The following is a 71,711-nucleotide window of genomic DNA, read 5'->3' as shown; positions in this document are numbered from 1 at the left end:
CTGCAGACAATATTCAGGAAAGGGCTAAAGAAGAGAGGCGGACAATGGGTGGGGGTGGTCAATGCACAGGAAGAGGATGCAGAGAGGAAACAGACACGGGTAGACCACACCAGCAAGGAGAGAGTCCACCAGTGGGTATCAGTGGACCAAAGGACCCAGGAAAGGGGCTGGGATTACAGGCCTAGGGAGCAAAGCACCACGGTTAAGAATGGCGGGGGGGCGATGGGGGCAAGCTCAACAGCTGAGGGCTGTCAACATAAAGGACACAATGGTTGGGCTGCAGTCACTGAAATGGGGATCAGGGATCGGATACAGGGAGGGGAGGAAGGGTGGCATGGAGCTGAAGGAAGGGAAGCTTTGGATGGATGATAGAATTCTTAGCAGGATAGACCTCAAAAGGGCACAGACTGGAGGCGATGTGGCAGGATGGATGTCCAGAAAGGCTGGGTGGAGAGGATGGGCCAGGGAGAAGTCAAGGAGATGAGGAAAGACGGGATGAAGGACATGGGACCCATCACATTCACCCAACTGACGGGTGGAGTTCTGAGGTTGCAGGGAAATGGAGGTATGAGATGAGGGGATGGGTGCAAATCACAACAGAACTCACTAATTCATTCCCCACTCAGTTTCCCCACTTAAGTTTATCTCCATTTATTATTGGATTTTTAATTTCAGCTTATGAGACAAAAATCGTATGTATACAAAATACTCCTAAAAACTCCTTAATCTGAGTATACAGCATAGGGTTGCAAGTAGAATTTAGGGGAATGACACAGCCTTCTCTCTCTTCTTTGGGGATGCCAGATAGAGTGACCACAGTGGGTCTGGCAGAACATGTTTATAGGTACTTGATGCTTAGTGATGGGAATAAGTATCTATGGTTTCTCCAAGCCCTGCTTATGCCTTGAATTTGTATGCCCTAGACCTGATACGATGAAAATCCTTGTATTTATTGTGGTGATTCTAAAACATAACACATGCTTTAAGAAAATAAAACATAGCCACACACAGCACATTTTAAGTCTTCTGTTTTTCCTTGCTTTTCCCTTAAAGGAGCTATCCCAGGAGGTCACCATTAGTAGTACTTCTGTGGATATATTGCAATATTTTAAAATATTTTTGCTTGTAAACAATTACATGCATGTTTTATTATAAAATATTTAAGGAATAAAATAAAAGTCCCCATTAATTACCCCTTGCCCAGTACCAGTTTGATCTGCAAATGGACCCAACTTTCACTGCTTTGAGAGTTATTCCCCTTTTTTTAATGCAATTTGGGATGTCTACCTGCTAATATACATGAACATATTCTGTACTTACATCAATATTTATGTACATATTGTCACACTGGGCTTACTCCCCAGTCAAACTGCTCATTTACAGAGTTGAATCTTTAGACATAATTTGAAGTGTATTTATCATGGTAGGATATCTCCCTCTTATATTAAAGGCAAAGACATGGGTAGGTTAATATCTACTTCAGGTGGGTCTGCGGTTGCAAACAACGTGGAAAATACAAATGACCAACAGGGAACAAGTTCAAGAAACTTTAGTACATCCTAGTACTGCAATAATACTATATATCCTTATAAAACTGAGAGGATTCATTAAGTCCTCGGACAGGTAGGCTGAGCATCCCCAGAAAGAGTGAGCCAAGCAGAGGTGCGGGACACTACTTTTGTGATCTTTAGAATAGGAAAAGATTTTTTTTTAAGATTTTATTTATTTATTAATTTATTTATTTGAGAGAGAGAGAGAGAAACAGCATGAGAGGGGAGAGGTTCAGAGGGAGAAGCAGACTCCCCACTGAGCAGGGAGCCCGATGCGGGACTCGATCCCGGGATTCCAGGATCATGACCTGAGCCAAAGGCAGTCGCTTAACCAACTGAGCCACCCAGGTACCCAAAAGATTTCTTTACAAGAACAAAACACCATGAGGTGCCTGGGTGGCTCAGTTGGTTAAGTATTTGCCTTCGGCTCAGGTCATGATCCCAGGGTTCTGGGATCAAGCCCTGCATGGAGCTCCCCCACTGAGCAGGGAAACTCCTTCTCCCTCTCCCCCTCCCCCTGCTTGTGCACACACACACACTCTCTCTCTCAAATAAACAAAATCTTTTTTAAAAAAAAGAACAAACACCTCAACTAGAAAGGAGGAAATGACAAATTAGATGAAAATTAAGAGTCTGTCCTCATCAAAAGGCACCTAGATAGATAGATACATGGATGGATGGATGGATGATGGTAGATAGATCGATAGATAGATGATAGTTAGATCCAGCACCAAGAATAGATATATTCTACATGTATAAATATCTCCTGTACATCAATAAGAGAAAGATAGGCAACACAACTGAAAAAAATGGGTAAAATAAGCCAACAGACACTCAAAAAAAGGATTTACTTGATGGCCAATAAATACGTGAAAAGATGTTCAAGTTCCTTTCTCATCAAGAAAATGGAAATAAAGTCACTGCCTGGTACCATCACACAACAATCATAATGCTAAACCAAAAACGACAGAAAATACCAACTGTCAACAAGGATGCAACTAAACTAAGAATCTCACCAGCAGTCGTTGGTGTAAAATTCATACACACACTTTGGTAGACGGGCAATCTGTCCCAAAGCCAAACAGATGGAAACCTGTGACCCAGCAATATCACTCCTACGTACACATCTGAAAAAACTCCCTGTACATCTCATCACACTCTATAATTTACATATCAGCATCATTCTAATAACGCCAAGTGGAAAATCACTCCCATGTGCTTCATTAGCACAGCGGCTAAATTGTTTGATTTTCACACAATTAGATCCAATCACCAGTGCCAAGAGATGATCAATAACAACACGCAAGAATACCAATAAAATCACAAATGCATGGAATTGAACCATGAAAATACAAAAGAGTTCATGCTACAGGATTCCATTTGTACCAAGGACAAACGAGGCAGGAGATTTAGAGGTTAGATGTCCCGAGGGCGACCCTTGAAGATCGTGACTGGGCGGGGCCATGAGGAGGAGGTTCCTCCCAGGCAGGCAGTGTTCTGTTGCACAGAGGTGTGTTTGCTTGTGAAACATCACGGAGCTGTCCACTTAGGAACTTTGCATGTACATTCATCTTTAAAATACAGATCAGCAATAAGGAAGTTGTGAGGATATGAATAGACTGGTATCATTGCTCCCTGACATTAATAAATGGAGATAAATATAAATGGGGAAACTGAGTGGGGAATGAATTAATGAGTCCCTGACATGGTCATGGTAGAAGCTAAAAGCATCCAATAATATCACACGTTACTTTCTTGAAGTGTGCTGCGATACCTAGGTTACAAACCAAGAGATGCTTAACACTGTATGTTAACTACACTGGGATTAAAAATTTAAAAGCCTAAGAGATACTGAAAATACAACCTCCAAAAAAGGGGAGAAGCACAAGAATTTTAAAAATGAACACAGAAGACGACAAAGAAATTAGAACAAGTGTCAGGAAGAGCACACAGTAAATCAATAAATCCGATCCCAAATATATTCAGCATTATTTTCAACACATACAATTATTCCTTTTAAAGCCAAACTTTGACCATACTTGATTTTTTTTTTCCAAGAGACACAGTTAAAATAGAAGAATTAAGGTAGAAAAATGGATGACACACTCCATGTAATTTTTTTTTTAAAGATTTTATTTGACAGAGAGACACAGCGAGAGAGGGAACACAAGCAGGGGGAGTGGGAGAGGGAGGAGCAGGCTTCCCACAGAGCAGGGAGCCCAACGTGGGGCTCGATCCCAGGACCCTGGGTTCATGACCCAGGCCGAAGGCAGACGCTCAACCGAGCCACCCAGGCGCCCCAAGATGTCATTGCTTTGTTAATTTCTTATTCCTTATCCAGGCAAAGCTGAGTCTGGATGCACTGGAGTCACTGTGTTCATGAGCACACAGGGGCTGAGAGTAGGAAAACACAGCAAAGAATGCAGACATGCTCACCAGCAGCTGACTGGTCTGATTTTAAAAAGCCAGACAAAGTTGACAAATGGAGGAGAGGGTATAAAAACATACAAAGGTGCTCACCAGGACAAGGATGTTCTGGGTGGCTCTGGACTCTGCAGAGGACCTGGCGGAGACACCGGTCGTGGGAATGTGTCGGACCCTCTGCTTGTGCCTGTATAGGATGAAAACCATGGAGCCACTGGCCCAGAGCATGAGCCCCAAGGATAAAACATCAGTGAAGGAGAGCCATGCTGCAAACAGTGAGGCTGTGAGTTTATGGTAAAATACTGCACAACAGTATCCAAAACCACTTTTCCTTGTGATGTTTGCGTCGATCCATTTGCCAGTCACAGAAAGAGCAAAAATGGTATTCATCAGTATGTTCAGGATCCAGCACAGGGTGGCGGAGGGGACAGTGTACTTGGGAGCTTTCCCTTTAAGCGCTGCCTACCTGGAGTTCTGGGGGCTGATCGTGATGACCTGGAAGACACTCAGGAGGCAGGTGCCCTCCATGGACACACCCCTGGCCACTCTTTGAACAAAGAAAACCAGCTTGCATCTAAAATCATGGGGGAAATGTCTCAACCCAAAAGCTGCCATCGTCTGGGGGACTCCGTGAGAGAGAATGACCAAGGAGTTGGCTACAGTCAGGGGCCTGAGAATCGGATCTGTGTACCTTGCCTTGCACCCAGCAAAGTGAAGGAGGAGATAATGGCAAAGAAGAGAGAAATTCCCCAGGACTCCAAGCACCGTCTGTGATAAGAAGATCACGCCTACCACCAGATCCCTCATGGTCATCCTATCCGTTCTCAGTGACTAATGCTCGTCTTCAACGCCATTGGATCCTGTGTGGGAATGGGGACAGGAACTGCATTCAGAATGTCAACTGAATCCCAATATTCTTCATTTACTAGATTCGTTGTCTCTTAGATATTTCTAAGTTAATGTCTTTTATTAAGAGATTTTTCAAGAGTTAAATATACAACCTTCAGAGAAAACTTAGAACATGCAGATCACTGAAGAGCATACACATGGTAACCTCTGATTCTCCACAAGGCTAGGAGGCACATTACTGTCACCTTAATTACAAAGAGAAGGCAATTACAGAGCTCAGGCAAATAGAAGTTAAGTGACTTGTCTAAATCCCTATGCTGGTTAGGGGCAGAGTGGGACTTGAAAATGCCTGGCGCTACAAACAAAAACAGCACCTTGAACCACCGAGCAACACTAAAGAGGTTGTTAGTGAAAAATAACAATCCAGATATATCTTTAGTACCAGAACATTTGGTTTTGGATTGGTGGTAACATAATTTTGACCTTAACAAGTTTCCATTTATATATGTAGATTTACCCTATAGTCAATGCCAATTATGAATGAAGATTTAGAAATCTTAATGAACGCAGATGTACGGATTGCAGTTTAATACCACAGGAGACTGCCCCATGACGAGCAGATTTAATGAAGGGAAGAATGGCTTGATATAACGTGGGCAAAAAAGAAAAAGGATTGTTTGCTTTTATGCCAGGAACAAAAACACAATGTCACCTACTGCAGGAAACTTTGAAAAAACTCATGCTGTACCCTAAATTATAGGACAGGAAACAACACAGAATGGTAAATAGTGTAGGCCAAAAGAACTAAATTATTATTCTTTTCAGATCATATACTTATTGACTTATTAATGCCAAGTTCACAAAATTACTAGCAATGATACATGGTTTTTGAAACATATTAAAATGTAAGGGACATACGTGCAAAATTCAATCTCTAGGGTAAGAAATTGTGTATATTTTATGACTTGCAATAGTATATATTTTGAATTGATATTAGAATGTTTTTAAATCAAATAATTTCAATCCTGACAGCTATTGTCTGAAACTCATAAAGTTACCTTTTCCTTAAATGATCTGTCCCTAACCTCAAGAAGGAAATCCTATCACAACCAACAGACCACAAGTGCATTCAGCAGGAGCACAATTACTCCTTTATTGCATTAATTGCATCAGGCACCCAGAGCTAAACATTTCTATTCTAGCAACTGTAACTTGAATACATTGATTCTGCATAGGACTATATGGTCCACACATGGATTCATCCTGTTATTACAAGGACGAATGTGTGACAAGCACAACTCTGGGAATCCTGAAATTTAGGCTTTGAGTCCTACAGGGTAGATAGAGTGGCAGGTTGATCTCAGAACTACGTTCTCTGAGCACTTCAAATATCAGGTTTCATTAGCCCTTAACCACCAAGATGACTATCACTGTCAGTTACACGGACATCAACTTAAGGGCCATTGTCATTGGGTGACGTGAAGGACCTCGTCTGCCTTTATTTTTAACATTTTAACATATATTTTTAAGATTTTTGTTTATTTATTTGACACTGAGAGACACAGCGAGAGAGGGAACACAAGCAGGGGGAGTGGGAGAGGGAGAAGCAGGCTTCCCACCGAGCAGGGAGCCCGATGGGGGGCTCGATCCCCGGACCCTGGGATCATGACCTGAGCCGAAGGCAGACGCTTAACGACTGAGCCACCCAGGCGCCCCTGCCTTTATAAGCTTAGCTGATGCCCCAGGAATTATTCCTCCTTCCTGTGTGGCTGTGACATTGGACTGAGCTCAAACCCAGAAGCAGCACCTTTTCTAACATAACCACTTACCCAGACTTCTGACAGCCAGGCTTTCACGGCAGACTCTGCCTCTCTGGTTGGAAAGAAACCACCACCTCCTTCCCGCCGTGAGAACGGTGGGCTGATGTGAAGGTCATACCAGCCAGTGCAGGTGAGGAGAGGAGACAGCCAGATCCTGAGATATGGGTTCAGGATCCTGTGACCTCACCTCCCCCCTCGGGACCACACTTGTCATTTCTCCCACAGCAGCAATCAGAGTGCGGGCTGGGAGGGAGAATGTTTCCGGAAACCTTTTTCCAGTTGCTAATTAAAAAAAAAAAAAAAATCAATCAAACAAAACAATTACACGTTTCCTTTCAGTGTCTCCCAAGGGAGCTCTGGAGTGTTTGAAAAAGGCTCTTTCTCTGTGACCCCTACAGGCAGATGCTAGCAAATGTTGGTGCATTTGAAGACCATTATCCGCAACACTGGAACGATGTGGGCACGAAATTCTGGGGTCTGACAGGTGAGGAGGCACATGTGTCCTCCTGCATTCGCAGAGAACTTCCATAATAAGTCATTCAAGCCAAGAAAACATGTTCTTTCCTTCTCTTCAGACTGTTGTGTGCACCAACAGGTAAGTGATGAGCAGAGACAAAAACGAGACAGGCATCACCTGAGGATTTCCGGACAGACGCAAGCAAAAGCAATCCATGACACTGATATTTCACGTTAGAAATCACTTGGCTGGGGCACCTGGGTGGCTCAGTTGGTTAAGCAACTGCCTTCGGCTCAGGTCATGATCCTGGAGTCCCAGGATCGAGTCCCACATCGGGCTCCCTGCTCAGCAGGGAGTCTGCTTCTCCCTCTGACCCTCCCCCCTCTCATGCTCTCTATCTCATTCTCTCTCAAATAACTAAATAAAATCTTAAAAAAAAAAATCACTGGACTTATCTGCAACGACTCTGTCCCAATGTTGTCTTCTGCATAATTCAATGCCAATTAATATGGGTGTTTTATAGGAAAGTGAACAGCAATACTGACCCCCACTCGTGATAGGAAGTAGCAACAGAACAGTGTCCATGGAAAAGAGGGAAGGCTCGGACGAGCCCCTCACAGATAAAAGCATGAGGGTCAAATTTGTAAGAGGCAGACTGTACTACTTTTAACCACCAGTTAACCCAACGCAACTTACTCGAATCAAGAGCAGTGAAGGATTACCATAGTTCTCGCCACTTGATTTTTTCCCAGAATTGTTAACGGTAAGCACTGGTTGAAATCTCACGGAGCAGAATGTCAACTGTCCCGGAAATAAATAATACATTTGCCAAGTGGTCACTGGGCAGTTTGTAATTTTACCTAAGAGAGAGTTCAGAGAGCTGGTTCTGACTTAGGTGAGTGGCCTGAATTACACACTAAGATGATTAGACACAAAAACATTGCCTGATGTTTTCCCTAATTCTGAGGAAAAGAGGACAGCATAAGGTTCACAAAACCCTGATAAATACTACACTTTCAAGGACAGTAAAATGTATTAGGGCATCAACACAAGCATACATAGTTATGTTTGGGTGCTCTATTTACATCATACGTAAGTTGTGTATCTTTCTCAATGAGAGTCATGGTGAGTCAGAAGTGTACTTCTCAAAAATTTAATGTATACACCCAGAAACTGGAGATCTTGTTAAAATACAGGCTCTGATTCCATTCTGGGGTGGGGTTTCTGCATTTCTGACAAGTTCACCAAGTGTTGCCAATGCCTCTGGTCCAAGGGCTATACTTTTTTTTTTAAGATTTTTTTTTTTTTTTAAGATTTTATTTATTTATTTGACAGAGAGAGAGACACAGCGAGAGAAGGAACACAAGCAGGGGGAGCGGGAGAGGGAGAAGCAGGCTTCCCGCCGAGCAGGGAGACTGACGCAGGGCTCGATCCCAGGACCCTGGGATCATTACCTCAGCCGAAGGCAGACGCTTAACAACTCAGGCACCCAAGCGCCCCAAGATTTTTTTTTTAATTTATTTATTTGAGAGAGCACGAGAGGGGGGAGGGTCAGAGGGAGAAGCAGACTCCCCACTGAGCAGGGAGCCTGACTCAGGACTCGATCCCAGGACTCCAGGATCATGACCTGAGCCAAAGGCAGTCACTTACCCAACTGAGCCACCCAGGTGCCCCTAAGGGCTTCACTTCTGAATAGCAAAGAGGTAAAATGTTGAGGGAAATAATCATGTGTGGCTTAGAACAGTGGAAATTATAGATTCTAATGTATGGCCACAATCTTTTTTGAATATTTCCCTAGGTATTATTCAAAGAGCTTTCATAAATCAATGCATAAAACCACAAAAATAATCTGAGACTATTCTTCCACTTTTATGAGACTATTCTGTCAAACATCCAGTAAACGGAAGGGCGTGGGTTTTAACCCCATTTGTGAGATATAGAATTTATCCAAAAGGAACACACTGGTCAATGTATGGAAAGATGCAAAAAGAATATTCATGACAGGTTTTCTAAGAGAGGATAACGTAAGGAAGGTAACATCACAGAACTCATCTAGTAACTTTTACATTTTATGCACATATTGATCCATTTACAGGGTAATTCTATACACTTTAAAAGATGGTATAGAAAATTTTTCATTGTGACTGCAATTTTAAAATATTTTCAGGGGCACCTGGGTGGCTCTGTCGTTGGGCGTCTGCCTTCGGCTCAGGTCGTGATCCCAGGGTCCTGGGATCAAGACCCGCATCGGGCTCCCTGCTCGGCGGGAAGCCTGCTTCTCCCTCTCCCGCTCCCCCTGCTTGTGTTCCTGCTCTCGTTGTGTCTCTGTCAAATAAATAAAATCTTTAAAAAATAATAAAAATATTTTCAGTATAAAACATATACATCTATTTGTGGATGATGCTTTTTGTCTTTTAAACACACCATAGAAACAGATACACAGAATAAAATAAGAGCTGTTGTTTCTGAGTCTTGTGTTTCATTGAAAACTTGTTTTGTTGATCATTTGGGAGTTATATTTTAGAATTTTGAGACACTTGAACATATATTAATATGATTATTTCCCAACAATAAGAAGAGTGGGTCTGTGACATTAGTGTGGAATGGACGGAGATTTGCAGGACCAATGCCTGAATGATTTAGAACCTCTACCTGCAAAAGCAAGTATCTCCAAATAAATGTGAAAGTCTTCATTTCCCAAGCAAACTGTAAGCAAAGACAAAGAAGAGAAGGGGCTTTCAAGATTAAACATGATGTTTTATACACATCTCTCAGTAAATCACCCAGAACCCATATTAATGGCAAAGAACAAACTTTCTTTTTAAAGATTTTATTTATTTATTTGACAGACAGACAGTGAGCACAAGCAGGCTCCTCACTGAGCAAGGATCCCCACGCGGAGCTCGATCCCAGGACCCTGGGATCATGACCTGAGCCAAAGGCAGCCACTTAACCAACAGAGCCACCCAGGTGCCCCCTTTACTAACTTGAAAACAGTATTAGCTCAGCAATTACACTACTGGGTATTTACCCCAAAGACACAGATGTAGTGAAAAGAAGGGCCACATGCACCCCAATGTTCATAGCAGCAATGTCCGCAATAGCCAAACTGTGGAAAGAGCCGAGATGCCCTTCAACAGATGAATGGATAAAGAAGATGTGGTCCATATACACAATGGAATATTACTCAGCCATCAGAAAGGATGAATACCACCATTTGCATCGACATGGATGGAACTGGAGGGGATTATGCTAAGTGAAATAAGTCAATCAAAGACAATTATCATACGGTTTCACTCATATGTGGAATATAAGAAATCCTGCAGAGGATCATAGGGGAAGGGAGGGAAAACTGAATGGGAAGAAATCATAGAGAGAGACAAACCATGACAGACCCTTAGCTCTAGGAAACAAACTGAGGGTTGCTGGGCATTAAGGAGGGCACGTGATGTGATGAGCACTGGGTGTTATACGCAGCTGATGAATCACTGAACACATCTGATATACTATATGTTGGCTAATTGAATTTAAATAAGAAAAAAAACACTATTAGCTTTAGAGTGGAGGAATCTGGCAGAGAACACCTGAGCCAAGCGAATGAAGGTAACATCGGCTATAGAGAACACATTGCTATCAGGTGCCTGATGCACCCAGGACACATCACCGCTGTGGTATTGTTGCAAAAATAAAATAAATTATACCCCACACCTCCAGCGTGTACCAATGTCTTTCTGTGTCACCTGCCTTGGACCTCCGTCCTCACCTGGACTCCAAATAGACCCCAGCCACTCATACTCCACTGGCGGCCCCGGGCACCTCCGGCAGGTCTAAGAGCAGGTGCTCCGGCCGCCCTGTGGGCCTGGCCACGTGTGCCCTGGGCTGCACTAGCCAGACAGCATCGGACAAGTGCAGCTGCTGTGGCCAATGTGGGGGAGAGGGGAGAGCTTGTTCCAGATGTAAACAGAGCAACGTGCACAGAGCTGCAGTTTTTTTAAAACATTTTTTCCGTAATACCCTGACCTGCTTGCTACATTCCTGTTTCTGTGGAATACATGAATTACAATAAAAGTTGACTTTTAAAGAAAAAATTATAATCTGAATCTAATCATGAGAAAACATCAGCTTTATGCAAATATCAAGCCACATTTAGCTTCGAAGACCTGTAATCTCCAGTGTATTTAAGTAGTGGTTTTTTTTTTTTTTTTAAGATTTTATTTATTTGTTCGACAGAGAGTCAGTGAGAGAGGGAACACAAGCAGGGGGAGCGGGAGAGGGAGAAGCAGGCCTCCTGCCGAGGAGGGAGGCCGATGTGGGGCTCGATCCCAGGACCCTGGGATCACGACCTGAGCCGAAGGCAGACGCTTAACGACTGAGTCACCCAGGCACCCCTTAGTGTTTTTTTTTAAGATTTTATTTATTTATTTGACAGAGAGAGCGAGCGAGAGCAGGAACACAAGCAGGGGGAGTGGGAGAGGGAGAAGCAGGCTTCTTGTGGAGCAGGGAGCCCGATGCGGGGCTCGATCCCAGGACCCTGGGATCACGACCTGAGCCGAAGGCAGACGCTTAACGACTGAGCCACCCAGGCGCCCCCCTAAGTAGTTTCTTTAGCACTCTACACAGCAAGGTTCTCTTTTTTCAGAAAATTCTGAATTATTTTAGACCACCAATGCCTTCCTGTTTATTTGCACTTTTTTTTAAAATTTTTTAAGTGGGCTCGTGGAGCCTGACGTGGGGCTCGAACTCATGACCCTGAGATCAATACCAGAGCCCATATCAAGCTTCAGACACTTAACCGCCTGAGCCACCCAGATGCCCCAATTTGCACATTTTCTGAACATCTTGCACAGAGCTGATGGAGCATCCAGATGGAACACAAACATTAAATGTTCTTCCACGTGGATACCCCACAGGACCCGGCCCCAACCCCAATCTTGGGTATCCACACATCCCCATGTTGCTCTGTCACAAAGGGAACATTTCCAATAGCTGAAGGCCAATAATTCACAGTGGGAGTTGCTCAAGGCGTAAACGCAGCCAGGCTGGATAACGTTGAGAGGAGGCTCTGGGACACACGGGAGAAGAGTTCACGGAACCCTGACTGTCATGAGAAAACCAGAAAAATATTAGTTGAAAACATACATGTTAGGACCACCAGAGCTGGACAAGTAAATCTTTCCATGTTTCAAATCCACGGCATTGGGCGCCTGGGTGGCTCAGTTGGTTAAGCGACTGCCTTCGGCTCAGGTCACGATCCTGGAGTCCCAGGATCGAGTCCCGCATCGGGCTCCCTGCTCGGCAGGGAGTCTGCTTCTCCCTCTCCCACTCCCCGTTTGTGTTCCCTCTCTCGCTGTGTCTTTCTCTGTCAAATAAATAAATAAAATCTTAAAAAAAAACCAAAAAAAACACAAACAAATCCACGGCATTTCAGGAGGAAAAGAGGACTCGGCTCCGGGACACGACACTTACCTGAGAACCCGCCCATAGCTTTCTCTTCCCTCTCTGGGTTTCTTCTCTAAGTGAGATTATATGGCGGAATCACATGTGCATCTCGAGAATATTCCTTAAAGGTGCCAGCACAGCTCCTTCACCTGCTTCCACTGCATCCCAGGCAGAAAGACCTTGAAATGCAAAAAGGTGCCTGGCTGCCTCAGTGGGTGAAGCATGCATGAGTTCCAGCCCCGTGTTGGAGGTAAACTTTACTTAAAAAACAAAAAGGCCACCCTCTCCTGCCCTTTGTCTCAGGAGAGATTCAGGATCAGTGAGCTCCTACATGGAGACCAACACATGAATTTCTCCTTCCCTGTCTTCACATGCCCCCCACCCCGACACCCATAAATTCTGGTACAGCAGTGGGGAATCCTAGCTGCACTGACCCGTCCCTTGCAAACCCACCCATGGCAGACCCTGTCGCCTCCCCTGGAACCAAAGCCTGCAGTCAACTCTCCTAAGTGCACCTGGGAGCCCTTGTGCTCCTGGTCTCAACTTACAATCACCTGGAGCACGTAATTAAAGCAACATTGATGTTTCCACCCTGACCAATAGATAGACTAGGGGTGGAGGTGGGGCACACAGATGATGGTCGTTCTTAAAATCTCAAATGGATCCTAACTGGAAGCCTGGGCTGAGAGGCACTTACCTAAGACTTGCTTCTCAAGCTTTAATGTGCTTGAAGTCATTAGGTGTTCTGGACCCACTCCAAGAAATGGTGATTCTGTAGGTTTGGAGTGGGGCCCATGAACTGACAGCTTTCGCAAGTTCCCTGTTAGTGCTGATGCTGGCCCCTGAGACCCCTTATCAGCATGAAGCCAGAGAAGGCAGGCCTAGCACACCAGAGCCCTTCATAGCCACCATCTTCACGCTAACATTGTTGGTGTGGGTTCCCAGGGAAGACGGACCTAGAAGATCATACTGGTTGCTGTCCCTTTAAAGTTTCCAGAAGGCTTGAGAAGGCAGCAATATCTGAGCAAGTCTGTATTTGGACAACGACGTGTGGACGTTCATTGATGCAATGTTTACTGAACATCTACCATGTGCTCACATGTGCTTTATGGTATACCGTGCCGGGAACCTCACAAGCATGATGTGGGTCAATCCTCATAATGCCCTGGAGGTGGGGCACTAAGGGGGGGGGTGTCCCATATTCCCATGAAGATTTAGATACTTGGCCCAGACTTTTTAAGATTTTTATTTATTTATTAAAGAGTGTGTGCACATGCAGGAGAAGGGGCAGAGAGAGAGGGAGAAGCAGGCTCCCCGCTGAGCAGGGAGCCCAATGCGGGGCTCGATCCCAAAACTCTGGGATCATGACCTGAGCCGAAGGCAGACGCTTAACGACTGAGCCACCCAGGCACCCCTAAATCAAAGATTTTTTAAAAAAGATTTTGTTTATTTATTTGACAGAGTGAGAGCGCACAAGCAGGGGGAGCGGCAGAAGCAGGCTCCCCGCTGAGCAGGGAGCCCGATGTGGGGCTCGATCCCAGGACCCTGGGATCACGACCTGAGCTGAAGGCAGACGCTTAACTGACTGAGCCACCCAGGCACCTCGTGAAGGGAGATTTTTTAAAATAGTGTTTTATTTCATTCTGACTCATACTTGATTTCCTCTCCTGGGGAGGCTCTCACTTCTATTATGAACGAGGTAGAGGCACAAACTTGGGCACATTGACAATGTGGTGTCCTACCCTCCCTGGGAAGCACAGAGCAAAAGGGGCCTCGGGAAACAGACCCTGCTGCGAACCCTGCCAAGCCCAGGTTTTTCCAGGACAGAGGTGGACCACGCTGGGGACAGAGCTCCCGCTGGTTGGTCTTAGATCCTGTTCACGTTGCCCACCTCTTGGAAGCGCTGAGCATGATCTAGTAAAGAGATTACCCATCACTCCAAAGATTCTTTCCTCGTGCTTCCCTGAAATCATACCTGGATCCTCCAATCTAATTTGTCAGATCTTTACATTCTTCATAATATCATCTGAATAGAATCATGTATTATATAACTTTCTGAAACTTTCAGCATAACGCCTTTGATAGTAAACCATGCTGTGGTGTATATTAATTAGTTCATTCCTTTTTATCACTGAGTGAGATTTCGTTGTATGGATATGCCACAATTTGTTAATCCAACAATTACTTGTTAAACATTTGGGTTGTTTCAACTTTGCCAATTACACTCTAATGCATAAATACTCCATGGGTGTATTTTTTGGTGATGTAATTTTTTAAAATTTCTATGTGTAAATATTTGAGGTATTCTGAAAAATGTATATTTTACAATCATTTACTCCTCAGATTAAATGTTTAGATTCCATCTGAAATGAGGTCATAGAGTTTCGCAATAATCTTTACAATGTATCAAAAAAAATTTTTTGAAGACCCTGGTCTATCACAAAACCCCCAAATTCTCAGATGAAAGTCTGAGCTGTAAATAATCTGCTAAGACTGGAGAATAGAGACAACTGTGAACTAGTTTTATAGGGACTCTCTGGATCCCTTACCTGTTCTCACGATCCTGGCACGAATAGTAGCTTTGGATTCATGATGGGAAGGAGAACTTTGTTACGTTATTATTTGCCCATCAGCAGAACTCAGTGTGTGGGTTGAGGGTGATGCAAATACCCTGTTACATGGGCACACAAAATACTGTTTGTCTTACCTAATAAACCAGGGAACTCATGATGCCCTCTGGAGAGTTTTATCCCACAAAGTAAATTTAATAGGGCAAAGGGGAACATTAATTTGTTTTCTCAATGTACCTTGTATCTCAATGATATGAATAAGAATGGAACAAATCGATGAGGCAGGAGAAACAAATATTTCTTACAGAAGAATGCTAAATAGTATACACAGATACTCTTTTTTTTTCAAGATTTATCTTGAAAAAAAAAGATTTATCTACCCATTTTAGAGAGAAAGTGAGCAGTGGGGAGGCGCAGAGGGAGAGAAACTCAAGGAGACTCCCTGCCAAGTGTGGAACCCAATGCAGGGCTCAATCCCACAACCCTGAGATCAGACCTGAGCAGAAATCAAGAGTCAAATGCTTCGCCCACTGCGCCACCCAGGTGCCCCAAATACTACTCTTTCTAAGAGGTGGAGATTACTTCACCTGCTAAGCTTATTGACTCCCTTCCAATCAATGCAGAATGGGGATGGGCAGATAGCAATTTTACAGTGGAGAAACTGGAAAACACTACCAACACTTGATAACCAAGTGATAGAGATTAACACTGCCCGTGATAATGGTTAATTGCATGAATTCCCTGATGTGATATGATGTAATCAGATGAGATATGAGATGTTTTTATAAAAATCTATAAACACTGTCTAATCAGACAAAAACATCAGATAAACCCACTTTCAGAGGTATTCCAGAAAGTACCTGGCCAGTCCTCCACACACCTTTCAAGTTCATAAAAACCTAGGAGACAGAGAATCTGACAGAATCTGACAGAGAGAAGAGGAGGTGGGAGACACACGTTGGCTACATGTAATGTGGTATCCCGGAAGGAAAAAAAAAAAGACGTTTGTGTTAAAACTGATGAAATAAGAATAAAGTCTACAATTCAATTTCTACCATGGTGCCAGTGTTGGTTTCTTAGTTTTCCGGAATGTACAATGGTAACGTAAGATGTTAACAACAGGGGAAACAGGCTAAGCAGAAAATGGGAGTTCTCTGTATGTTCTTTGCTATTTTCCTGCAAATTTAAACTGATTCCAAAGTAAAATATTTACATTAAAGTTGCAACCCCGGTGCCTGGGTGGCTCAGTCGGTTAAGCATCTGCCTTCTCCTCAGGTCATGATCCTGGGGTCCTGGGATCGAGCCCCGCATCGGGCTCTCTGCTCAGCAGGGAGTCTGCTTCTCCCTCTCCCTCTGCTTGTGCTCTCTGTCAAATAAATAAATAAAATCTTTAAAAAAAATAATAAAGTTGCAACCCCTTCTAATTTAATTTATTCACAGATATTTACATTAAATTATGTGTGAGTTGATATCTACTGTTTCTTTCGAATGTGTCCATTTGCTCTGGTGGGTGATTTCAAAATCAGGAAAACTCATTAAACAAAACAGATTCAATAGATTCATGTCTCTGGTCTCCAAATTACTACTCCTCTACTAATCCAAGCTTGATGAAGACTTTCTTCATAAGCTTGTCTCCTCAAATTGGAATTGCAGACACCCACCCTGAAATCTGCTTCTTAGCAACCAGCCAATTAGGCCCCAAGAACTAATCCAGAACAATCTACCTTCTACAGACCCTGAAAATTGATTCATTTTTATCACAGACATAAAACGTCTATGAAATGTTTGCTTTCCACCTCTATCCTTTCAAAACATCAGCTAACATATCCTCCTGCAAGATTCTCCTTTCGTCCCCTGAAGTTCACAATTCCAATGTTCAATTGAAAGTATTTTTAATATGCTCATCCTTCTCCATACACGTGTTTTCTTATTTCAAATGCCTACCATTCTCTAAGGATGTAAGACACAATTTGCACAACCTGGTCGTCATTGTCCTTCACAACTAAAACCTAATTGTTCCCCAGCTTTACGTCAGGCCACCTGCATCCCAATACAGAACCCAGAACCCTCTACACTGAATTCTCTGAAGGATCATCCCACACACTATTCCTTTTAAAGGCGCTGGCGTTACTATCACATGGCCAGTAAATCTTGAGAAAATTTGGTATCTCACATTAAAAATTATACATCCTTGGGCGCCTGGGTGGCTCAGTTGGTTGAGCGACTGCCTTCGGCTCAGGTCATGATCCTGGAGTCCCGGGATCGAGTCCCGCATCGGGCTCCCTGCTCAGCAGGGAGTCTGCTTCTCCCTCTGACCCTCCCCCCTCTCATGTGCTCTCTCTCTCTCTCATTCTCTCTCTCAAATAAATAAATAAAATCTTTAAAAAAAAAAAAAAAAAAAATTATACATCCAGGGGCGCCTGGGTGGCTCAGTCATTAAGCGTCTGCCTTCGGCTCAGGTCATGATCGTGGGGTCCTGGGATCGAGCCCCGCATCGGGCTCCCTGCTCCATGGGAAGCCTGCTTCTCCCTCTCCCACTCCCCCTGCTTGTGTTCCCTCTCTCGCTGTGTCTCTCTCTGTCAAATAAATAAATAAAATCTTTAAAAAAATAAAATAAAATAAAAATTACACATCTAAAGACACTTCCAGTATCTCTACATTATTTCAGGACTGTTTTATTTATTGGACTCTGAATTTCTCCACTACAGCCATTAATAAAATGCAATTACATGAGTAGGTACATAATAATTACATAGGATTTTATTTACAGGTCGCCATTATTCGCTATTGTTGGAGCAGAAATCTCTGATTATTCAAAACTGGATGTAAAATGAGACTGTAATTTTGCTGAAGATTCCTTGAAGGATGAGTGTCTAAGCGGCTGAACGCAGCGCAAACCAGACAGTTTCTATTTTTCTGATGAGATGAGGGAATTGTGTATTTCTTCCTGTGCACACAGAGAAGAGTCTGGATACACAGTGGTCTTGACTCAAGAGAACAAAGGGGCAGGCGGTTGGAAAACATGCATTGATTAGGGCAGAGGTGTTTATCAGCCACCAACTGGTCTTGCGAAAAATAGAAAAATACATGGTAATGATGGAGGAGAGGGTGTGAAAAGACACAAAGGGGGTCACCAGCAGAAGGATGCTTCGGGTGGCTCTAATCTCAGAGGAGGATCTGGGGGACACTTTGGTCCTATAAATGTGTTGGACCCGCTGCTTATGCTTGTACAGGGGTGGAAACCATGGACCCACTGGCCCAAGTTATGAGTCCCAAGCACAAAACATCATGGGAGGATACCAATACCATATACAGTAAGTCTGTGTCTTTGTCATGAAGTGCAGAAGTACAGTATCTGAAGTCCATAGTTTTTGAAGTGTTCGTGTTGTTCCGTTTGTCAGTCATATACACAGGAACCATAATATTTAGCATTATGTTCATGATCCAGCAGAGGATATTTGAGGGGCCAATGTATTTGGGAGCTTTCCCTTTAAGCGCTGCCCACCTGGAGTTCCAGGGGCTGATAGTAATGGCCTGAAAAACACTCAGGAGGCACGTGGTGCCAATGGACACACCCCTGGACACTCTGTGAACAAAGAAAACAACTTTGCAACCAAAGTCATTGAGAAAATATCTCAACTCAAAAGCTGCCATGGTCTCCGGGATTCCTCTCGAGAGAATGACCAAGGAGTTGGTTAAAGTCAAGTGCCTAAGAATCAAATCTGTGGACTTTGACCTGTATCCCCTTAAGTCAAGAAATGAAGTATAACGACAGAAGAGCAAGAAGTTCCCCAGAGCTCCAACAACTATCTGGAATAGGAAGATCACAGCAAATTCCGCATCCATTAAGGCCATTCTGTCATTCTCCAGGGCTCAGTGTTCACTTTCACAAAGAGAGGACTCTGCATGAAAACATCAGCTGTGGGCTGATTGTTCACGGAAAATAAATTCAAAATTCTCCCCTTGCTATTACTTTTCCCTGAGAATTTCTTTCAAATACACGTTTTCTTTATTTAATGATTTCATTTCCCAAGTTTAATGTATTTCTTTATATAGTGCTTATTTAGTCACTCTTACTCATGCTTTATCTATTGTAAATTATTTAATATTTACAGGTGTATGTGATTTACAGACAAGAAGAATTTAATTAAAATGAGGTTATATGACTCATTTAAATATTGCAATGGCCACGTTACAATAAACTTTGTGTTTACCATCACACTATATTGTCAGAGCTACCTGGTCATATCCTTTTTTTTTTAAGACTTTATTTGTAACTAATCTCTACACCCAACATGGGGCTTGAACTCACAACTGAGTTCTTATTATCAAGAGTTGCATGCTCCACCAGCTGAGCCAGCCTGGTGCCCCTACCTGGTTGTATCTTTAAATAATCCACATATATGCATGCATACATTGTCATATTTGAATTTATTTTAATTTAGGTTTGGTTGTGCCAATTTCTCATTTTTGTTAAAATATTTGTTCCATTAATCATCATCACTTGTGAATGAAGATGAAAACATCTTATAAGGACCTGAATATTATCCATGAACAAAATGGATTTACCAAATATGGACCAACATTAGCATAGCAACAGAAGTAATCATATGATTTTTTGCCAGTGGAATCCACAATAGAAATTATTGTGTAATATTTCATTTTTGCCCTAACCTATGGGATTTGTAATTTAAATAAAACATTTAGAGATAGTTAAAACATTTAGAGTAGGATCTAAATTATTCCTAATTAAAGAACATGCAATTAGCTGCGATTTTTGAAAACAATAACTCAAACTAATCAATTTGAAAAAGATAAAAAGATAAAAAACAAGCATGCAAAATGGAATCTCAAGGTATGAAATCTTGTGCATCGAATAGGAGAAATGCAAGGATGAACCTAAAAATGATATTAGAACTTTGAAAACCAAACAAAATACAAGAAAACACATTTAAGCTAAAAAATGCTGAAGTCCTTAATTTTTTTGCTCCCCAAATCCTTCACATGTGAAGTTACCTTTTTCTCAAAGTCTCCTGTCCTAACTTCACAGAGGAAAATTGTCCTTCCTTGATCAACAGATTACAGATATTTTCAGGAGACACATAATGACTATCTCCACTAGATGCACCAAGAATAAATACAAGAAAAACAATTATGCTTCTACAAATGACAGTCAGTCCCATTATTCACACTGAGATACAAATGATGTGCTAGCTCCATGAAACTCATTATCACATGCACAGAAATTTAATGAGATAACTATACCAGGCATGTCAGTTTCTCTGTGGTTTCATAGCGCAGATTGAATAGCATATTAATTTCTGAATTGCAGTTTTAAGGACTGTAAACATCAGACTTTGTTACTACTTGCAACAAAGTCCAACAATCTCCATCAGGGAAGGGTCTGCACTAAACTATGTTAGGAGCAGTTAGTCTGGTACAGGACCTCAGACCTCCAGTTTCCCCATACTCAGCCTGTGCCTCAGGAATTGTTGTTCCTACCTGTGCAACTCTGACATCAAACCAATTTCTACACAAGAAAAATCTTTTTTCCAGCGACAAGGACCAACCCAGACACAGACCCTGATACACCTCACTCCCTTACACATTGTGTCACTCGGACTGACATAGAAAACACTCACCCCAGTTTTTCCTGCTGCCAGGATGTGGGCTCAGTGGGACAGTCATGATGATACCCCCTGCTTATGTGCGGGAGGGAGGCAGCCAGAGTTAAGATATGGGCTTGTGGTTCTGTGACCTCACCTCCCCACAGAACTACCATTATCACTTCACAGATAATTGACACTACAGAATGAGGCTGTTGAGACTACTTTTTAAAAACTTTCTCCCAGGGGCGCCTGGGTGGCTCAGTCGTTAAGCGTCCGCCTTCGGCTCAGGTCATGATCCCAGGGTCCTAGGATCGAGCCCCGCATCGGGCTCCCTGCTCGGCGGGAAGCCTGCTTCTCCCTCTCCCTCTCCCCCCTGCTTGTGTTCCCTCTCTCGCTGTGTCTCTCTCTATCAAATAAATAAATAAAATCTTAAAAAAATAAAAAAAATTAAAACTTTCTCCCAGATCCAATTCCCAGAAACAATTTTCAGTTCCTAGCAAGGCTCTGCAAAGAAAGAAGTTTAGTGTATGGGAGAAACTTCCTTTTTCCCACAACAGCTGGAGGCAGACAGGGTCTCAAGTGGCAGAAGCAGGAAATGTTCCGACCTGACACAGATTCCCATGTACTTCATTGGACCCTGTGCTTCCCTAAGAAGTTCACTGCCCACCCCTCAAAATAATTGTCTGTTTCTGCCCAGCCGAAGAACCGCAAGGATTCCTCAGGAAGAGAAGAGCGATACAAAGAACATGTGATTAACTAGAGATGCTTCACAAGACTCAGTGCAATTCTTTGAAAAGTCTAGTTGATGTAGGTATTTCTAGGAATATATATTTTATCAATATTGACCCAAAAAGAGATACAAATTCTAAGCTGAGCAATGTCTATAGGATAAATGGCAATATTTATAAAAGAGTTTCCTCACAAACACAGTACACACTCATACAGTCTTATCAACAGCATCCTACTACTCTTAAATATTTAGATGAACCACTGTTACTTAGGTAATCCAAAAATATTGAAGGATGATACTTCCTAATAATTTTCAGAAATCTTACAAAGATCACCACAAATATTTCACAAATCTCACATATGCCTAGGGACCCAAAATTATGAAATATTATTTGCAAATATTGCCATAAAATATTACAGCATGATCAAGCGCAGCTTTTATCTATGTTCATGGATAAAGACTCAATATTGCTAAGATGTCAGGTCTTCCCAAACTTACTGTAGATTCAATGAAATCCCAATCAAAATCCCCGGAAATTACTTGTAGGTATCAATTAACTGATTCTAAAGTCTATAGATGGAGGCATCAGACCCAGGAAAGCCAGCCCAATGTCAAAGTAGAAGAAAAAGTCAGAGGACTGACACATCCCAATGTCAAGACTTAATATAAAGCTACATTAACTAAGACTGACACATCCCAATGTCAAGACTTAATATAAAGCTACATTAACTAAGACATTAACTAAAATAATGGGCAGATAGCTAAATAGAACAGAACAAAGATTCCCAGAAATAGACTCACACAAATACAGCCAACTGTATTTGTTGGCTCTCACACAGGAGTGAGGCAATTCAACGGGAAAAAGGATAGTCTGGGATGCCTGTGTGGCTCAGTCAGTAAAGCATCTGCCTTTGGCTCAGGTCATGGTCCCAGGGTCCTAGGATCGAGACCCGCATCGGGCTCCCTGCTCAGTGGGAAGCCTGCTTCTCCCTCTTCCACTCCCCCTGCTTGTGTTCCCTCTCTCGCTGTGTCTCTCTTTGTCAAATAAATAAAAATCTTAAAAAAAAAAACAGATCAACACACTGAAGATAGATGAACCAAGAAACTAATATCTGTTTTCTTTCATTGATTTTTTTAAAAAGATTTCTTTATTTTAGAGGAGAGAGCGTGTGTTGGAGGAGGGGCAGAGGGAAAGACTCTCAAGCAGACTCCCCGCTGAGCACTGAGCCCTACGAGGGGCTCAATCTCAGGATCCATGAGATCATGACCTGAGCTGAAATCACAAGTCCCACGCTCAACCCACCAGCCACCCAGGTGCCCCTAATTGATGTTTTAAAGCAAAAGATTAGTGAGCTAAATTATCAGATTCCTCACCACCCACCCACCTATCCTTTTCCCTTTAAAGCTGCTGGACCTGAACCCCCTGGTTGCTCATCTGCCCTGCGGGTGGTGAAGAACAGAAGCTGTGTTCTGGTGGAAGTGGGTATAAAGCTTCACATTCCGCACGGGCACGGTTTGCACGTCCCCTTCCAGCTCGTGTCCCCTGGACAGACGTCTCCAGTCCTCCATCACCTAAATGAGCCATTCTCCCTGTCTGGGTTGCAGCTTATCCCCGGTGGGGAGCCACGGTCTACACCGATCCCCGCCCAGGTCCCAGCGCCCCCTCTCGTCTCCACCCGCTAGCAACGGCAGCTTCTGACTCAAACCCTTTCCAGCCCAGTAGGAGGAAAACATCTCATCTTCTAAGTGTCCCCAGCACCGTAAGCTTTTACACTAAATTGCTGGAAACATTTATGTAGAACAGGCAGGAGGCACCCACGCTCCGCGTTACGCCGGGGAAACACTAAGGATCCAAACCCGAAGACCAAGTTAGGTCTGGCAGATCCAGAAACGCGCCGGGGGTGGGGCCCACGGTAAGCCGATGCCCCGCCCACTCCTCCCAGACCCCGCCCCCGCGCCCCGCCCAGCACGGCCGTTACGCATTTCCGGCAGACCCGGAAGCGGATCCAGAGAAGTGGCAGTCTCCCTGTCTTTCCGGTTCAGGCTTGAGCGCGGCGGCCCCTCAGTCCGCAGTCGTCCGTACGCCGGTGCGCGGGTCGCTAGGATCCTAAGGCCCCCGCCAGACTCCGGTGGCGAGCTGCCCTGTCGCGGCGACGCGACCCGAGGGCTGGGATCCGCGTCCGTTGCCGGTTAAAATCGCCCGGAGGGCATCCCTGCTTCTTCTCGGCCTCTGGCGTGGGGACACCGCCTGCCACGTCGTTTTTCTGCTTGGGACCCTTGGCCGGCCGTCCTGACGCACCCGGGGCCGTGTGACGTCCCCTCTGGGCGCCGGGATTCTCGCCCGTCGAGCCGGCGCCCTCCCTGAGCGAGTCGGGCCCCTGCCGGCTTTCCTCCCTGATCCTGGGCTGCTGCGCGCCTCACCCTGGCCTGAGGCGCCGCCCCCACAGCATCACAACCGCGCCTTACCCCGGGCTGCTCTTCGCCGTTGCTCCCTTTGCGGAAGGTGACAGGCTCCTGTCCCGTGAAAAGTCGTGTTTGTTCCGTCCCCAGCCTCATCTCCTGAGCTGGCTGGTCGTGGTGTGGCTGGGGTGCAGCGTGCGAGAGCGGCCTGCTGTGGGAAAGACGGCAGGGTTCCAAGCCCACAGCCAAAAAAGCATTCTTGACAGGTCTTTGGTGCAAGAAGGTGGTTTAATTACAGCCCGGGGACGGGACCCACGGGCAGAAAGAGATGCCCCGGGGTCATGAGGAGTGCCCATTGTACACTTCCACGTCGGGAGGGCGTTAGGGGGAGCCTAAGTGTCTGAGGAATTTCAGAAGCAGGGTTTCCGGGACCTTGAGGGGGCTGGCTGTTGTTGGGAAAAGGTCACTTAGGACCGCCTAGTAAAACCTGAGTCGTGAGACCCTTCAGATGTATATCGGTGGGCCATATGCTTGGGAGGACGATTGCCGGCACGTATCTCGGGGGTAGAGATAACGGAAGTTTCCAAAGGAATCTTTATATGTTCAAGTAGACTTACGGGGTCCAGGCGGTCGGGCGAGGATTGCCTCTTGCCCTCAGCAAAGTAGCATCGAGGCAGCTGAGTTCCTAGAGGAATGTCACTCTGCCTGTTCTAAGGACTCGTCCGTGTGCTGTAGGGTAGTAAGGGAATTTTAACTTCTCTTCTGCCTCTGTCCCACATCACAGCTGAGGGCTGGGATCCGCGTCTGCTGGGGTCCCAGACAGACCAGGTTCCGCCACGCCCAGTGACAAAATTCAAAGGCAGAGAAACCAGTGGTGGCGAAAGGAGAAAGGGATTTACTTCCGGGAGGCTGACAGCGGGAAGACAGCAGAATAGCCTCTCAGAGACTTGTCTCCAAAGTGCTAAAAATACTCCCAGGTTTTTAAGGAAAATGTAGGGCAAAGGTGGGTGGGTGAGTAGTGCAGGTAGGCAGTGGAAGTCGAAGCGATGGTGTCTGTGAGTCAATCACCGGTGGGGACTTGCTGGCTCAGAGCCATCCTTACTGCTTGAGGGGGTAGTTTCAGTTTCCCCCAGGATGCTTTGCCTTCAGGATCTTCCAGCAGATGCAGGAAAGGCACTCAGCTTCCCCCATAACTGCCTCCGTATACATTGGAAAGGAGAGCCTGCAACAGGAAGACAAGTATTAACCGAGGCCCCTCCTCTGCATAATAGAACAATCTTGTTTTTCCAAACTTCTCTTTTCACCTTGCTAATGAGTTTTCTCCCCTACCCCTCTCCTTAGCTCAAGTGAGCTTCGTGGTGCCTTGTCTTTGGACTTTGGTGTCTGTGTGGATTCCCCGTACATTCACCTGTTAATCTGTCTCATGTCAGTTTGATTCTGAGTCCAGCTAGAAGGACCACAGGGCAGGGAAGGTCTTCCTCCCTGACATTCTCAATTCTCTTATTAGTCTAACAGTCAAAATAGAATCTCTGCTGTTTCAGGTATGTCATCGTGCCATCCGTGAATAGTAACAGTTCTAGCCTCCTGCTTCCCTTGTCTTGTTTCTGCCTTTACCTGTTTCCTCTGGGTCCCCACTCAGGCATTCCATGGTGAATGGGGAGAGCCCTGACTGGGCTTCTGGTCTCAGCCTCACTTTCATGAAAATGCTCCCAGTGTTGACTGCTGATCATAATGTTTGCTGAAATTTTCTTGCTGAAAAGTAATTTTTCAAATGCCATATTTGGCATGATTTAACTATCAAATATCTTACTGAAGGATCTACAGTGCTCAAATGTGTTTTCTTTAAATCTGTTATTTTGATGTATCGCATTAATCAGTGTTCTAATATGGAATCTTTCATTAATGGGATAAAGTGAATTTGGCTAATATTAAGTGCTAACTGGCTAAATTTAAATGGCTAAAGTCATATTTATATCTTTACATTATGCATTTAAAGGAGATTCAAGTTAGAATTTTCTCTTTTTTCATTTTGTTTAGTTTTTTTTTTTTTTTAAGATTTGTTTACTTATTTGAGAGAGAGAAAACGTGGCAGGGGTGGGGGGGACAGAGGGAGAGAGAGGGGAAGCAGACTTCCTGCTCTGTCCCAGAAGCCTGAGATCATGACCTGAGCCGAAGCAAAGAGTTGGAGCCTTAACTGAGCCTGAGCCACACAGGTGCCCCTCATTTTGTTGTTTTTTAATAGCCTAATATAATAATGTGAACAAATTTTTCTTCCTTAAAAGAGTTTACATCACATTGGAACTGTATCTGGCTTAAAATGAATCAGACCTTATTAGATTCAGAGACCGCCAATGCCTTTTAATCTGTATATTGAACTTGGCTATTCAGATTTTTTTTTTTTATATTTTATTTATTTATTTGTTTATTTATTTGAGAGAAAGAGTGTGTGATAGGAGGGGCAGAAGGAGAGGGAGAGAGAGACTCTCAAGCAGACTCCCCACTGAGCATGGAGCCTGATGCAGGGCTTGATCTCATGACCTTGAGACCATGACCCAAGCCAAAATCAAGAATTGGACGCTTAACCTACTGAGCCACCCAAATGCCCCCACATTGTTTTCTTTTTCAGTCAGGATTTATAACATAATTAGAAAATAATGGATTTCCCTTAAAAATATAGATGTTTTTAAAAATAGAAGGTGCTTTACAATTTACATTCTGAGCAGAAATACTTTAGGCTTCCAGTTTCTCCACAGCCTTCATAACAATGCTTTCACTCTTATGTATTGTAGCCATTGCAGTGGGTGTAATATTGCATTATGGTTTTGATTTGCATTTTCCTAATGCCTGGGGATGGTGAGCATATTTTCATTTGCTTATGAGCCATTCATGTATCTTTGGTGACATGTCTATTCAAGGCTTTTTCCCATTTCTTTTTTAGTTGGGTTGTTTTCTTCATAAGCTGTAAAAATTCTTTGCATTTTTTACACATGGAAGTGTCTTCATTTTGCCCTAATTTTTTAATGATAGTTTTGCTGGATATAGCATTCCTGTTTGACTTTTTTTATTCTTTCAGCACTTTGAATATTTTATTCCACTGCCTTCATTTGTTTACTATTGCTGGTGAAGTGCCAGGCATTGGTCCTATTGTTGTTACCCTCAATGTGGATGAGTCTTTTCTCTCACTGCTTCAGGATTTTTTCTGTCTTTTGCTTTCAACACTTTATGATGTGTCTCTTACAACTTCTGGATTTTGAATTGTAGTTAGAAATGATCTCCTTATTTCCCTATTATGGACACATTTTAAGTTTATGACTTATTTTTAAAAATTTTTTAAATTTAAATTCAATTTAGTTAACATATAGTGTATTATTAGTTTCAGGGGTAGAATTTAGTGATTCATCAGTTGCATAAAACACCCAGTGCTCAGGGGCACCTGGGTGGCCCAGTCATTAAGCATCTGCCTTCAGCTCAGGTTGTGATCCCAGGTTCCTGGGATCGAGCCCCACATCGGGCTTCCTGCTCGGCGGGGAGCCTGCTTCTCCCTCTCCCATTCCCCCTGCTTGTGTTCCCTCTCTCGCTGTCTCTCTCTTTCTGTCAAATAAATTTAAAAAATCTTAAAAAAAAAAAAACACCCAGTGCTCAATGGTGCCCTCCTTAATGCCCATCACCCAGTTACCCCATCCCCCCACACCTCCCCTCCAGCAGTTCTGTTTGTTTCCTAGAGTTATGGTTTGCCTCTCTGTTTTTATCGTATTTTCTTTTCCTTTCCCTTCCCCTCCCCTATGTTCATCTGTTTTGTTTCTTAAATTCCACATATGAGTGAAACCATATGGTATTTGTCTTTATCTGACTAACTTACTTTGCTTAGTATAATACCCCCTAGTTCCATCCACGTCATTGCAGATGGCAAGATTTCATTCTTTTTGATGGCTGAGTAATATTCCATTGTAGATATATATAGATATATAGATAGATAGATAGATAGATACATATATGTATACCACATCTTCTTTATCCATTCATCTGTCAATGGACATCTGGGCTCTTTCCATATTTTAGCTATTGTGAACATTGCTGCTATAAACATTGGGGTGCATGTGCCCCCTTTGAATCACTATTTTTGTATCCTTTGGATAAATACCTAGTAGTGCAATTGCTGGGTTGTAGGGTAGTTCTATTTTTAACTTTTTGAGGGCTTATTTTTTTTACATTTACATCTCTGATCCATTTGTACTTTATTCTGATATATAGTTTGAGATAGTGAATGAATTTGATCCTTCTCCAAATAACTACTCTGTCATTCCAACACAATTTTTAAATAGTTCATTACTGATGAAGAGACATTACAGTATCTTGACTTTACCCATTCTTTTTTTTTTCTTTTTTTTTTTTTTAAGATTTTAGGGGCATCTGGGTGGCTCAGTCAGTTAAGCGTCTGCCTTGGGCTCCGGTCATGTCCCAGGACCTTGGGATCAAGTCCCACTAGCCCCACACCGAGCTCCACAGCGGGCTCCCTGCTCAGTGGAGACCCTGCTTCTCCCTCTCCCTCTGCCCTTCCTCACCCCCCTCACCCTCCCCCCGACTCATGCACGCTCTCTCTCAAATAAATTTATTTTTCGGGGCGCCTGGGTGGTTCAGTTGGTTAAGCGACTGCCTTCAGCTCAGGTCATGATCTCAGCGTCCTGGGATTGGAGCCCCACATTGGGCTCCCTGCTTGGCAGGAGGCCTGCTTCTCCCTCTCCCACTCTCCCTGCTTGTGTTCCCTCTCTTGCTATGTCTCTGTCTGTCAAATAAATAAATAAAATCTTTAAAAAAATTTATTTTTAAATAAATTTTTTAAAGTGTGGGGACGCCTGGGTGGCTCAATCGGTTAAGTGTCTGCCTTCAGCTTAGGTCATGATCCCAGGGTCCTGGGATCGAGTCTCACGTCGGGTTCCCTGCTCAGCCAGGAGCCTGCTTCTCCCTCTGCCTACTGCTCTCCCTGCTTGTGCACTCTCTCTCTCTCTCTGACAAATAAATAAATAAAATCTTAAAAAAAAAAAAAAAAAGGATGCCTGGGTGGCTCAACTGGTTAAACATCTGCCTTTAGCTCAGGTCATGATCCCAGGGTCCTGGGATTGAGTCCCACATCAGGCTCCCTCCTCATCCGGGAATCTGCTTCTTCCTCTGCCTGCTAATCTCCCTGCTTGTGCTCTCTCTGACAAATAAATAAATAAAACTAAGAAAATAAAAAATAGTGTGCCTACAAGAAAAAGCCAGAAATAACTTATCATCACTCAAGGTAGCTTTTAAAAAGACTGATTTCTCTAGAATGTGTTAAAGAGACAAATATGCTGCCTTTACAAGGGATCAATACTAGAGTGATTAGATCAATACGAAGCTCGCCTTTATAAGGGAAAGCCTTACTTTATAGATATATCTCAGTTAATGGATGTAGAAGGAATGTCAGAATTAGAAAAACTTTTTAAAATAAATCAAATAATGATCTGAGGGACAAGTCTCAATCACTCTAAAATCAACCATTTAGGGTGCCTGGGTGGCTCAGTCAGTTAAGCGTCTGCCTGGGGCTCACATCATGATCCTGGAGTCTCAGGATTGAGCGCCCCCCATCAGGCTCCCCCCTCAGCAGGGAGTCTGCTTCTCCCTCTGACCCTCCCCCCTCTCATACTCTCTCTCTCTCTCATTCTTTCTCTCTTAAATAAAATCTTTATTTTTTTAATTTTACTTTATTACATTATGTTAATCACCATCATTAGTTTTTCATGTAGTGTTCCATGATTCATTGTGTATAACACCCAGTGCTCCATTCAATACGTGCCCTCTTTAATACCCATCAGCAGGCTAACCCATCCCCCACGCAAATCGTTAAAAAAATAAAATCAAATCAACCATTTAGCAATGAGTAACATCACACAGATGACTAGCCACCCTTATGTAAGGGACGGAAACGCATGTTGGGAGCAGGGCCGGCCTCCCATTCACTACGCAATTCTTTGCCCTGAACTACATTTCCCAGAAGTCTGTGAGGCACAGGTCCTTCCGGGCGTGTAGGGTTGCAAGCCGGGGAAGTGGACCACCGGGGGCCCAGCTCCGTGTATTCCCGGGCTGCTGGACTACATTTCCCAGAGGCCCGTGCGCCGCCCCGTCCCCAGAGTCGGAGCGCAGCGAGGTGCCTGCTGGGAGAGGTTTACTGAGCCGAGGATTGTCTGGGCTCAGCATCCCGCGGCCCCGGTCCCGAGTTGACCTCAAGCCTTGCGCCCCGTCCTCACGCCCTGTGGGTCGTGGGGCCCCGAGCGGTGAGTGGCTGGCCTCCTGGGAGGGAAGCCACGCACTCTGCGGAGGGAAGGGCGGCCAGGAGGGCGCCCCGGGGGAGGAGGCCGGACGCGAAGCCCGGGCCCGCGGCCCCGGAGAGAGGTGCAGGGGTGCGCGGGGGTGTCGGGGTCCGGGGACCCCGGGGAGGGGACAGGCCGCGGCTCTGCGGCTGTGACGCACTTCGGGGAGTGCGTGGGGGCGGGGCGGCGCGGCCCGGCGGCGACTGCCCCGCGGTGGGAGGGGCCTCTGCGCCGCTGCGGGGGTGGCCGCGGGACCGGGGGGGCACCGTGCAGCCTGCAGCTGTGAGGTCGCGGCGGCTTTCCCCCGCCGCGCAGGCCGGCGCAGGGGCAGTGGCCCCGAGGGAGGGCAGAGAAAGTGACCAGCAGGAAGGGCACAGGCACAGCGCTGAGGTGACCCAGGACGAGAAGCGCTCTCCTTCCGGGCACCCTGAGTAGCAGGACGGGAAGGGGAGATGCGGGCGGGTGGCTGCTGCCTATTTCGGAACACCTCTTACCTGCGGCCTGGTCCCCAGAAGCTCTGAGATCCTCAGATCCCTGTTCCCCCTCGTTTCCGACGGGTTTCAGTTAGGACGTGTGGGCCTGGAGGGTGCTTTCTGATCCAGCTTGTTCTCCGGAAAGGCCCTAGTGTCTCCTCCTCTCTCCCCCAGGCCAGCCGTCCTCCGGAACAAGCATCCTGGAGAGGAAGACGCTTGTTACGCATCTTAAAGTCAAGGTTCAGATGAGTTACCTTTTTTGTTCAGTAAATGTCTTGTGTTTATAGGACTTGAGAATATTTGCTTTCCTTGGCCTGAAATGTTCTCCCCAACAGTGACTAATTCTTTCCGGAGAGGTGTGATGGGGCCGTGCAGGTGTCTGCAGAGAACACAGAACAGAAGAATGCGGTGGGGAGGTTCGTGTTGTGCTTTATTTCAGCCTGTGATTTGGTCAGGAGGATACTTGTCATTAGGTGGGATCCGCAGTCTTGCCCACCGGCCTGACTTTCAGAGCACAGTGAGAACAGAGAAGGTTTGATTGTTTTGGCCAGTAAATGACAAAGTTACCAGCTTGGTGATGCTTTTAAAAGTGGGGTTTGAGGGCCGTCCTGCTGGCCCAGTCGGTAGAGTGTGCAGCTCTTAGGAAATGTGCTGCTGGAGCGAGCACTAGAGCGTGCAGCTCTTGATCCCGGGGTCGTGAGTTCCAGCCCCACGTTCGCCATGGAGCCTACTTAAAATTAAAAAAAATAAATAAATAAAATTCAAAGGAATTGAGCCATTATTTTAATAAGTAAATAAATAAAAGTGGGGTTTGAGCAAAGGGCTTTGTCATCAAAGGCAGGGATTTTTTTTTTCAGTGATCAGTAGAAATCTGTTGTATTATCCACATCTTGTAGGAAGTGTGACCGCTTCAGTCTGTTTCAGTTGCATTTTTGTATGAACTGCAAGAAGCAACATGGTTTGATGTTGAGTGAGTTCTGGAACTAGAGCAGAGGGCTTGGCAGAGTTTCTAAAAGGCCATATATTGAATAGTTTGTGCTTTGTGGGCTACATATGGTTCCATATTCTTCTTGTTTAATTGATCTTGTTAACGTTTAGGATGGTTTTAGATTTGCAGAAAAAAATCGCGAAGTTAGTACAGAGAATTCCCAGGTACCCTGTACCCACTGTCCCCTATTATTAACAACTTACATTAGTATGGGATGTTATTTACAGTTGGTGAGCCAGTTCTGATACATTGTCATTAACTGAAGTCCACGCTTTATTCAGATTTCCTTAGTTTTTACAGTAACATTCTTCATGTGTTCCAGGATGCCATCCCGGAGATCACATTACATTTCATTGTCGTGTGTCCTTAAGCTTCTCTTGGCTGTGACAGTTTCTCAGACTTCCCTTGTTTCTGATGACTTTGAAGGTTTTAAGAGGTACAGGTATTTGGTAGGATGCCCCTCTCTTGGAACCTGATGCTTTTCTCGTGATTGGACTGGGTTTATGGTTTTGGGGGTGGAAGATCACTACTTTTATCCTATCATGGCAAGAACACAAACTGTCAGCATGATTTATGATTGCTGAGTGTGAACTTGATCATTTGGCTGAGGTGGTTTGTCCGTTTTCTCTACTGTGAGCTTACTCCCATTTTTCAAAGACTGGGTCTCCCCAAGTGACAGCTGTATGTTTCAGAAGCCCTGTTACTAGAGCCTAGTCAGTCTGATCCTGCTTTGGTGGTCACATCTTTCTCTCTTCTCACCCCCTCATTTGCTTGTAAGGACCCCCACAATTACTTTGGGCCCACCTGGCATAATTCAGGATACCTTCCTATCCTGAGGTCAGCTGACGAGCGACCCCAAGTCCACCTGCAACCTAACTGCCCTTTGCCATGTAACGTAACATAGTCACAGGCTCCAGGGTTAGGATACAGACGTGTTTGGGAGGCAGTTGTCCTGCCTGCCACAGGCTTATCCATCCACAGTTCCCCTGATGACCGAAATATACCCACTGCCCCATAACTGTGGACTTTTTCTTTGTTGATTTGTTTTAAATTTGGGACTAGCTTAAATTATATTTCTTATCATGGAATTAATATAGGCCTGCAGCAAAAGGTTCAGCTTCCTAAGGAGCTCGTAAAGAAGAAACTCGAAATTACCCATAGCTGTACCGTACCATCCAGAGATAATTGCTGTTGATATTTTGGTATGTATGATTCCAGCCCTTCCCTCCCTCCCCCCATGCGTATGTGTGTGGTTTTGTCTCCAGAGCACTGGATCCTGCTAACCAACACGTAATTGAGCCAAACACTCCAAATCTTAGTTTATAGAGGAATCCAAGCTTTAAAAAAATCTCTCACACATTTACACCTTAAAGGATTAGAAAGACATCATTTGAAACTAATCCCATGAATAAATGATCAATAAAGACAGGCTTTCAAAATTTGATTTTCTGGGATTTTAACTTTTCTTTCACAGAACATGACAGGAGTCACTGACTTATTACAAGTATGAACTGTACTATAACATTTCCATGGGCAGGTATATGAGTAAGATGACAGTAGTTTAAAACGTTCACATAAACAGAGGCACCTGGTTGACTCAGTCAGTGGAGCATGCAACTCTTAATCTCAGAGTCATGGGTTCGAACCCCATGTTGGGTATAGAGATTGCTTTTTTTTTTTTTTAAATTAAAGTGTTCGAAGAAATCTTCCATATCACATGGAATACAAGATCCGGCCGCTTGCTAGTGTTCTCAGTTTGGCATCTTCTCAGTTTATGTTTATTTTATTTTATTTGTTATTTGTTTTAATTTAATTAATTAAATTTTTCATTTTATTTTAGTTATGACAGAGAGTGCGAGCAGGGGAGGGGCAAAGGGAGAGGGAGAGAGAGTCTCAAGCAGACTCCACGCTCAACATGGAGCCTGATGGGGGGCTCGATCTCACAACCCTAAGATCAGGATCTGAGCTGAAACCAAGGGTTGGATGCTTAACTGACTAAGCCACCCAGGCGCCCCTCAGTTTACATTCTTTGAGCTGGATTTTCCATGCAGAATCATGTCTGTCCCTCTCTGCTGGTGGAGAGGGAACATTTCCTCCTTCTATGTCTTATACTCTTTTTTTTTTTTTTTTTGGCTACTGTTAATTTAAAAGAATTTCATTTTTAAGAGGCTCTGAAAGTTTTTAGTTAGTGTGGATTATATAGACAGGTGTGAGAAGCACAAGAAGAAAGGAAAAGGCAGGCTTGAGTTTTTTCTATAAAATCAGATTAAGGGTTGTGTAGTGTTATTGATTTTCAGTCATAACTGCTAACTTGTATTAAGTAACTGTTAATATTATTGTGTTTTATGTAGATTATCTTCCTAAAAGTTTGATGCAGTCTTACCTGGCAGGTACTGTTTCTACCCCAGTCTTAACTGTGGGGAGCAGACAGTGTGAGGTTAGTAATGGTCAGAGCTCAGATTCACATCCTGAATCTTGAAAGTCAGACCACAGAGGCTTATTCTTACTTTGATCGAGAGCTCTCCTCCCTGGGGCGCCTGGGTGGCTCGGTCATTAGGCGTCTGCTTTCGGCTCAGGTCATGGTCCCAGGGTCCCGGGGTCCTGGGATCGAGCCCCACATCGGGCTCCCCGCTCTGCGGGGAGCCTGCTTCTCCCTCTCCCACTCCCCCTGCTTGTGTTCCCTCTCTCACTGTGTATCTCTCTGTCAAATAAATAAAAAATCTTAAAAAAAAAAAAAAAAAAGAGCTCTCCTCCCAAATTATGCATACGTTATTAAAGCTACCTTCTTCACTTAGTAATTCAGCTTAAATTTCTTTCTCAAATAGTATAAATCAGTATCATTATTAGTAAGTATATTGGATGCCATTATAGCAGACCATAATTGGATCATAATTTATTTATCCTCTACCATGAGATATTTCTACTTTTCTTTTTTTCATTTTTTAAAATGATTCTCTGGAAAATCTGAATAAAATTGATGGATTACATCAGTATCAATGTCCTGGTGGTCATATTGTACTATAGATTTGTGATGTATTACCATTGGGGTAACTGGGTAAAGGGGTACAGGATCCTGCTGTATTCTTTCTTACAACTGCATGTGAATCTACACTTACCTCAAAAAATTTTTTGGAACCTAGCCCTTGAACATTCTGGTATATGTATTTGTGCACTACTGTACCTCTTCCCTTGGGATAAGTTTCAAAAAGTAGAATGTTGCTTCAAAACTATATTTCTGTTAAGTGCTTACAATATGATAGGAGTACTTGGAACAGCAGATGACTAAGAGGACATTGTTACCTGCACATTGCTTATGAGCCAGCCAGAAAGGGAAACTGGATAGAAGCCCAGGGCAGCCTGCGGTCAAGGCCTGTGGAGACCTCTAGGTGACTGCCCTGAGAAGTGCTGGGAAGGGGACATCGTTCTTACTGTGGCCACTGTTGGCAGGTCATGACCAGACAATTCTGAACACATGGGCTCTGTGCGGCATACATGGAATTTGTTTTCTAAGTTCTATACCGTACATGTTTTCTCTAATGACGTTGACGCAAAGTGAAGACTTAACAGGGTCAGGTGGTTTAGAATTCCACAGGGCACCGTGGCTGGAAGGACAAGCTCAGAAGTCAAGTTCACCCTCCCACCAAGATAGCAGTCAGTATGTACCGGTCGTCCCTTGGAATCTTAGTCATTTTTCCAGTCAGTGCCCCGACATATGTGGGTATAGGTAGACATCAGAGAGTTGGCTTAGGTAGTAAGCAAAAGGAAACAAAAGTTGTGCATAAAATAATGCAAAGGTACCTCAAAAGGAAACTGTTTAAAGAGAAGTTTCTCTGAGAGTCTGTCATTTATGAATTGAAAAGAAATAAACGCACATACATACATATGTCAGGCCAGAGCCTGGCCCTTGTTACACACCCAGTGAGGTGTATTTAAAAAAGAAAATCAAGGTCAGAGGGTGTGTCAGAATCACCAGGACCACCACCAGCTTCTGTGGACTCACAGCATTCACCACATGGTCCTATTCCAGGCCAGGATTTATTACGGTGACACACAGCACCGTCAGCAGGAGAGGGAGAGCCGCAGAGGACGGACGACATCGGGAGGAAGCCAGGCACATGCTTCCCAGGACACTTTCCCAGTGCAGTCACACAGGACATGCTTAATTCCTCCAGCAGCAAGTTACAGCAACACATGCGAAGCCTTGTCCACCAGGGAAGCTCATCTGGGCCAAGGAGGCCAGGGTTTCTATCAGGGGGCAGTCACAGAGATACCCTCTCTCTGGCACATACCAAAATTCCAGACTCCCAGAGGAAAGCAAGGGCTCAGTATAAACCACATCTTTTCAGCGGGGACCTTCTGGAAGTCCAGCTAAGGGCCAGTCTTGCAGGCAGTTTCAAACCTGCTCGTTACTCTTTCTGCACAAGGGATCTATCTATCTGTTGATGTTGTGGTTTGCTTCCGTCTGTATGTGTCTCTTTTCTCTCTCTATATATACACACACACGTATCCTATATACATGCATCCTGTGTGTATATATACATATACACATATGTTCGTATGTAGACTTTTACAAGTGTGTTGTTGTATCCTGTTTTGGTAGCCTGATTGCTCTACTGACAGTGTATCTGAAGTGTTATTCATTGTCTTGTAAGGATTTCTTTGAACATTTCATGATCCTTGACTCTTACATCAATATTCTGCATGTATTTCTGCAGTGAGTTTTTCTGGGCGCAGGGTGCTGAATGTTGCCTGGGCCTTTGCTTCTCCACCCTGTCCATCTGCCATGTTTTGACCAACCTCACCCTACCTAGAGGCCAGGAGAGGTTCAGGTTTGAATGTGCAGCCCCTCTTCACCCTGGATGGTGTGGCTGGAGGGGGTGGGATGTTGCTCAGCGTCAGACCAAGCACCCTAAATGCACCCCATCTCAGGTCCAGGATCACAGTGCACCTGCCCAGAGTTAGCCAGACTGAGAGGTTTAGGGGCACAGTATCCACACGAGATCACCCTCAGTTCTGACACCCAAATCCATGTTCAGGACTTTCGTGAAACCACCTTCAGGGCTAGAAGGATTCCTAGAACTCACTGAGAGCCATTCTACTCACAGTTCCAGGTAATTACAGGGAGAGGATGCTGATTAACCAGCCAGGGAAACAAGCACATAAGCTAACGTCCAGGAGTGTCCCCAACATGGAGCTTCCAGTGTCCTGTCCCCCTGGAGTTAGAACTGGGTGTTCTGTCGGCATCATGATAGGACAATATGCATAGAGTATCGCCAACTAGGGAAGCTCACGTGAGCTTTGAGGTCCAGAGTTTCCACTGGGGCTTCAGCACATAGGCACGGTTGATTGATTGAATGACTGATCGTCCCGACATGACTGACTCATTGTCTACATGTTAATCTCAGTACCCAGGCTAGTTGATACCCCATGACCCAAAGCACCCACCCTGAATCACCTGGTTGGTCTTCTTGGTGTAGCCAGTTCCCACCCTAAGTAAGATTGGTTGGGGATGGCCAGCTTCACCCAAAACAAAGACATTCCTATCAGGTATAATGTAGATTACCTCTTAGAAGTTGGGGGCAAAAGACAAAGAAGAATGGGATCTTGCCATTTGCATCAAGATGGATGCACCTAGAGAGTATTATGCTAAATGAAAAGAGAAAGATAAAAATCACATGACTTAACTTATATGTGGAATCTAAATAATAAAGCATATGAACAAACAAAAACAGAAACAAACCCATAAATCCAGAGAACAGACTAGCATAGTTGCCAGAGGGGGGCGGGAGGCCCAGGCTTCCAGGTACGGAGTGCATCACGGGGAAGAAAGTCACAGCATAGGGAACACAGTCCGTGGTACCGTGATAGCGTCGTGTGGCGCCCGATGGCAGCTACATCTGTGGTGCACATGGCGTAACATACAGACCAGTGGAGTTGCTAGGTTGTACGCCTGACACTGATGTGACATCATGTGTCCGCATACTTCAGTTAAAAAACTGTGTTGAGGGGCTCTCGATCTTAGGGTCGTGAGTTCAAGCCCAATGTGGGGGGTAGAGCCTACTTTAAAAAAAAAATTTTTTTTCAAGTTATACTGAGAAACGACAGATGAAAGTAGGTCTGACTTCAAGACAAAAACAAATAAAAACTCTTCTACTGTGTGCGCAGCTGGGTTTCATAGGGCTTCAGGGAGAGCTTTTTTCCCTTTTGTCCAGATCCCTCTTCATCCTCTCTGATGCGTCACGTTGATGTGTGCATGTTGTGGGGGAGGAAACGGCCAGGGTCGGGGGGGTTTGGAAGCAAAGATGGAGGAGCAGGAAGCTTTTATTAAGTCATTTTGGGACCAAGGTGCACTTACTTTAATGCCTCTTTTTTTCTCGTATATCTCTGGCTTCTGTGGATTTTGTGTCTTTGGTAAAAGAAACCCCAAGAGGACTGATCGGTTCTTGATTCTAAAACTATGGCGCACGTAAGTATGTATTTCTCTTTCCTTCTTGAAATGTGATATTTGGGTCCTGTGGCTATTTTTGTGAACTATCCTGAAGCCTCCTGCCCAACCGAGGCCCATATAATTACCCACTGCCCAGTTCTTCCTGTTCCGGCGAACGACAATGCCGTATAGCCCTGTGCCCACCTGTGGCTAATGCCCACTTCACCACTGAGCTGGGGATTCAGTGTCTCCTCTGTGCTCACCTTGTCAAGAGTAACGCTGGAGCAGTGGGGGAGGAGAGTCCCTTGAGAGAAATACTTGAGTCACGTGTGCGGCTTATGAGTTGCAGATGGTGGTCCCATTTGACCACATGCAGAAACTAAAACTCCCTGCTGTTCTCCACGGATGTTTTTCCCAGGCAGAGAGGAGAGAGTGCTCACGTTGGTTGGTCTCTGTGTCAGTGGTGGTGAGAGCTGGAGCTCCGTGAGGCTCTTGGGATTGGATAGGGCTGTGGTTGGGGCCTGAGCACTGAGAGCCATGATGTTACTAGGGGATTTGAGGGGTGCGTGTTGTCGAGCAGACCCTCCAGACCTCTGTGTGCATCCACATCATCTGACACCCATAGCCTAAATCAGAATCAGAGAAAAGGCAGGGGTGGTGGGTCGTAATGGTCTTAAGAAGGTCACTCAGTACAGAAGTCCCAGGTGATCATATACCCCGAGAATTGGGGAAAACCTTAGATGTTTGGTTTTACCTAAGTGTACAACTGTAAGAATGAAGTCCAGTTCATCTCTACGATGGAATAAGAAAATGCTTTTGTGGTTACATAGAAGACTGCTTAAAACCTTGGCAAAATGATGACCTTGAGGCTGAGAACATTCAGACACGTAAACCCTAGTTTCAAAAATAAAAGATCTCCCTTCACACAACAGAAACAAAACCCTAGGCATTTTCCTTCCTTTGAAGGATGGAAAGGGTGCCGCAGGCGTCCACACTTGCCGAGATGTTACCAGGTAACGGGCTCTTCAGCAACATTAGGAGCTCTGCTCCGTCGCAGTCCCCACTGTGCCCTGTGCACGTCACAGGCCTGTGGTCTGCTGCTGTGTCCAGCCCAACCCAGAGCAGAAGAGCCCTTTTTGTGCTGTCCTTCATCTCCGGGACGTGTGGGTTTGTGTTTTCAGGGTTTGGTGACGTTCTCAGATGTAGCCATCGACTTCTCTCAGGAGGAGTGGGCATGTCTGGACTCCACGCAGAGGGATCTGTACTGGGATGTGATGTTGGAGAACTACAGTAACCTGGTCTCCCTGGGTGAGTTGCCTGCCCCCTGGAATGCCAGCTGCCTCCACTGGGAATGTCAGGACTGACTTCCAAGAAACGAATTCCTTCCTCTTCTCAAGAAGTGTCTTGAGCCTTGTCACATCTAAAATGGGCACCTTGCACCTTCATCTCCTTGTCCTCTTCCCACCTTTGTCTGGCCCTTCCTGTAATCATCTCTCCTCCTTAGTGAGCAAAGGGTGAATTCAAATTCTGGGCTGTTTACTTCACACCCATCCTCAAGGAGCTGAGCTTCATACTATGATAGTATAGTATGTTCATGCCCAGACTGCTACTGATGGCCTGTGGTACTCTGGGGACCCCCCCCCCCTTCAGGGAACTTGACTTCCTTCAGTAAACCAGCCTGTGTTTGATGTGGATTGAATGGACAGCATTCACGTAAAACCAAAGCAAGCATTGTACCTGAAGTGAGGTTGAAAGTTACAATTCCTGGGCGCCTGGGTGGCTCAGTCGGTTAAGCGACTGCCTTCGGCTCAGGTCATGATCCTGGAGTCCCGCATCGGGCTCCCTGCTCGGCGGGGAGTCTGCTTCTCCCTCTGACCCTCCCCCCTCTCATGTGCTCTCTCTCATTCTCTCTCTCAAATAAATAAAATCTTTAAAAAAAAAAAAGAAAGAAAGAAAGTTACAATTCCTGAATTCTGAGTTACACGTTGGATGACATCTTGTAAATGTCTCCGGTTAGGTCTTGTTTTTCTGTTAGAGAAATAACAGCCATAATAGTCACGGCTAATGTTGCGCTCACCCTGTACCAGGCATTGGCAGCACTGTGTGTGTGAGCAAATACACTTCACCTTAATCCCACCAGTTTATGAGGTAGGCACGACTGCTAGGTCTAATTTGTAGGTGAGTATACTCAGGCGTGGAGTGACTTGATCAGACAGGGGAGGCCGAACCAAGAATCCACACTGTCACCTACCCTCTTGTACTTGCCTCCATGGGTAAGGCCCTCGGAAGTTTAAGACCTTTCCTATCTGGTTGCCTGTTCTTTAATCCTTTCTCTTTTCTGAAGTCTTATCATTTTGACTTTTAGCTTGTCATAAATTTGACTAAGTCTCCATCAAAGGTTTTTTTTTTTTTAAGATTTTATTCATTCATTTGAGATAGAGCACGAGTGGCGGAGGGGGTGGAGTGCAGGCAGAGGGAGAGGGAGAAGCAGACTCCCCGCTGAGCACAGAGCCTGACGTGGGACTCGATCCCAAGACCTGGAGATCACGACCTGAGCCGAGGGCAGACGCTTAACTGACTGAGCCACCCAGATGTCTCTACAATGAATTTTTGAGCATATAATTTTTTTCTTAAATTCTACACCAGGTGGCATTTCTTTTTTTTGAAAGCAGGACCTTCCATTTCTAAGCCAGATGTGACTTGCTGAGGAGCGAGGGAAAGAGCCGTGATGGTTGAGAGGGAGGACAGTACAGAGGAGAGTGACAGCCGGCCTGGCTGGGACAAGCCATCGCTGCAGTAAGCAGCCAGGCAAGGCAGGGAGCAGGTGCACCCCTGGGGCACGGAAGGCTCCCTAAGAAGGCCACGGATGGCCTCTGGGGAAAAAGTCACCACCGTGAACCTGATCTTTGCCCCAGTCCCTCCCACTGGTCTCCTGTTTTGCTCCTGCTTCCCATGCTGCTGATGCTGCTGGTCCGTGGACCACACCTTGAGGAGCAGGGGTATAGACAACGTGATCCCGTGCCCTTTGTAGCTCCTGCAAGTTCGTTGGCATCCTAGCTTCGAATGCGTTTTTCCTTTTATCTGATTTTCGCTAATACTTCTTCCTGCGTGCTGTTACGTTCTAATATCACAGGACGTTACCCGGTATGGCTCACTGACACTCAGTGCCTAGATCCAGTGCTCAGTGGGCATTCACCATGGCGATCTTCTGTCACTGCTTCATTTGTTTGCTCTACTAATGCTTTACAGAGAAACTGTGCTCCGTCGGCTAGTTGGTCATGTAGTGACACTGTTCATGGTGGATAAAAACATTTTTTTTTTAATTTTTTTTTTTTAAGATTTTATTTATTTATTTGACAGAGACAGAGAGCGAGAGCAGGAACACAAGCAGTGGGAGTGGGAGAGGGAGAGCAGGCTTCCCGCCGAGCAGGGAGCCCGATGTGGGACTCGATCCCAGGACCCTGAGATCATGACCTGAGCCGAAGGCAGACGCTTAACGACTGAGCCACTCAGGCGCCCTGGATAAAAACATTTTTAAAGGGAAAATTACGAGTTCTCATAATGAAGGGCTGGTTGGCCAGCATGCTCCAAAGCTGATCGTCTAACACTTGGTGGCATCATTATGAACTCATGAATTTAAGCATGTTGCGGGTTTTGCAGCCCGTTGGAGTTAGCGTCCTCACTGATGGTCAGATCCTCCTAAACATTCCCCCACAGGCATTTACCGTGTTTGTTACAGTTAATCCTACACGTTGTCCCTTTTATCGCCTTTGATGGTGGGTCTTTTTGTCCAGAATCACTTTTCATTATATGACTGACATATATATTAATTTCAGAATATTAATTTTATACCCAGGTAACCATCTGTATATATTCTTGTTTTTCACATTTGTTCTATATTTGATTTTCCTGGGTTTTCCAGGTATGTCATCACATCATCTGCAAATTGTGCTCTTTTTCATCTTTGAGATCTGCCCCTCCGTTTGCTGTTTGCTTAATTGTGTCAGCTGATAGGAAATAGTAGGGCTAAGAGGCAGTTCCTTTTCCTTGTCTGACTTTAGCAGGAGTGTCCCCGGTGTTTCCTCGTTGAGTATTGTGGTGCCGGAAGTGGACTGAACATTTAACGAGAGCCCTAGGTGATTCGTGTTTGTTCCCCTAGAGAAGTTATATTTCTGTTTGAGAAGTTTTGGGTTTGTGGTTAGATTCGTTTGTGTTTTCATTTTCCTTGAAAGGAAACAAAATGTTATTTTTTTCCAGATTTAGAGTCACCATATGGGACCAAGAGTTTACCTACAGAAAAGGGCATTTATGAAATAAATTTATCCAAATGGAACTCAAATGGAAAAAGTAAATCCCTTGGCCTTGACTGGATGTGTGAAGGTGAGTTTGAAGGACCACGGGGCCCTCAAGATGGCTGTTTCAATCAAATGATAATCAACTGTGAGAAAACGCCCACTTGTAGAGAAAATACCTCTGTTAGACCACATCAAAGACTTCATACTAGGGAGAATTCCTATGAATGTAAGGAATGTGGGAAGGCCTTTAGTCGTGGCTACCAGCTCACTCAGCATCAGAAAATTCACACGGGTGAGAAACCCTACGAATGTAAGGAATGTAAAAAGGCCTTTCGTTGGGGTAATCAACTCACTCAGCATCAGAAAATCCACACTGGTGAGAAACCCTATGAATGTAAGGATTGTGGGAAGGCCTTTAGATGGGGTTCAAGCCTCGTCATTCATAAGAGAATCCATACGGGTGAGAAACCCTATGAATGTAAGGACTGCGGGAAAGCCTTTAGACGTGGTGACGAGCTCACTCAGCATCAGAGATTTCACACTGGGGAGAAAGACTATGAATGTAAAGACTGTGGCAAGACCTTTAGCCGTGTGTATAAACTCATTCAGCACAAGAGAATCCATAGTGGCGAGAAACCCTATGAATGTAAGGACTGTGGGAAGGCCTTTATCTGTGGCTCGAGCCTCGTTCAGCATAAGAGAATTCATACTGGCGAGAAGCCCTATGAATGCCAGGAATGTGGGAAGGCCTTTACTCGAGTCAATTATCTCACTCAGCATCAGAAAATCCACACTGGTGAGAAACCCCACGAATGTAAGGAGTGTGGGAAGGCCTTTCGCTGGGGTTCGAGCCTTGTTAAACATGAGAGAATTCATACTGGTGAGAAGCCATATAAGTGCACAGAATGTGGGAAGGCCTTTAATTGTGGCTACCACCTCACCCAGCATGAGAGAATCCACACTGGTGAAACGCCTTACAAGTGTAAGGAGTGTGGGAAGGCCTTCATCTATGGGTCAAGCCTCGTTAAACATGAGAGGATTCATACAGGGGAGAAACCCTATGAATGTAAAGAGTGTGGGAAGGCCTTTAGTCATGGCCATCAACTTACACAGCATCAGAAAATTCACACTGGTGAGAAATCCTTTGAGTGTAAGGAATGTGGGAAGGCGTGTAACCACGTGAACCATCAGAGAGTTCACACTGCTGAAAAACCTATTGAACAAGAAGAAGGTGCAGAAGCTTCTATACAACATTCATTCCTTCCACAGCACAAGGAAAATCCATGATACAGTTTAACATATGAAAGCCTTCACTGGTCACTCTCCTGCTTATAAGCATCTCAGAATAGTCATGCTCCAGACAAATTTGGAGAATGGAGAGATCACTTTTTCTTAGTGATCACAACACACTCAGTGTAGACTTGTTTTTTCGTTTTGCCGCATCGGTTTAATGAGTGGATAGAAGCCTCCTGCTACCATTCGAGCTCTGCCTCACTTCACATTTGTCCTAGGGAATAACTGCTGATGTAACATATGTGGGAAAGCCTCTCGCCATGGTACACACCCTCCCTGTTACCATCACCATCCCACCTCTTTACTGCTGTGACACACTGGGAAAATGACCTGTTACCCCTGTGTGTTGTGTGTGAAATGGGGATAATCACATGTACCTAATACTGCTGTTGTGGTGACTGAGTTTGGTACATGTAAACTCTCTGGAGGTGTATCTGGAACATTGTGTAAGCTCAATAAATATTAGCTGTTGTTCTTACCATCACGACCGTTAGTGTTGCTCTTAGTGAATTCCTACAGGAATACCCCCTGTGGGTACAAAGAATTAGAAAAGACGGTCAAGCTTGTAGAAGAAAATATAGGAGATTACGGTCACAGCCCTGGGTGGATGGTGTTTCTTAGTACACAGAAGACGCTAAACATAAAATAGAAAGTTTATACGTTGGACTTTCTCGAAAGGACAAAGTTCTGTTCATCAAGTGACACCATGAAGACTGAAAAAAGCAAGAGGCAGACTGGGAGAAGTAATACTTAATCTCCACGCACCAGGTAAAGGACTCACGTAGAAAACAGAATCCTCCAAGTCAGTAATAAATCCGTTTTAAAGGGGTGAGGGGACTTAAATAAGCACTTACAAGAGAAGATGGCCAAATGGTCAGTGAGCAAGTGAAAACAGGCTCAACATCATTTCTCATCAAGGAAATGCAAAGTAAAACCACCATGAGGTTTCACTAGACAATCACTAGAATAGCCAACATTAAAATCACATATGAGCCTGGCACTTTGTTGAGTGGTCACATGCGACCTGTCCAGGAAGGGATGGGGCCAGCTCATGGGACCTCCGCCAGATCCTGGAGGTCCTGCAGCAAGGGCAAAGAGGTGATGCTTGAGGAGGGCGAGTGACTGTGTCCTGGGGGAAGGGCTGGGGCCCGGGATCCAGTCCTGGAAGGGTTGAGGCAGCAGTTAGACTTAGGAGGGGCCCGAGCCATCTCAAGTGGTCAGTCCTGGAGGGAAGTGAGTGGGTCCTTTTGTGGAAAGGACCAGAGCCCACAGGAGTGAGCGGAGAAGCTGGGGGAGGAATGGCTAGTGCTTAGGTCCTGGGAGACTCAAGGAGAGTCCAGGGAGCCTTCGAGAGCTGGAAGACTCGAAGGCTCATGAGTGTGGCCTGGGAGACTGAAGAGAGCCTTGGCACTGGGCTGGCAGTGCGGTTAGAGCACAGAGAAGCGTCCCGCAAAGGCCCACGGGACCCAGAGTTGCGGGTCAAAGTCGGGCTTCTGTGTGGTTTGCCTCAGGGTTGGGGTGCCAGTATCCACAGACCACAGGTGTTGGGTGGGTGCTGTCCTGAATAAATGGAGGAGGTGGAGGGGTGAGGGCAAGGGGAGGAGTATGATGGGGGAGGGACATGAGGGGACAGAACTGGAAGGGTAGTGGGGGGGCCATAAAGGGGAACACGAGGGTCACAGTGGAGAAAGCACTGACAAACTGGAAGCCCCAGGGGGAGAGGCAGTAGTCTGCAGGCCTCAGTGAACACTGTCTGCATGCACGGGGGCGATCCACAGAAGGAAATGGGGAGAGCGTGTATCTGTCAAGACTCCTGGCTCAAGGAGCAAAAACCTAATTCAAGCAGCCGAGGGGAGTAGGGTGCAGAGGAGTCACTCCGTTTTAGCCTCCGGTGGACCCAGGCTCCCACAGAACGTCAGGCTCTGCCGTGAGCTTGGCCTCTGCTTCCTTAGGGTAGCCTTTGTGCTGAGGCTGCACGCGGCGGTCCTGACCACACCAGGGTCCGTCATCCTAGGACTTGCAGTACTGGCTAGAAAAAGTCTCCCAGACACTCCACAGCTTTTGCAGAATGGAGTCTTGCTGACTGGCTGGTTCAGGAGTCTGTCCTGTAAACTGCCCATGGCAGGGTGGATTGGAAACACCCCAGGTGCCCCCCAAGCCTTACGACCACCCTGGAGCTCGCCTAAGGCTCCCAGACAGAGGGTGGGGCTGGCGATTTTAACAGCAGGAGCTCTCATGAACAGTGACCGGCTACCTGGCAGGCAGAGTCGGCAGCTGTCCACAGCAGGCCAGGAGAACATTCCTGCAACCGGATGAAGGCATGGATTCAGGAGAGGCTGGCCGCCCCTTTGCTGGTCTGTGTAGGGGTGGCGCGGGTGGAGGCAGCATCTCAGCCCTTCTGTCCCTCTTCAGTTTTAAAATCACCCTTACAGGGCGCCTGGGTGGCTCAGTTGGTTAAGCGACTGCCTTCAGCTCAGGTCATGATCCTGGAGTCCCGGGATCGAGTCCCACATCGGGCTCCCTGCTCGGCGGGGGGTCTGCTTCCCCCTCTGCCCTCTTCCCTCTCGTGCTCTCTGTCTCTCATTCTCTCTCTCTCAAATAAATAAATAAAATCTTAAAAAAAAAAATAAATAAAACCATGATACATTTAAAAATAAATAAATAAATAAAATCACCCTTACAGGGTGCCTGGGTGGCTCAGTTGGTTAAGCGACTGCCTTCGGCTCATGTCATGATCCTGGAGTCCCGGGATCGAGTCCCGCTTCGGGCTCCCTGCTCAGCAGGGAGTCTGCTTCTCCCTCTGACCCTCCCCCCCTCTCATGTGCTCTCTGTCTCTCTCATTCTCTGTCTCAAATAAATAAATAAAATCTTAAAAAATAAAATAAAGTCACCTTTACAAAGAGCAGTACAACACTGGATCTGGGGATGGAGGGAGGTCCATAAATCCAGGAGTTCAAGTCAATAGTGGCATGATGCAACCTTGGCCTGGCCTCCTTTTCTGTTCACTAGCGCTCCAGAGTTTATCGTAAAATTGCCTGCAACTTCCAGTTTACACAGAACGGTTCGTGTTCTCCACTAGTCCAAGAGGTTAGAAGCATATGCTGTCTGAATGTCCTGTGTAACTTCTAACACCGTATTTTATACTTTCATCTGAAAGTGGGCCTCCTTTCTAGGCTTCCGGCACACTATTACTTTGTTAGCATCCTGCACGCAGTTCAGGTTCTTCTAGCGCTTGCACGGCTTGCCTGAAAATTGCCAAAGTTCCCAGTATCATGCCATTCAACCAGGGTTTCCATTTTTTTGCCTGGTAGCCAGTCCCATCCCAGCATTTCATCCTCTACATCTGACCTCCATTACAAAGGCCCCCTTTGTTCCACAATTTCAACATTAAAAACCTTCAGACTCTGCTTTCCTTGGACTGTTTTCTTAATCTCATTTTGAAGACTGTAATCTCCCAGTGGTTGTCACTCTGGCGTCAGAGTTCTGACGAGTTTTTTCTTGCTACCCATCAAAGTGTCAGTACATAATCCTTGCTTCAGGCTCAGATTTTGAGAGAATAAGGTTTAAAGCATCTTCATGCAGTTCTGTTAAATCACTATTCGTTTGCCTCTGGTGCATATCCAAAACAGGTTTCTATTGGTTCACTGGTTTATTGTCTGTGCTCTCCGTTTGAGTGTGAGTTCTTGAATCCTGTGACCCTTTTTGGCTTGTTCACATTTGACTCCTAACCCCTTTGAACAGTAAGCACCATGTACGTTACAGGCAGTCAAGAAATGTCCGTTGAACAAATGAGTTTTATTGAGCCTCAGTGATGCATTAATTGATGATTCCCTTCTCAAATATATGAGCATAAGACATACTTTATCATTAAGGATATGTCTAAAAGTTGTTGCAAGTCTTCCTGAGATCTCATGGCAGGAAGGAATGATACAAGGCGCTGAAAGGAAAGGTTTCCAACCAAGAATTCTTTATCTGTCAAAACCGTCCTTCAAAAACAAGAGAGAAATTAAGACAAAAGGTAAAGGAGTGACTTGCTAACAAATCTGCCCTACAAGAGATGCCAAAGGGAGTCCTTCAGGCTGAAATGAAAGGACCTTCAACTATAACTTGAAGACCTATAAAGAAACAGTAACTACACAGGTGAGTATAAAAGCCACTGAGTGATACACCTTTTGTTTATAATCCCTCTTATTTCCTACATGATTTAAAGGATAAATGCATAAGAAATGATCAGTCTGTGTTAATGGGCACAGAACATACAAAGCTGTAACTGACCATGACAAGCAGGAATTGGGTAAGAGCTGGGTGGGAGCAGTGTCTCCATTACGGATTCTAGGTTGGCATCAGTTCAAATAGATGGTTATAAATTTAGGATGTCAGTTATCCCCGTGGTAATCATTAAGAAAATATCTTTATAAACATGAATTCCTTCCTTGTCCTTTAGATAGCTAGAGTGGCTACATTAATCAGACAAAACAGGCTTCAAGTCTAAAACTTTTACAGGAAACAAGGACATCATATATTAATAAAATTCATATACCAAGTATATACACACCAAAGGAACCTCAAAATATATGAACATTGACAAATGAAGAGAGAAATAATTCTGCAGTCATAGTTAAAGATTTCAGTACCCCCACTTTAAATCATGGTTAGAACATCTGGACAAGAGATTGATTTGAAAAAAAAGAAGACCCACACCTGGGTGTCTCAGTTGGTTAAGCATCTGACTATTGGTTTTGGCTCAGGTCATGATCTCAAGAGCTGTGGGATTGAGCCCAACATCGGGCTCCACACTGAGCAGGGAGTCTGCTTAAGGATTCTCTCTCCCTCTGCCTTCCCTTGCTCGTGCACTCACACGTGCGCTTCCCCCCCACCCCACCAAAAACTTTTTTTTTTTAAATTCTCCCCCTCCCCCCCCCCCCCCCCCACACCCAAAAAAAAAAAAATTTAAAAAAAAAAAAAAAAAAAAAAAGACTACACTACAGACCCAAGTAGACCTAACAGACAACAGCACCACCAGCAACAGAGCACACAGAGAACATTCTCCAGGATAGACCATATGTTAGGCCGCAAAGCAAGTCTCAACAAACTGAAAAGCACTGGAATCCTAGCATCTACTCCACCCACTATGGAATCAAACTAGAAATCAACAGAAGGAGAGGAAAATCGTATGGAAATTAAACCACACTCTACGACAAACAGGTCAAAGAAGAGCTCACCAGGAAACTAGAAAACAGGAGCGAAAATTACGTGTGGGACGACGTGAAAGCAGTGCTCAGAAGGACACTTAGAGCAGTAAACACCTACATTTGAAAAGATAGGAAACCAGGAAAAGCTAGCAGAAGGAAGAAAATAACAGGGACTGGAGTGGAGGAAAAATGAAATGGAGAATAGAAAAATGGTACAAAGGGGCACCTGGGTGGCTCAGTTGGTTGAGCATCCGACTCTTGATCTCAGCTCAGGTCTTGATCTCAGGGTTGTGAATTCAGGTCCTGTGTTGGGCTCCATGCTGGGCGTGGAGCCTACTTAAAAAAAAAAAAAAAAGTACAAAGAATTAAAGTTAGTTCTTTGAAAAAACCAAAATTGACAAGCCTTTGGCTAGGTTGACTAAGAGAAGAAAGTAATAAAGTAATTATACAAAGAAAAGCCAGAGATCACTAGCGATCCTTCTAGTCTCTTGTAGGCATAGGTGGCTAAAGTGAAGCCCCTCAAAACACGAGGTGAATCTGAACGCATCAACACAGCAGATGCACAGAATAAACCTGGGCACGTTCCGTTCCACCAAACCCAGGGCTTTGCCTACCAAGAACCAAATAGTAAATATTTTAGGTTTTGCAGGCCACATATGCTCTGAGTCACATATTCCTCTTTTTTTTTTTTTTTTACAAGCTTTTAAAAACAAAAACCACTCTTAGCCTCTAGACCATACAAAAATAGGGCCACAAGCAATATTTAGGCCATGGACTATAGTTTACCTGAGTGCTGAACTACACCAACGTGTGAGCATGGGAGAAGATTCTAGAGCATCATCCAGCATGGTAGCCGGTAGCTACATACCATTATCGGGCTCTTGAAATGTGGCTAGGTGGTAAAGTAAGTGTAAAAATATATACTGGAATTTGCAGACTGTCCAGAAATAAAAAAGCAAAATACTTCATTAATAATTTTTACATTTGGGGCGCCTGGGTGGCTCAGGTCATGATCCCAGGGTCCTGGGATCGAGCCCCGTGTCAGGCTCCTTGCTCAATGGGGAGCCTGCTTCTCCCTCCCTCTGCCTCTCCTCCCCGTTTGTTGTCTCTCTTTTTCAAATAAGTAAAATCTTTAAAAAATACAATTTTTACATTTATTATATGTTGAAATAACATTTTGGATATACTGAGCTAAATAAAATCTATTACTAAAATTAATTTCACCTGTTTTTTGCTTTTTTTTTACGTGATACTAGAACATTTTAAGTCACCTATGTGGCTCTCTTTGTATCTTTTTGGAGAGCACTATTCTCTACTGCAATTTGGCAATATTTGCCAAAACTTTTAAGTGTATATGCTTTGACTCGGCCTTTCTACTTAGAAGAATGTATTTTATAGCATTACACATATCAACTTTCCCATAGAACCTCCTCTTATTCTCAGGGTCTCCTTGGTGAAAATTACATTGATCGTTGACTTCCCCTGGAGAATCGTGGGAGGGGGCATCGGAGCATTGGTATGAGGCAAACTCACGGACAGGTCCATCAAACATTTCCACATCTGGTTATACCTGGTTACTAGGAAGGACAACCTGCGCACTGTCTTTTGCTAGACAGACTTCATATCCTTTCAACTACTATATAATGAGTACACTAGCCAACTGTGAATTTCAAATAAATTTAAATACACTGGCAAATCTCTAGCAAGGTTTAGTAACCTACCCAACAGTCCTACAGCTAAAATAGAGCCAAAACAGAGCTGGACACCAAAGCCTGTGTTTCTAACCACTGCTCTCCTCAGTGCCCAACGCAGTGCTAGGTCTTAAGAAGCCCTTAAGGGACTCCTATACTTTTCTTTACAACTTCTACGTCAGAAGAGCAGAACTGGATTGTAGATGAGAGGGTTGGGAACTCACAGCCTGAGTGGTGAATCGGCTCAAGAAGTATGTTTCATTTGGCTAAAAGAAGCTTTTTTTTTTTTTAGATTTTATTTATTTGAGAGAAAGCACACGTGTGCGTGATCGAGTTGGGTGAAGGGCAGAGGGAGGAGAAGATGATCCTGGGACTCTGGGATCGTGACCTGAGCTGAAGACAGACGCCTAACTGACTGAGCCACCCAGGTGCCCCTAAAAAGCTTTTTAAACAATTTTTTAGTCAAGAAAAATACTTTTTTTTTTTTTTAAAGATTTTATTTATTTGACAGCGAGATAGCGAGAGCAAGAACACAAGCAGGGGGAGTGGGAGAGAGAGAAGCAGACTTCCCGCTGAGCAGGGAGCCTGATGCAGGGCTTGATCCCAGGACCCTGAGATCATGACCTGAGCCAAAGGCAGATGCTTAACCGACTGAGCCACCCAGGCGCCCCAAGAAAAATACTTTGATAGACTTGTCGAATCAATACATTGTACAACTGAAACTAATGTCACATTGTCAACTACATTTTAAACACACACACACACACACACACACACACACACTTTGACAAGTCTGGGCTTGGACCGAGAGGTCTGCAGGCAGGACCTCAGTGAGACCAAAAGCATGAGCGGAGGAGGGCCTCGTGCTTCTGGCCCTGCTGGTAAACAAGAGACACACTGCTATAGATGTGGCAGGAGATCGAGAGAGTCTGGAATTTGGGATCTTTTCAGGACATACAGGGGCGGCTTCACTGAGAATGTGGCTTTTGAATAAATACGAGATAGATGCCGGTGTCCCAAGAAAAGGTTTCAGAGAACGTTTGTAGAAAGCAAAAATGCAGATACAAGTTTCAATTGTACCATCACAGTGTTCAACTTTGATAGAGATGAATCCCAGCCACATGCTCAGCACACGTCTCATCACTAGCTCTCCCCGCAGTGATCTTGAGCATGTTTTTAACCTACAGGTCAAGGGCATTACCCACAGCTCCCATGTAAGACCCTTGGGTTGCTCTGTACCACGCTGGCCCCAGAATCCACATTACTCATCCCTGCAGCCCTGTCTTTAATAAAACTCACATTCAACAACGATTACAGTAACACTCTGACGTAGGTATCGTTCTTCCGATTTGCCATGAGGACACAGAGATGCAGTTAAGGTTACGTAACTTGCCGAAGGTCACACCAATACTGCGCAGTGACTCTGGGCTCAACCCCAGCCAGTCTGCCTAGTTTCGCTAGGACCGGCAAAACGGCAATATTTCTAACGCTGTTAATCCTCCTCCATCTATGTTTTCAAATTCACCGAATAACTTCAGTGACTCAGTTTCTTGACCTCCACCCCTGCAGTCGTCAACTCTCCTGGAGTTGTTCACCCCACAGACAATCCTGGCCTTGGCTATTACCAACACCTGCAGCATCTAGAATCTCAGTTTCAAGCGTTGTGTTCTGCTGTCTGGTCTTTCAGTTCCACCCAATGGCACCCACTGATCAACCACCATTACTTCGCACACCGCCCCCATTTCTGGCAATGCTGTTTTCTTCAACTCACAACTTTTCCTCATCAACCCTACTGTGTAGGGTTGCTTACTCCCTGGTGTAAGCCATCCCACCTTCACATTCCATAGAGGCTCAAAGTCTCCCTTGAACCACAAGACACCTCCAGTGTATGGAGGGATTCCACAGAGCATACCTTGTCAGGTATTTAATTTAAACAATTTAAACAAAATCTTGTTTTCGGGGCGCCTGGGTGGCTCAGTTGGTTAAGCGACTGCCTTCGGCTCAGGTCATGATCCTGGAGTCCCGGGATCGAGTCCCGCATCGGGCTCCCTGCTCGGCAGGGAGTCTGCTTCTCCCTCTGACCTTCCTCCCTCTCATGCTCTCTGTCTCTCATTGTCTCTCTCGCAAATAAATAAAATCTTAAAAAAAAAACAAAACAAAAACAAAATCTTGTTTAATTTTTAAGTAAACTTTTAAAAGCATAATATACATAAAATTGCATACTTCATAAATATGCAGATGAATTTTCACAAGGTACCAGCAATGTAACCAGCAACCAGAGGAAGGAATAAAATATTACCTGCACATAAGAAGTGCCTTCTTGTGCCTATTTCCAGCGAAATACACCGTGGCTACTGGAACCCTCTGTGCTCTTTCATCCAGGTCAGTGTCTGCCTTCTCCCTGTCTGGGAGATTCTCAGGTATCCCAGCCCTTGGGATTGAGAGACGAGAGGGAGAGACACCTGACCTCACGCCGGCTGGGGTCTGTCGTGCTCCTCCACGAGCTTATGTACTTTCCCGTTTTCTCCTCCAGCCTCCTGGGTACCATGTTCCCCATGCCTTGAGTGATCTACGCAATGGCAGATGATGGGCTCCTTTTCCAATCACCATCCAAATGCCAAATCGGGCCCAGGTCCCAGCGGTCATCTGCATCATCAAGTAAACATTCACAAAGATGCTCAGCAGTGGGAGCACAGGCAAAGCAGGGACCTGTGGGCAAAGTCAGTTAATCGCTGGACACAGCACGGATGTCTGCAAGGGAGATCCCCACCTGGGTGGGAAGGAAGACTCCACTCCTAGGCTGCGCCTTCAGTGCCTACTCATAGCCCACTGAGTGTTCCCGAAGGAGTGGGTGTTGGCTAATGGAGGTAACCAAGTACTGAGTGTGGATTAGGAAATAGTTCATTGTTTTAGCAACTGACCATTTTCTTCCCTGACCCAGCCAAGAGTGGTAGACTTCAAAGCATACAGAGTTCATTCACTCAAGGTGGAGAGTCTGGGGGACATAAGGTCACCTACCTTGAAGTGAAGGGGAGTGGGGTTCTGGGGCTGTCTCCAGATGATGAAAGTGAGCCCAATAATGAGCATCAGGAGCAACACGGCCCCTGTGGTATACACCGGGTCTCCGGACAGCAGATGGCTGGGCCACTGGGCCAGTATCAGGCACAGGATCGTCAGCAGGAGAGCTGCAAGGGTCAAGTTGCAGGAGAACAGGTCCAACTCCAGACGCCAAATATGTCAAGACCTTGGGTCACACCCCACCCCAAAACTGCCCCCATCAAGAAGGGTCACCATCTCTCTGAGCCTCCTCCTCAGCTCCAAAGACACACACTCCCACGCCATCCCGCCACAGACCGAAACCCCACTGCTCACCAAGCACTAAGGTACAGGTATGGACAATGCACCCGGATTTCAGAGTCGAGGTGGTGTTGACCGGGTTATGCAGACTCGGCAGATCCTGTGCGGTTCCCGCTTCAGGTACAGACTGTGAAGAACCTGCTTGAGCTGCAGGCTTTATCTCACTTATTTCCACCTCTGTTCTCTCGTTCTTGCTTAAATTCTCATCTGGCTGGTACCTGAATGAGAGGTATTTAGGCAATATGAACACCAGCCCCTACTCATCCAACATCGGGCAGCCCGATCCACCTTTTCCCGCTCTGAGAGCCATAGGACACTTAGGAGGCAGCATGGAGCAGAGGAGGATTAGCTCCTCATCAATCCCCATGAGTCCAAGAACCCCCCCGTCAAGATGCAGTGGAGTCTCACCTGAGAACAAGAACGGAAAAGACCACCAGGGAGTAAGCAAGCAGGGTCCCAATTGACATGAGGTCCACAAGATCATTGAGCTCGAAGAGGAATGCCATGAATGCTAGAATGAGGCACAAACGAGGTGGGGGAGGGGGATGAAGAACCACTGGAAATATCCAAGGTAAGGAAACTGATCGAAGGAATGGGTTTTGTTTCCTCACCTGCAAAAGTTCCAGACACTATGGTGGCCACGATGGGGGTGTGTGTGCGGGGATGAATCCAGGCGAGTCGCCGGAAAAGGAGCCCATCATCTGCCATTGCGTAGATCACTCAAGGCATGGGGAACATGGTACCCAGGAGGCTGGAGGAGAAAACGGGAAAGTACGTGAGCTCGTGGAGGAGCACGACAGACCCCAGCCGGCGTGAGGTCAGGTGTCTCTCCCTCTCGTCTCTCAATCCCAAGGGCTGGGATACCTGAGAATCTCCCAGACAGGGAGAAGGCAGACACTGACCTGGATGAAAGAGCACAGAGGGTTCCAGTAGCCACGGTGTATCTGGCAGGGACCCATCCCACATGGAGAAACGCCTGTGGCAAGGGGCTGCTGGGATGAATCTGGTAGTAGGGCATCATGAGGGTAAGTGCAGCCGAGACACCAAAATACGCCAAAAAGCAGATGAAGAGTGAGATTATGATGCTTAAGGGGATGGAACGCTGAGGATTACAGGCTTCTTCCCCTGCAGGATGGGTGGATGTACTGGGTCAGGAAAACACTGGGGTGAAGGCACGAAATCCTCGTCCCTCGTCCACCTTCAGAAGCAGGCTACCCCGCCTACCAACCGTCCGCCCTGATGGGCAGAGTGACCTTGTTACCTGTAGCGGTAATGCAATCAAAACCAATGAATGCGTAGAAACACATCGCGGCTCCATGGAGAATCCCCTCAAAGCCAAAAGGCATAAACCCTCCAGAGCCCAGAGGGCCCAAGCTGTGGTGAGAAGGAACAAGAAAGGACACGGGGGCGAGTGTTCAGCCATCTCTACTGACGGTTCCGTCAGTCCCGTAAGTCCTGGGCTCCATTCCCCTCGCTCATCATCTGGATCCACCGGCCCACCACAGTCCTCTTTATTCCCCACCGCGTTCCCAGCTGTACCCCCCCCCACTCTCTACTGTGGCCAAGAGTGCCCGCCTAACCTAGAAGTGTCATTAGATGCAGAGATGGCCAGTTTGTAGTCCTGTTCAGTGAGCTGCCAGTGGTGCAGATCTCCCTTCATGAAGCCAGAGAGGATGACGAAGCTAAGAACCAAAAGGTTCACGCCCGTGAACACCTTGGTAACCAGGGCCGACTCACTAGCTCCCAGGACCAGGAGTCCTGTGGGAAAGATGGAATACGAAATACGCAAAATAACTCAACCCCTACGGACAGAAAGCAGACCGGGGGTCGCCAGGGGCTGGGGGGACAGGGGATGGGCAGTGCCTGCTTAGTAGGTAACGAGGGTTCCTTCTTGGGGGTACTGGTTCTTTTGGGGTTTGGAACGACATGCCCTCTAAGATGGTTAATTTCTTATTGTGGTAATCAGCCTGTGATATACAAGCGCACCAAAGCATCATGCTGTACACCTTGAACTTGCACAAGGCTGTATGTCAGTTAAATCTCAGTAAAGCTGGGAATAATAAAATGAAGTGGCTAATTGGATGTTATGTGAATTTCACCTCAATTGAAAAAACCTTTGGTCTCAGTACAAAGGAAGACGTGTCAGTCTAAGTGAATGATTCTCAGCTGGGCGTGACTTTGTTACCCAAGGGCCATCTGGCAATGTCTGGAGACATTCTGACTGTCACAGTTTGGGGGGTGGGTACCATCGGCATCTAGGGAGTAGAGGCCAGGGACACTACTCAACATGCAGCAATGATTAAAACACACACACACGTACACACACACCAGTAATGCACGGGACAGCCCTCCACACCAAAGACACTGATCCAGCCCAAAATGTCAGTGACACCCAGGGACAGAAGCAGTGGTCTAAGACTGGCCTTCCCGTTTCTCAGCACGGACCCTCCCTCCCAGGGCTGTCCCCCATTCTGTGCACGGCTCCCCCTCCGCACCCCGCTCTTCCCATCCTAGACGACGCAGGCCTCACCAGTGAGCAGCAACACCAGGCCCAGCGCGAAGAAGTCCAGGTGTGTGGCCAGCACGTGGGGGACGCGCAGAGAGAAACCTCCCTTCAGGAGCCGAGAGACCTGGTTCCCAGTCAAGTCGTCGAAGGCGGCGCTCCAGGCCCTGGCCACGCTGGGGGCACCTGCGGCCGGAGGACGAGGAATGTTCACTGACAAACGTAAACTGAACTCCTGCTATGCGCCATGGGATATCTTGGGGGGGGGGGGGGGCAGGAAGAAACCAGACAAAATACCTAATCTCTAAGAGTTTCCTTTCATGGGGTAGGGAGCGCAGACACAGAGGATTCATAAAATAGGTCAACTATTTAATATGGTTAGAAAGAGATCGAGGTTATGCCGGGCAAGAAAACAGGGAAGCTGGGTATTGGGGAGGATGGGCCTTCCCAAACTCGTCTCCCTCCCTCCCACCGGAGCTCCGCCTCCCCCCATCCTACGGTCCCCATGCCTTCCCGGCTCCCGGTCCTATCACTCTAGGAAAGCAGGACAGAGTTGAGTAGAATGAAGTTTTGGGGTTTTCCTGCGCTATGACCCACCTCCCCCCACAAGGCGGATAACAAAACGCTCACGACGCACTGAAGCCTCTTTTCCCGACCTTCAGTCCCTCGCTCCCCCCGGAGCCAGAGCCCGGCACGCGGGCCCCAAACTCCGCATAGCAGAGCCCGGACAGCACAGAAGACAGGGCGGCCACCAGGAAGCAGACGGTGATGGCCGGCCCCGCTTTGTCCTTGGCCACTTCGCCCGCTAGGATGTACACGCCCGCTCCCAGGGTGCTGCCCACGCCCAAGGCCACCAGATCGAGGGGGCTCAGGCACTGGGCCAAGCGACTCTCAGCCCCCTCCCTCGGCCCCAGGGGCCGCCTGCGCACCAGCTTCCGGCCAAACCGGCAAACGTGCTGACACAGCATCCTCGGTGGAGTTGAGGACTGGAGGCGGAGGCCACGGTCTGCGGAGAAAATGAGAGAACGCCGTCAAGAACGCCCATCCCCCGTGGCCCTGGGCGTCGTGGGGCAGAAGACCATCCCACAGAGCAGTGATGACAGGACATCCTGGGCCAGTCACCCATCTCTGCGCCTCCGTTTCCTGTTTCCTCAAATGTAAGAAGACGTTTAATATGTTCCAAAGTTACCGGGAGGGTTACTTGAAAAGAAGCAAACAAAAGCTTGCCGGACGGTAAAGCTCATCCCCGTGAGCTGAGGGGACAAGAGCCCTGACCTCCGAAGCCAGACCATCCAGGTTCTCACATCAGCCATCTGATCTCGCATGAGCTACCTGCCACTCTCGGCCCTCCCCTCCGTAAAACAGGGAAAAATCATCATGATTGTCATTCCTCCCTCCCTCCCTCGTTACGTGCGAAGCGACATTTGCTTGGGGGGGCTTGGTGATCAGAGAGAGCTCACACTCCACACATTTCTACACGAAGGATCCTGCAACCTGTCCGCTTTGCCTCATTCACCTGCGGAGCAAAATGGAATTGGAATTTTGAGCTGGGGCAGAATGAGACGGAATTTGCAGGGAGGGAGAGACTAGCCTGGCTCAGGCAGAGCAGGAAACCTGAGGAACCTCCCGGTTGCCTGGAGGGAGGAAGGCCTGACCTCTCCGAGGCAGAAGAGACAGGCCTGCTGCTTGCTCCTTTGGGGCAACGGAAGGTCTCCTCACTGCTCTGCTCTGCAGGGCAAGGCTGAGCCAGTCAATGCCCAGTATCATCAGGGGCTTCTGTCGATGATAATCCAAAGTACAAGTTGAGCATGTTGGTGAAGAGCAAGGACTCAAGAGCCAGGAACCAGATTAGAAGAATCTTGGCACCACGTGGCCATCTCCTTCTTCCTTCCCTAATGCTGCAGATGAACCCTCGTGCACCGTTCCTGGGAACGCGAGAGGGTCCAGCTGCAGTGGGTAAGGTGTGGTTCTTCAAACAATTAAGAACGGAACTACCGTATGATCCAGCATTTCCACTTGGGTATGCATATCCAAATGAAAGTAGAATGGTGGTTGCCACAGGTTAGAGGGAGCGGGGGTAGGCGTTGTTTAATGGGTTTCATTAATGAGTTTCATTTTGCAAGATGAAAAGGCGTTGTTTAATGGGTTTCATTAATGAGTTTCATTTTGCAAGATGAAAAGAGTCCTGGAGATTGGTTGCCCAACGTACATTTAAAAAATGGCTTAAGGTGGTAAATTTTATGTGTATTTTACCACCTTTTTTTTTTTTTTTTAAATGCTGCTGATAGGGCCCCTGGGTGGCTCAGTCGGTTAAGCATCTGCCTTCGGCTCAGGTCATGATCTCAGGGTCCTGGGATGGAGCCCAGCATCGGGCTCCCTGCTCAGCCTCAGTGGGGAGTCTGCTTCTCCCTCTCCCTCTGCCCCTCCACCGGCTTGTGCTCTCTCTCTCTTTTTTTTTTTTAAAGATTTTATTTATTTATTTGAGAGAGAGAATGAGATAGAGAGAGCATGAGAGGGGGGAGGGCCAGAGGGAGAAGCAGACTCCCTGCTGAGCAGGGAGCCCGATGCGGGACTCGATCCCGGGACTCCGGGATCATGACCTAAGCCGAAGGCAGTCGCTTAACCAACTGAGCCACCCAGGCGCCCGTGCTCTCTCAAACAAATAAATAAAATCTAAAAATAAACAAATGAAATAAAATGTTGCCAATGGTAATAATGCAGGCAGCCTCACCGCATTTCTGGGTCTACCAAACGAATGCCCAAATGTGAGGCTAAAATCACAAACCCCCTATAAGGTTTAATCTTTAATACTGTTGGGACACAAGTCAAAGAAAGTGAGTCCTAGAGCCTCCGGACACCTATCCAGTCTCCCCCACCCCCATCCCTTACACACACAGCCCCCAGCTCCTTCTTCCATATGGAAAACGGGTTCTTCCACCTTCCACCCGGAGCCTGGCCAAGCAACCCCACAGCGGGGTTGCAGGTCTCTTTAGGAGTATCTGCACTGTGCGCCCGGTCCCCTACAGAAGAGGGGTCACCCAAAGCTTACCCGGGTGTTGGGAGCAGACCCTGGAGCGCGGGGTCGGTCAGCAGAGGGGAGTTCAGCCGAGCTGGGCTGGAGCTGATCTAGCCCTAACAGCGAAGCAGGGAGCCCACAGGCACAAAAGACAACTCTTATTGCTGGATAGGTGGGGTGGGGACGGGTGGGGCAGGGCTCTTCTGCAACAATGCAGTCCGACAGGGATGCTCCCGTGGTTCCACAGAGTTTTAAAGCATTTTTTTTTCAACTGTGGTCAAATACACGTAACGTAAAATTTGCCACCTGAACTATTTTTATATGTACGGTTCAGTCATGTTAAGTACATTCATATTCTGTACAACCATCACCACCATCTGTCTCCAGAACTCTTCATCTTGCAAAACTGAAACTCTGTCCCCATTAAGCAATAATTCACACGCCCCCCTCCCCCAGCCCCTGGCGGTCACCGTTCAGTTTATTCAAGTTTCTGTCTCTATGAGGTTGACCTCTAGGTATTGCATAGAAGTGGAATCATACAATAATTGTCCTTTGTGTCTGGCTTATTTCACTTAGTAGAACGTCCTCAAGGCTCACGCATGTTTTACCGTGTGTCAGAATTTCCTTCCTTTTCAATGCTGTGTAATATTCCTTTGTATGTGCATGCCACATTTTGCTTATCCATTCATTGGTCAATGGACACTTGAGGAACTTCTATGTTTTAGGTATTGACAAGAATACTACTATGACCACAAGTGTACAAATACCTTTTCCAGACCCTGCTTTCCATTCTTTAGGATATGTAACCAGAAGTGGAATTTCTGGGTCATAGTGTTGAGAAGCAAGAATTCCTGTCCCTTTCAAGAGTCCTTCCAGCTGGACTAAGAAGCAAATTGACATGAGACAGATTAACAGGACAACATCAGATTTAATAGCATATGTCTCGGGCATCCACACACACATGGAAATTCCGAAGACAGGCAAGATGAGGCGCTATATCATCCTGAATGAAGGAGGAGGGGGTAGGAGTCTGGGATTTCAGAGGGAAGGGATATAGTTCACAATAAGAAGAGCAGATGTTTTGGGATGCCTGGGTGGCTCAGTCGGTTAAGCATCTGATTCTTGATATCGGCTCAGGTCATGATCTCAGGGTCATGAGATCGAGCCCTCCATCAGGCTCCGCACTGAGTGGGGAGTCTGCTTAAGATTCTCTCTTTGCTCCTACCCCTGCTCGGGCGTGCTTTTTCTCTCCGCATCCCCCCTCTCAAAAAAAGAACTGCAGAAGAGCAGATGTTTAAAAAAAAAAAAAAAAAGAAGAGTAGATGTTTGGTAACTAGATGTCTGCCTTGCCATCCTGATGGGTCACTCAGATAAAATTTATCTTTTTTTTTTTTAAGATTTTATTTATTTACCTGACAGAGAGAGACACAGCGAGAGAGGGAACACAAGCAGGGGGAGTGGGAGAGGGAGAAGCAGGCTTCCCGCTGAGCAGGGAGCCCGATGTGGGACTCGATCCCAGGACCCCGGGATCATGACCTGAGCCGAAGGCAGATGCTTAACGACTGAGCCACCCAGGCGCCCCAGATAAAATTTATCTTTACTAATAACCTTTATTCTGGAAAGACCCTCCAATTTAGATTATTCTATGTAGTTGTAGGGGGGCTGTCCTGAACCCCTTCAATATATTTCTAAGATGTTTAAATGCTTGAATCCATTTGATCATCAAGGCCGCCGAGAAGTAGGGGCCGTATAACACGGACCTGGTTCACAACCCTCTTCCCTCCCAGTCTTCTTTGGCTCCTTGACTGTCCACCATCTGCCCATGCCTGGGTACTCGAGTGCAGGGGACCCCCAAGCCGAGCTGGGCCCCAACCAGAAGAAGGGGAGGTCTGATGTCTGTTAATTCACACAGCCAAAGCATGTAACAAGCATCGTGCATGCACCCAGCCTCACACATGGGGACGGGAAAAGACAGATGAGTGTGACTTGATCCTGTTCTTCAAGGAGCTCGGTTCACTGGGAAAGCATAGCGTGCAGAGCATGCACGCCGAGAAAGGAGAGACCTGGGTGCAGGAACGGGCACACAGCGGAGGCTGCTGGTGAAGGACTGACCAGATTACGACATGCCCAACATGTTGAAAAATCAAATCCCCAACATGTTGAAACACAGGGTATGAGCCACCAAAAGGGCATTTAAATGCAGTTAACTCTTTCACTGACTTTCAAAAAGCCAGCCACACAAGATGGAGTGAAGTGGCTTACGCTGTTGTGGGGAGTTGTGCTTGGTTGTGTGGAAACCAACTCAGAACCCCAGGGTCGAAGATTATTTTAAAGGGAGGCCATCTGAGACTCAATAGATGGCAGAAAGAAGCCTTCTTGGCACTTTCCTTAACTGACTCAAAGCAGAATATTTTACAATATAAGGCAGGGAAGAGCTGCTCCCAAAGAAGGAAAATAAACTTTGACTATAATTCCCTGAAGATCAAAAGACCAAACCTGCACAGACAGACACGATCACAAAGTTTCTGATCTCCTGTTTGTTCTCTTAAAAACCTATTTGCCTTTTTTGAAGAAACCTATTTGTTCTTCCCATAAAAGCCTTTTCTCCCTACTCCCTTCCCTTACTAAGTTAGGTGGTTTTTTTTAAGATTTTATTTATTTGTCAGAGAGAGAGCGCACAAGCAGGGGGAGCGGCAGGAAGAGAGAGAAGCAGGCTCCCCACTGAGCAAGGAGCCCGATGCGGGACTCCATCCCAGGACCCTGGGATCATGACCTGAGCTGAAGGCAGATGCTTAACCAACTAAGCCACCCAGGCATCCCCTAAATTAGGTGTATAAGCCTCTAACTTACCATTTAGCAAGGTAACTACTTTTGTTAGCTCCAATCTAATTTTTTTTTCTCCTGTTAATCTGTCTTTTGTCTATTTTGCCGGACCCTACTCATAGAACCTAAAAGGATAGAGGAAAAGCTCTTCCACTTGACAGCAGCAAGGTTTAAAGCGTTTCAACAATGTAACTCATCAATAAACATATATTCAGTCAAGATTTGGTATGGAAGTATCCAGAAAATCTCTTCTGGATGTGGATAGTTCTCAAACTACAGAAACACAATCATGAGATCCTCTCTCATTGGATAAGGAAAATAAAGTCACTTGACTAAGTGTCAAAGCAGTGTATAGTCATTTGCGAAAGAGAAAAAAAAAAATCATACTTGATTAATATCACCTAGAAGGAAAATACTGATTTTAGCTAGGAAAAGGAACTCTTCTGCATATGGTACCACTGGGTAAAATTATCATCCTAGTACAAGATCCAAAGATGCTTCCAACCACCCACAACTGCTGAGCAATGAGGATCCGTTTGGATAGAGATCAGGGGAGTGGTTATAATAGGTCTTTGATGTGCGCCATGACATGGAGTTTATACCACAAGATCACGGGCAAATCTTTCACGTATATACAAAAAGAAAGGTTTATGATACTCAGGACACCTGTGTAAGTGGTACCGAGAGAGATATTTTTAGATTACGGTAGGCTTTTCCAGGTTGGGTTCCATGGGAGTGGCTCTGAATGGTTTTAGTCAAATTACACACACCTGGGGCGCCTGGGTGGCTCAGTCGGTTGAGCGACTGCCTTCGGGCTCAGGTCATGATCCTGGAGTCCCAGGATCGAGTCCCACATCGGGCTCCCTGCTCGGCCGGCAGTCTGCTTCTCCCTCTGACCCTCCCCCCTCTCATGCTCTCTCTCTATCTCATTCTCTCTTAAATAAATAAATAAAATCTTTAAAAAAAAAATTACACACACCTTCCTAATTCAGAAAAGCTTGGCACCCATTGTATACAATTCCCATTTAATTCCTGAAATCCTCTTAAATACCTACGGTAGCTGGTCTTGGGCAAGTGTTTTATATTGAGAAAGAACTTACATATTAACATTGTGTGAATTTAAGGTGTACAATTTCAGGCGTTGATTTGATCCATTTATATACTGCAATCTTGAATTCTTTATCAGGGGGATCACAGAATTCTGCGCCCTGGAGCTCAGGTACTGGAGAATTATCATTTTTTCTTTATGTTGGCATGTTTCCTTGATTTTTCATGTTCCTTGTAGCTTTGCGTTGTGCTTTCACATCTGAATTCGCACACACCTCTTTCATCTGTTCGATGGCACTGTTACTGTCTGGGGTCTTCTGTCTCTGTATGGATGCACCTGCCCCACTCTTCTTGCTCTCTCCTGGGGCGGAATTCCTAAGCTTTGATGGGGTCCTTTCAACTCAGCAGGCGGGCTCCTGGAAGGCGTTCCCTCGTGTTCCGAAAGGCGGCGCCGTGGCTCCAGCTAAGGTCCCCCTCCGGGGCCGGCGCGAGGCCGGTTCTCCGAGCGCGCTCCGGGTCCGCGCGCGGAGCTGGGGGGTTTGGGGTTGGCGCCGGGGCCCAGGGGCTCCCTGAGAGCACTCCCTCCAATGCCCCTGAAATCTGGTCAGGGAGGTCCCACCGCGCGCCCGGTGCGGCCCCGGAGACCTCCCCTCCCCCGCGGCGTCCTGCGCTCCAGGCCCCGCCGCACCCCTGCCGCGCGCCTCCCTCCAGGAAGGCTGCACTTGGGCAGATTCTCGCCGGTGGCGACACTGCCCAGGTCTGCACTCTCCCGGGTTCCCCAAGATTCGCTGGTTCCGCAGGTGCCCGTCTCCCGAGGCGCAGGTGTGCGAGGCTCCCCCGGCCTGCGCCCAGCGACAGCGTGGATCCTGCAGAACCCACAGAAGCGCCTCGGTTCCCGGGTGGGTGTCTAACTCGCGGTCCCAGGGGGATGAAAGGGAGGGACTGCTTTCGCTGCCCCGATGCCGTGGTGTCACCCACTCTTGCCTTCTTTTTCTCTGGCCATGGCTTTTGCTCATCCTTGTGCCGAATTGTCTTTTTTCGTATTGATTTGCAAATTTTTTTTTTTTTAAGATTTTATTTGACAGAGAGAGACAGCGAGAGCGGGAACACAAGCAGGGGGAGTGGGAGAGGGAGAAGCAGGCTTCCTGCCGAGCAGGGAGCCCGACGCGGGGCACGATCCCAGGACCCTGGGACCATGACCTGAGCCGAAGGCAGACGCTTAACGACTGAGCCACCCAGGCGCCCCTGCAAATTCTTTATATGCTGTTGCCTGTGTGTTTTCCCACACCGTGGATTGCCTTTCCCCTTTCTCAAGGGTGTTTTGTTTTTTGTTTTTAAGGACAGAAATCCTTAATTTTAATATATTCTAATTTATGTATCTTCACTGTAAAACTTTATGTCCTTTTCAGTAAATCTTAGCTTACTCCTAGATCATCAAAATGTTCTTTATGTTGTCTTCTAAAAACATACTGTTCTGCCTTCTGACTTTAGGTCTGTAAATCATTCGTATTAGATTTTTGTGTAAGGGGAAAGATAGGGTCAAGATTCTTTTGTTATGCCCTAAAGTGTGGCAAGGGGTGATTTTATTGGTTCTGCTGATCTCATTTTTAAAGGAGGTATGGAGAGTCAGCTTTAGGTGCCTACCATTATGCTATAGGGAATGTCTTAAATAGTCTTGATTAACACAATTTATTAATTAATTTTATTTATTTACTTTTTTTATTTGCGAGAGAGAGAATGAGAGAGAGCACGAGAGGGAGGAGGGTCAGAGGGAGAAGCAGACTCCCTGCTGAGCAGGGAGCCGGATGTGGGACTCGATCCTGGGACTCCAGGATCATGACCTGAGCCGAAGGCAGTCGCTTAACCAACTGAGCCACCCAGGCGCCCAACACAAATCCTTAATTTTAACATAAGAAAGTGTTTCATTCTTTTTCCTTTATGGTTAATATTTTTGCCTTCTGTTTAAGAGACGATTCCCTAGTCCTGAAGTCAGGAAGCTCTTCTGTAAGCTTTCAGGTCCTGCCTTTCACATTTAAGTCCTACAACCAACTAGAATTAATTTTGTGGATAGGGTGAGGTAGAGGTCCAATACCTTTTTGGATATTCAGTTGTCCCAGCACCACTTACTAGAAAGACCGTCCTTCTCCATTCCAGCAGTGTTTTTTCAAACGGCTCACCATGACAAATTAGTGGATCATGAAATCAGTGTTAGTTATATTCAGACTTTTTGAAACACAAAGTGTAGATAGGAAACATCATAGCACAATTGTCAAAGTGTGTGGTTATGCATGTGTTTGTGTACTGGGTCATGTTGGAAAATATATTTGTTACTAGGAGACCCAGGCAAAAGAATCGGAAAACCACTGATACACAGGCTCACCAGTTATGTGTTCTGTGCTCCTGTGGACTCTGTTCAACGAGGGTATTTTCAACTACCAAGATGCTTTCTTGAGTACACAGCCTGTTCCTACTAGGGGTCTATCGAATGCAGTCTTGACCCTATCCCAGGGATTTCCTCAGGGTCTCTCCAAGGCCCCAAAACCCTTTAAGATAATCCCTGAGGACCCCAGACTCCAGATCACATTCAGAGTTCTCTAAGCTGGATCTTGCTGACCACACCACAGAGCCCTTACTGAACACGCCCCAGAAGAGCCTCTGGGACGGATTCATTTTTCTTTCTTTCCATCCTCCTGCAGAGCTCTTGATCTTTCCCCTTCCTTGCAGTCTCTTCACTTCTACTTCCTGTCTCCTTTACTCCTTCTGGAAATACCTAGCTAGGAGCAAGTGTGGAGGGGTCCTCTTCATTTCATCTGGGATGAAGAGATGTGCACCAAATGTCGGTGCCCGGTGGCAGCTGCCTCCTGAAGGATGAGGAGAACTCTCTGGGTGCAGCCCACCCTCTGCACATTCTCCAGTCCTGATCTAAGAGGATACGGACTCCATCGGGATAGAGGAGGGGCATAAAAGCTGTTGCGGGAAAAACAGCAGTAAATACTTGGATGGTGAGACAAGACCAAGGCAAATATTTCACCCACATAGTCTACACCTCCTGCCCCAGAAATACCCCCCCGCCACACATTCTGTCACACCTGCACACAAGCCTTTTCTGCCTTCACTTCTGTGGACACTACTGTCTGTTTCGTGGCCACGGGATCCCTGCAGGCCAGCCTGGGAACCACCAGACCTCACATTTGGTTCCCGGCTCCACGGTGTGTAACACCCTAGCCCCGGCTTTTTTTATTTTTATTTTTTAATTATTATTATTTTCTTTTACCCCTGGCATTTTGAACTCCTAAGTTCTACTGTTGATTTGCGATCTCACCCGTGAACTGCATTATCTTCAATCAGAACAGGAATCACCATAGATAGGTTTTCTTGAACTGACTTGCAGAAGGATGCAGGGACAGACTTGGGGCTGCTGGGGGAACTTTGTCATTTCCATATAAACAGTTCTTGTCTTCACCATATATACGTCAATAGACTCCTGATGCACCAAATCTTTCCCTTAGAGGAATTATTTTTAAGTATAGTGTAAGAATTCACAGGCGGTATGAACAACTGGGGAGAAAGAAGAGAGTTGCAAAAGCAATTGCACTAACCCATTTCTTTACATTTTTCTGTCCCTGAGTCTTTTGTACTCTGGTGATTTTATCCATAACTGATTTTTTTTGTTTTTTTTTTAGGGAGATGGAGATCTTTCACTTCTGTTTCTTTTTTTTAAGATTTTATTTATTTATTTGACAGAGAGACACAGCTAGAGAGGGAACACAAGCAGGGGGAGTGGGAGAGGGGGAAGCAGGCTTCCCGCAGAGCAGGGAGCCCGATGCAGGACTCGATCCAGGGACTCCAGGATCATGACCTGAGCCGAAGGCAGATGCTTAACGACTGAGCCATCCAGGCGCCCCTCACTTCTGTTTCTTGCGTCTCTTCCTCATCCTGTTTATCAGAATGATACTGCCTTAATCTGGATTCCCCAAATCAGAGCCTGATACAGGGACTTGAGTTCAAGATGTTTATTTGGAAAATGATCCCCTAAAACAGGAAGGAGGTAGCAAGGAGAGTAAGACGGGGACAGGAAGGGAGCCAATGTAAGGATAAGTGATTGGAATCCATGCTGTGAGCGATGGTGGGGCGGTTCATGCCTTTGAATCCTACTGTAGAGCATATATGATGCCTCATATAATCCCCTGCGGGAAAGATGGGAGTTTGGGGCATTTATGTGCCAAGTTTAGCCCCTCCCCCACTGGCTAGGCGTTTTCCTCAGAGGCACTGACTTCCTGCAGTTCTGGGCTAATATTTTCTATGGGGTAAAGAGCACCAGAAAAGATTCCGGGGACGAATACAGAAGGATGAATGGCCCATGCTTGAGGTAAGATCGTGGCAGAAAGGGGAGTCCATGTTTGCGTGAGAATGTACATCGAAGCCCAGACTGGTGTTCCAGGTGCACCAAGGGGTACCGTGTGCATCTGCAAGTGCACAAGCCTTGCACTTCTCAAGTACACTCACTTCCACCTTCAGTCCACCCAGCTGTTGAGTGCTTAAGGCTCCAGCCAGTCTACACGGAGTTCTTCAGTACGGTTAGTGGAACAAGCCACAGTGCCCACTGTACCTTGGACCCAAGACTACTACTGTTACTCATCTCTCCCTTTCTGCCACGCCTTCTAGATTCTTGTGGTGGGTCAGCACTGTATTTTTGCCTAGGTCGTTTGTCTGGTGGGGTGATTTGGGCTTCCTCTTTTTAAATTTATTTAATTTTATTTAATTATTTAATTTTATTTAAATTCAATTAACATATAGTGTATTATTAGTTTCAAAGGTAGAGTTTGGTGATTCATCAGGTGCGTGTAACACCCAGTGCTGATTACATCATGTGTCCTCCTTAATGCCCATTACACAGTTACCCCATCCCCCCAACCCCGCCCCTCCTGGAACCCTCAGTTTGTTTCCTGTAGTTAAGTGTCTCTTATGCTTTGTCTCCCTCTCTGATTTTGTCTGGTTTTATTTTTCCCTCCCTTCTCCTGTGTTCATCTGTCTTGTTTCTTAAATTCCACATGTGAGTGAGATCATACGATAATTGCCTTTCCCTGATTAACTTACTTCACTTAGCATAATGCCCTCTAGTTCCATCGACGTTGTTGCAAATGGCAAGATTTCCATTTTTTGATGGCTGAGCACTATTCCATTGTGCATATACATCTTTATCCATTCATCTGTCAATGGACTATCTGGACCCTTCCCATAGTTTGGCTATGGGCCTTCCTTTCCGAAAGGTCTGAATCGTGGGCTGCTAGGAAGGAAACAGTTAGCAGCTGGTCTGTAATCCACTCTTCCTATCCTGGCTTGTAAACACGCTAATCAGACTTTCTTGCGGTATCAGAGGAAACCCAACTAGACTCCTTATCTATGAAATGCTTTTCACAGGACATACTAGGCTTTCTAGATGGCTTATAGTTAACAGAGCCGGGATGTATGCGTTTACGGGGCAGCAAGCCTTGGAAAATGTGACTCCTATTTAATTATCAGAGAATGGGAGGGGCGGGAGAGAAAGTCATTGATCAAAGGAACTCCTTTGTGTAACTGAAGCCCCAATATACATCACTTAAATGAGGACCTCATATCTGGAACCAGGAGTCGTTCTAATATGACGAGGAAGGTTGGAGCAGCTAAGTTGGTTGCCTCTGACGTTCTCCGTGCTTTGCCTGTGTCTTGCAATTATCTGTATCCTTGGAATTTTAAAGTTTGATGCCAGGTATCAAAACTCTCTGATTCACCTGAGTCTTATTTCACCATCCCTTGGGGTTATCTCAGTAACTTTGCTTTTATTGGGTCGCAGACGTGCAGTTTCCTTGTCCCCATGACTGCAGGCCACAGGGCATCCTCTGGGTCCCAGACAGAGGCGTTGCTGACCCCATTATGTAGCAGTAACCCTAGTCCCCGGTAGTCGTCATGGTTCTCACTATCCATGCCAGTCAAGGAACTCATTTCTCTGCCCACTGGTTAATCAGCACGGAAAGCCAAAGTAACCAGGCAGGAACGCTTCCTGGTTCCCAGCAGAAGGGTCGCCCTTCTGAAAACGAAGACACCTCACCCAACAGATCCTGAGGTTGGAGGACAGGAAGCACAAATTCTTCAAGTGAGTCCTTAGAAATGAGAGTCATGAAAGCCAATTCTCTTTTCACCCCTTGAGAGCTAGAGTTGTGTATTCCAGCTATGAGGAACACAGCACCTTACACTGAGCCTTGTCAGTTCAACGCACAGAGCACCCCCCCCCCGCACGAGGTGTCATCCCCGAGCCGAGCCTTTTACAGGCCACTCCGCCATGGCAGCTGGTTCTGTAGAACGCAATCCATGATATGAACGGTGGATTCAGTCCCGCATGTACCGACGCAACCTCTGCAGCCCAAAATGAACCCCTCGGCGTGAGCTGGTGTTTTGTCAGATCCCACATCAGGGCTCAAGACGCAAGCAGTGGCCTGAGGAAGGAGACAACCACACACCTGCTAGATAGAGCATCATCTCTACCCGGCTGTTGAGAGCCTTCTGTGCGGTGCATACCCCCTGGGGGGCATGAACGGGAGACACAAAGTTCTACACGCTCTGTGTGCTTTTTCACAGTCACTGACCTGCCTTGTCCACAGACCGCCGTGACTCCCATCTTTCAGCCGTCTCCCTTTCCCTGACCAATAAGCCGGGCAATTTTCCACGTCCCAGAAGTCCACGTATAACCTGATTTCAGGCCAGGTCTCCCTCCATACAGAGTGGGAAGCCATGGGTACCGCTCACAGCTCTGGCCGCTGGGAGAATTCCCTATGGAGTCCCCTCTGTGAGCCAGGCTGCAGTTCTCCCCTCCCTCAGCTGCTCTTAGGAAACCCCGTGAGGCCACAGTGTGCGCTGAGGAAGAGGCACCGATGTAACGGCCTTAGAAACCCCGGGATCCGTTGCCAATTTTTCATGTGACTAACTGGTGCCCTCGGGACCTTCTCCGCTCAGTTCCTCGGCGCACCTCTTCTGCACCTCTTCCACGGAGCAAGCAACAGCGGCCGCACCCAGCCGGTTCCGACCCGGTCGTCGGGGGGTCTAACCGCACCCAGATCACGATGGGCATTTCTGGCCTCGTTCAGAGGCGCAGGATCGATCAGGACTCAACATTCCAGGAGCGGCGTCTCCGACAGTGAGGAGTTCCGTCGTGGAAGGCACGGCCTTGCTCCAGAATCTAGAATCCCCGGGTAAGGGCTCTGCAACCGACGCTTGCCAGAGACGCCCACCCGGGAGCGTCCTCACGACCACAGACACCACCGGACATGGCCGGAGATGCCGGAGCACAGAAGCAGCAAGGAGTTCATGCCACCAGCCTGGACACAGTGCAGGGTCTGCCCCAAACCAGCAGGCTTCGCGTCACCCTAGAAATGAACTGGGGGAGACTTTCCAAATGGAACCATCTTAAGGGGTCTTTTGGTACCAATTATTTGGGGAAGATTAGGACCCAGTATATGCATCAGGATATATCCTTCTTAACCTTCAATTCTCTCCCGTGAGGGGCGTCCTTGATAAGCACAGAATTTTGCCCTGACCCCACACTCCTTCCCGGGCATACTCCATCTCTTCATCCCGCTCTGTTCTCTCCGGCACTCATCGCTTTCTAAAACTATGAATTTCCAAACGTTTATTATTAACTTATCAGCAGAGTGCCCCTCCAGGAAGTAAAAAGCCACCATGAGGAGAAGGACTCTGATCCTTCCTGTCTCCCCAGATACTTGCATCCGGAGCTCATTAATTACTGAAGAGCACATGGACGAGTTAACTGCCTGCTTGAATCAGCTCAGAACATTCCCGTCCTTTCGTTGCACTCTCCCTTAAAATAGGACGCAATCTCCTTAAACCATAAACTGACATGGGTTTGTCTGTGTGTTCTGATCTCTGGTGTCTACAACAGTGACAGGTATTGTCAGCCAGTTAATATCTGTTGAATTCAGTGGGAAACAAAAGAGACCCTGATTTCATAGATATTACGTTCCAGTAAACAAGACAGGCAATGAAGAGATATAAAATTTAATGCCAAGAAATGATAAATGTGCTAAAGAAAAATAAGGCAAGGCAGAGGGATGAAGACTGATGGACGCTGTTAAGATAGGATGCTTCCCTGAGCATTTACTTGGTTCGGTTTGGAGATGGAGGGGGATCTGTTGTCATTTTTATTTTGAGGAGGTGATAGAGATTTGGATGAAGTTGAGAGAAGCCATGTGACTGTCCGGTAGAACATTCTAGTCTTCAGTCTATAGAAAGAGGTAATCAAGATGAGGCTAGAGAACCTCACTAAGGAAGTCCAGTGGATGGTAGAATCTAAGGCAGAGTTTCTCAACCTTGTTACTACTGACACTTGGGGACATGATTCTTCCCCGTGGGGGGCTGTACTGTGCACTGTGGGA

The 71,711-nt window shown here is 46.1% G+C and overlaps 3 protein-coding genes and 2 pseudogenes across 3 annotated transcripts; 2 read left to right on the top strand and 3 right to left on the bottom strand.

Annotated features, from left to right (window-relative positions):
* Positions 1-3,857: 3,857 nt before the first annotated feature.
* Positions 3,858-4,787, bottom strand: LOC123323237 (annotated as a pseudogene).
* A 13,195-nt stretch (positions 4,788-17,982) lies between these two features.
* On the bottom strand, positions 17,983-18,964 carry LOC123323236 (vomeronasal type-1 receptor 2-like). The gene is given in 2 exon segments (XM_044911341.1): positions 17,983-18,342; positions 18,344-18,964. Coding segments are annotated over 2 exon segments (981 nt in total).
* An 11,064-nt stretch (positions 18,965-30,028) lies between these two features.
* On the top strand, positions 30,029-44,140 carry ZNF331 (zinc finger protein 331). Its single transcript, XM_044922001.1, has 6 exons — positions 30,029-30,144; positions 30,828-30,892; positions 32,739-32,843; positions 38,060-38,107; positions 39,250-39,376; positions 42,326-44,140. Exons 4-6 carry the CDS (start codon positions 38,099-38,101, stop codon positions 43,648-43,650), a joined length of 1,461 nt encoding a protein of 486 aa, XP_044777936.1. The 5' UTR covers positions 30,029-30,144; positions 30,828-30,892; positions 32,739-32,843; positions 38,060-38,098; the 3' UTR covers positions 43,651-44,140.
* Positions 44,141-44,705: 565 nt separating this feature from the next.
* LOC110573706 (cationic amino acid transporter 3-like) lies at positions 44,706-57,367 on the bottom strand. The gene is given in 10 exon segments (XM_044911340.1): positions 44,706-44,735; positions 53,558-53,724; positions 54,062-54,114; positions 54,305-54,407; positions 54,508-54,647; positions 54,799-55,021; positions 55,158-55,270; positions 55,477-55,654; positions 56,427-56,585; positions 57,037-57,367. Coding segments are annotated over 10 exon segments (1,497 nt in total).
* A 13,219-nt stretch (positions 57,368-70,586) lies between these two features.
* Positions 70,587-71,711, top strand: part of LOC110573705 — a 3,776-nt pseudogene continuing 2,651 nt past the window's right edge.

The sequence above is a fragment of the Neomonachus schauinslandi genome, chromosome 16 (assembly GCF_002201575.2).
Source record: "Neomonachus schauinslandi chromosome 16, ASM220157v2, whole genome shotgun sequence".
Taxonomy (NCBI): Eukaryota; Metazoa; Chordata; class Mammalia; order Carnivora; family Phocidae; genus Neomonachus; species Neomonachus schauinslandi.
This window is presented reverse-complemented; position numbering and strand designations above follow the sequence as displayed.

Excerpts from the sequence above, each read along its gene's own strand:
- ZNF331 (XM_044922001.1), top strand. Across the intron at positions 39,377-42,325 it reads CAGTAACCTGGTCTCCCTGG|ATTTAGAGTCACCATATGGG; the intron begins GTGAGTTGCCTG and ends ATTTTTTTCCAG.